The following is a 70,525-nucleotide window of genomic DNA, read 5'->3' on the forward strand; positions in this document are numbered from 1 at the left end:
TTCTGTGCCTTTCCCAGGAGGGAGTATCTTTTTGAGGGGTAATTTTTTGTGACAACAACGACAGTAACAATAAAAAATGGAACCATCTGCTCATCCAGACTCAGTAAAATTGGCTTGAATCCCTCAAATTTGACAGCCCACAGCACTCCAAAGCTTTCCTCACAATCCTGTGCATTCTCTGGGGCAGAGGGTTCCATGGCCCCCTCTGCAGGTGTTCACCCCCTCCTTCCACGTTCACTCTACCCTGCACACACACACACACACACACACACACAAGCACCAAATATTTGTGAGTTTAGCAGACTGAAGATGGGCTGGGGTGGTGAGGAGACAGGAGGGCCTAGCAGGCTCACCTGATTCAAACCTATCTTCATCCTGCAGGCTCTTCTCTCTTCCCTCTCCCTCCTTTTCTTTTTTTTTTTTTTTTTTTTTTTTTTTGAGATGGGGTCTTGCTCTGTGGCCCAGGCTGGAGTGCAATGGTGCTATCTCGGCTCACTGCAACCTCCGCCTCCCGGGTTCAAGTGATTCTTCTACCTCAGCCTCCCGAGTAGCTGGGATTACAGGTGTGCACCACCACACCCAGCTAATTTTTGTATTTTTAGTGGAGACAGAGTTTCGCCAGGTTGGCCAGGCTGGTCTCGAACTCCTGACCTCAGGTGATCTGCCTGACTTGGCCTCCCAAAGTGCTGGAATTACAGGCATGAGCTACCACGCCCAGCCCCCTCTCCCTCCTTGCTTCTCATTTTTCTCCCTCTTGAGAGCCTAACAAATTCCTTTCCCATGTCATGCCAGGAAGTTTTGCCATTATCTTTTAAGACCCTGGCCTTAGAATCTCAAATACCTTATCAATGTATTTTTTCCAAAGATAGTTCCCATTCTAAGAACAATTGAATGCCAGCTACTTAGAAGCACGTTTAAAAATGTGACTCCACCATCATCATCATAGAATTGCAGTGTTTTTCTGCTTCTGAACAGATTTCAGGCTACTTCTCTCAACCTTCCAAGCTGGTGAACAGCACCACACTACTCTGACAGTGCAAACAGCGCTCTGAGGACTTGGAGCCAAGAAGGGTAAACTGAGTTCAGACCATGGAAAAACTTCAATGCCAGGGGAAGGATTTGGATTTCATTATTCTACTCAGCGATCCATCAAAGCTTCCAGAGCAGGTCTATGACTTCTGGAATGGAAGGAGAGTGACTGGAGAGGGCTAGGCAGAGGATGATGAGGGCTCACCTTAAAGCCAAGACAGGTCTGGGAGACTCTAAGGAACATCCACAAACTTTAATAATGGGGAAGGAGTGACAGAGGAGAGATGAGATGTCTCCAGGCTGGAGCCTGAGTATCTGAAGATGAAGTCAACTTTCCTTCCTGGTCTGGAATAGTCTGTAATTTTCTAGGCAACATACTTAACACCGGCCACTACTGCTGAGATAGGACTGGCTGAGGCTGAGGAAAGATCTGAAAAAAATCATTAAGTGTAGCTTTTACTGGACACACACACAAGGCACCCTATAACAGTGGCACTATTATGGTAAGTGTCTCAGCCAAGTTCCCCTGAAGGTTTTTCAGCCTCCCACCCTATTGGGCTTTTTGTATTTCCAAATAGAATCCTTCTAGGCAGATGCATGTATGGAGCTCTTTGTATCACATAACAACAATGGCCAGTATTTATTGAACACTGTGCCAAGCACTGTCCAAGAGCTTTTCATCCTATAATTTATATACACACGTGTGGGTGTGTATACACACACACACACACACATAACCTTTTATATTCTTCACAACCCCATGAAGTAGGTATTTTTTTACAGATAAGAAATTGACGCAGAGAAGTTAAGTAACTTGCCCAAGGTCACACAGCTAAGAAGTGACGGAGCCAGTATCACAACTGAAGCGCTGATGGGTTTATTTTCTGGAAAAAAACAAACTAGGAGACAGCAGAACAGGCCTGTGGCCCCAGCTTAACTGCAGACCAATACAAGCTTGAGCAGGCTTTTAAATATATACTCTTTCATGAGGATATTTTTGGGAGCAATAGATACGCTCACGTCTCGATTAAGATGGTGGTTTCATGGGTATATACATATATCGAAACTGATCAAGCAGTACACTTTAAATAGGTGCAATTCATTGTGTGTCAGCTGTTTTTATAAACTTTTTTTTAAAAAAACTGATAGCAATTATATGATGGAATTAAAATATTTGTAATATCTCTACAGTAACTCTCAATTATCTTATGAGACTCCATTACGACATTCAAGCATATAAAATCCATGGTTCATTTCTGAATCTAAGGACTGCTTTGAGGATTTTGCTATGCCTCAGAGGAGCAAAATGTCTCCAAATTGAAACTGAGAGCTACAATGACTCAAGAAATGTTTTATAATCTGGCATTACTGAAAATAGAACACAAAGTATGCAAAGATGTTGTCTGTAACAACATAGAGATATTGCTGAAATAAAGTTAAAAAAATAAAATTTATGAAATAAATATACAACAAAAGTTTTAAAGTACACCCCCCACCTTTGCTGCCCTAAGGATAAAATCCCACTCTGCCCTGAAGGCCATGTCCCCTCTCCATCACTGTTCCAGAAACACTGGTTCCTTTCTGGTTCTTCACACCTTGCGGCCTTCACACGTGCTGTTGCCTGTGCCTAGAACTCTCTAACCCGAGTCCTGCACGCCTGGCTCCTTCTCAACCTCCAGGATTCGTGCGAAGGTCGTCTCCTCCTTCTGACCACCCAGAATTCAAAAGGACACTTTTCCTTTGCTCCTACAGTTAGAGCTTTATTTCTAGATTTTTTCTTGTCCTCTGTGTGGGGGAGACAGGATCTGTTCCCCGGTGTGCTCCAAAGCCTCTTGCAACACTGGACACAAAAGGCACTTTACATATCTGTTGGAAGGATGGAGGGATGTCTTCTCTCTGGACTCTGGGACCTCAAAAGATGGGTGCCCTGATGAGAAAACCTCAGAATTTTGTCTCTAAAGCCCAAATATGTGGCAGGATGACCACTCCCTCACTTTCTTAGTTTTTTTCTCCCCAAACAGAGGCAGCCCCAACCTCTGGTGACAGCAACTCTGGGTAAAGGTCAAGTTCCAGGAAGAAGTGACTTCTCAGAGACCAGGCCCTAACCCACAGGAATGTAGCCAGGGGCTCAGGTTTTATTGTTCAAGCAAGGTGGCAACGGTTAACTACTTCAGTGTGAGTTCTTAGAAAATTCTATGGGTTGGAATGCTAGCAAAATCAGCCCGTGCTAGGGGTCACCCAAAGTGGTTGGAGTCAGGTGTTCAGGTGCAGCTAGTCTCTGAGCTCCTTGAGGACAGGCATAACCTTAATCTAGTGCTGTATTGTTGGTTCCCAGCACAGAGCCAGACACATAGCTGGTGTGCACAAATCCTGTTGTGATGAAATCAATAAATTTCATCGTGAGAACACGTGCTTTCTGCACACGGTAAGCCCTTTACACATTGTCTCCATTCACCTGTACAACAATTCTGTGAAGCAGATGTTCTTATCCCCATTTTGCAAAGGAGGAAATGGATGTTCAGAGAAAGCTAATTTGCCCAGGGTCACACAGCCAGTGAGAGGCAAGGCCTCTCCAAGTGGAAATCCCTCCCAATATTAAAACAATGGCCTGAAATGACAACTGCTGTTTCGGGGGCCAATAAATTAATGTCCTCCCCTTGATGTACTGGTCCCCCCCATTCCCAGCCTCTCTGCCACCCAGGCACTGTCTCCTCTACCCCTCGCTGCTCTGGCCTTGCATGATTTTGGTCCTCTCTGCTTTCTGGGTTCTCCTCTTGCTTCTCCGATGGCTATTGCTCCTTCCACTTCCTAAAGACAGGTGCTCCCCAACGCTTTTCCTTGGAGCTTTCTCCTTCTATGCCCTCTCTCTGGGCTTGCCTCTACAAACCTGCATGCCCAGCTTGGGCCTCTCCAAGGAGGTCCAGATCCACCCAGCCCCAGGGTCTGCTGCTAGTTACACCTCTCAGAACACAGGTCCTGCTCTGAAACCTTCAATGGCTCCCCAGGGCCCAGCAGAGCAGCAAACTCCTCCTCAAGGCATTCAAGGCTCTAGCACACCTGTCCCTGCTTCCCTTCCAATTCAGAGCCTTCATCCATCTGCACTCTCTGCCTTTATCCTGCTGTCCGTTCAGCATGGCTGCCCTCCCTTTCCCTGCTGCTAAAGGGAGCTCTAACTTCCTGGTCTATGGCACATGTCCCTCATCCATGAAGTCCTTCCTGACCCCCCTCCCCAGGTAGGTGTGGCTTCTCCCTCTCAGGAGACTCCTTGAAGACCCCATCCCAGCATTCCCTGGGTAAAACCTACTTCCGTGCTTGCTTTGACTCTCCTTCTACACCGGGTCAGAAAGGAAGCCCCACACTGCATCAAGGGACAATGGCTGTTCTGTATAATGTGGCTTCTTTGTCTAAAAGTCTCCCCAACTGTAGAATGAGATGGTAGAACTGGATCAGCATTTCCCAAATTTCTGTCATTCAAGTATCACCACTGTTGCTTTATTCTTGTACTACAGGTACTATCATACACTTACTATTTATCTACTCTTTTTTAAAAGAATATAAAAAGGAAACCTTACATTGCTTACTGTGAGTGGAAAGTCAGTGTCACTTTTAATAAAAGTTGCAGTAATGAAAAGGTCATCATGAAAATAAACACATAACTGACAAAATAAGAAATGTCTGTGTAATGCCTCCAATCCTCCCAAGCATAATTCTGGGAAATAATCTACTAGATTGTCAGAGGCTTTGTCTAAGATAAACAAAGCTGAACACTAGTTAAAATTGTAAGGACAGAATTTAATCAGTCATAACTATTGCAATAGGGAAAACAATCTAGTATGAACTGAGCTCAATATCGATTTGTACGAAAAGTAATTGGGCATTTTGAAAAGAACATGAGGGAATAGGGAGAAGGACAAGCAGCAGTTTAACAGAATCAGGGAAGTGAAAAATGACAAAGGGTTGGTCAGTGTAAGTGACATTAGGCCAGCTGTGTCTGCTAGCTGCCAATTGCCAAAGTTAAGATGCCGTTCTCCCAAAGAGACAGGGAGACAGAAGCTCTATCCTCAGGTGTTGGATGAAACAAAAACACAGTAAATATTTTGGCAGCCTTGAGTTTTCTCAGGCAGGCACTTTAAGAGGGGGTAGTGGGGCCAGGGTCACCTTAGGTAGGGGCCCCCAACTCCTAGGCTGCAGACCAGTACTGGTCTGTGGCCTGTCAGGAACCAAGCAGCGGCATTAGATTCTCATAGGAGCTTGAAATCTGCTGTGAACTGTACATGCGGGGGATCTAGGTTGCACACTCCTTATAAGAATCTAACGCCTGATGATCCAAGGTGGAACAGTTTCATCCTCCATTTTTTTTCTTTTTTGAGATAGAGTCTTTCTCTGTTGCCCAGGCTGGCATGCAGTAGCACAGTCTCAGCTCACTGCAACCTCCGCCTCCCAGGTTTAAGTGATTCTCCTATTTCAGCCTCCTGAGTAGCTGGGATTACAGGCCCGTGCCACCACACCTGGCTAATTTTTGTATTTTTAGTAGAGACGGAGTTTCACCATGTTGGCCAGGCTGATCTCAAACTCTTGAGCTCAAGTGATCTGCCCACTTCGACCTCCCAAAGTGCTGGGATTACAGGCCTGAGCCATCACACCTGGCCAAAAATATCTGATTTTACTAGACAATCCTATTGTTATTTATTTTTTATTTTTTGAGACAGTCTTGCTCTGTCACCCAGGCTGGAGTGCAGTGGTGTGATCTCAGCTCACTGCAGCCTCTGCCTCCCGGGTTCAAGCGATTCTTGTGCCTCAGCCTCCTGAGTAGCTGGGATTACAGGCGAGCACCATCATCCCCGGCTAATTTTTGTATTTTTAGTAGAGATGGAGTTTCACCAAGTTGGCCAGACTGGTCTTGAACTCGTGGCCTCAAGTGATCTGCCCACCTCGGCCTCCCAAAGTGCTGGGATTACAGGTGTGAGCCACCATGCCAGGCCTTCATCATAGAATTATTGCCCACCCCCACCACCCTGTCCGTGACAAAATCGTCTTCCATGAAACTGGTCTCTGGTGCCAAAAAGCCTGGGAACTGGTGATCTTAAGGATGTGACGTTGAGTTATTAGAAACTGTGTTGCTGTCTGTTCAGTCTTTATAGGCCAAGACTGAAGCCTAGTTGAGAAGAGGGCTCATAGGAGCCTGGCTAAGTTCCATCAAGAAGAGAATCACTATCGGCTTCTATACCTTAGCCCCTGCCCGCACCCCCCCCCCCCCGCAAAAAAGCATCAATATTGTGACTATATACCAGGTGTTTCACAAAGTTATGAAGTAGTTATAATTAATATCCTCATTAAAAGGTTAAGAAAACTGAGGCTCAGAAAGGTTAAGTTGTCTGCCCAAGGTTCCACAGCCAGAAGTAGCAGGGCTGGGATTTGAACCTAGGTCTAAGTCTCACTGGTTCCAGAATTCACTGTCGTCCAAAGTGCATAGCTCCATTCTATGTTTCTAGGCTCTGTCTTTAAGCCATCCCTCTCCTGCACATGCCCATTTTATGAATGCCGCTGGTCCCGAGTACTAAATCTGGACGAGTATGTGACCCTGGGCAGCGGATCTCGGCTCTGGCTGGCCCACCTGGGGAGCTTTAAAAACACTGATGCCTGGGCCTCACCCCTAGAAGCTCTAAGGTAACACGTGTGGAGTGCAACCCAGAGGGATTTTTAGAAGATTCCAGGTGATCTCTGTCAGGAGCCAGATTTGAGACCCACTATGCTAGGAGTCTTCACAGTTATCATCCCATTTGATCCTTACAAGAGCCCTCTGAGAAAGGCAGGCAAGTGGCAATCCCCATGTCCTGCTGACGAAGAAAAGTGTTGAGAGGCTAAGGCTCAGATAGTAAGATCTGATAGAAAACAAAGTTTCTGACCTCTAGCTCTGAGTTCTCTGCCTAAAGGTTCTGCTCTACAAGGCATAATTTAAAAAAAAAAAAGCAACATCTCCAAGAAGAGCAGCTTAATTTCTCTTGTACAGTACAAGTCATTTCTCACCGCCATTGAACACATGGAGGAGAGGTAGTACCTGCTTCAGCCACAGTACCCAAAACAAGGCCAGGGCATCCCAGGGTGGTGAGCAGTGACCCCCCTTTCTGACAAACTGTTCCCCTGGCAGAAGCCAAGGGAGGGCTAGGGGACAGGGGCCTGCAATTCTGTGATAGCGTTGGGGCCTGCTTTCCACGCCCACTTTCCTGCAACGGTTTGTGATCTGGACTCCCTGAGCATCCGTTGGGAGCTGGGGGCAGCCTAGGGAAGTCGGGACCTATTCCTGTACCCTTCCAAGGCAAGCATCCTGGGCCACCTCGCCGTGTCAGGGTCCAGGCCACGGGACCCCCTGTGCATAACACTGGGCCCAACAGCCTGGTCCGGCCCTGATGTTTGCTCACTGATGATGTGCAGAGGAGAGGGGGCAGTTTCCCATTTCTGGGAGAAGAGAGGGCACTGTCGGCCCTTGGCAGACTTGGGGGGCGTCACTGCCCATATGTGGGGGACGTCACTGCTCACCTTGAGGGACTTAAGGGTTCCCAGTGGTGGGCATTCGAGAGGATACTGTCCACATCTGGGGCCAGCAAAGGACCCCTGTACCTCAACTGGAAAGCCAGAGGTTCACCTCAGCCTTGCGGTCATGAGGCAGCAGAGGGCCCCTACCCACTCCAACCCCCTAAAAAATGCAACCATCTCAGGCACACCTTAGGCCGCAGCCTGGCTGTGACCGAACAGACGGCGGCCACACCCCCGGGGAGAGGCCGGGTGGGGTCCGCAGGGTGCAGCTCTCTCAGTCCCACCCTTCGGCGCAGGGCTCCGGCCGACACAGTCCTCCAGGCCGCCTACTCTCCAGCCAGCCGGCTCCACGGACCCACGGAAGGGCAAGGGGGCGGCGTCGGGGCGGCGGGACAGTAGTCGGAGGGCGCCCTCCAGGCCCAAGCCGCCTTCTCCAGCCCCCGCCATGGCCCGGGGCGGCAGTCAGAGCTGGAGCTCCGGGGAATCAGACGGGCAGCCAAAGCAGCAGACGCCCGAGAAGCCCGGGTGAGCGGCTGGGCCGCGCCGGACGGGCGTCGGGGGTCTGGGCCGCGAACCCGCCGCGGCGCCGCCGGAACCTCCGCGAAGGTTCTAGGCCTTTGTGGCGTCACCGTCTCCTTGCGGAAGCTTCCGCCGGCGCCGAATAAAACCCGCCGCGGAGGAGCCGGTGGCTCTAGTGCGGTGGAGCCGGGCGTGGAAGTCGGTCGGGCGTGGAAGTCGGTCCGGCGCGGGGGGGACGGGCGGGAGCTACAAGCGGCGGCGGCGGCGGCGACCGTGACCGTGACGCGCGGGCGGGCGGCGGGGGCGCGGGCCGGGGGCGCGGGCCAGGGGCGCGGGCCAGGGTGCCGGCAGGGGCGTCCGGGGCGCTCTGACCGGCCTCGCCCGCCCGCCCGCAGAGACAAGATGGTGAAGGAGACCCAGTACTATGACATCCTGGGCGTGAAGCCCAGCGCGTCCCCGGAGGAGATCAAGAAGGCCTATCGGAAGCTGGCGCTCAAGTACCACCCGGACAAGAACCCGGATGAGGGCGAGAAGGTGCGGGGCGGCGCGGGGCGCGGGCCGGGCTCCCGAGGGGCCAAGGGTTATTAAGCCAGGAGCACTGAAGGCGACGGGAAACCTGAGCCGCGTTTGTTGGGGAGGCTGTCGCCAGGCGCCTCGGGGCCAGGCCGGGCAGAGGTGGCGGGAGACCCTGGGCGCCGTGCGGCGCGGTCGGTGGAGGGCGCTTCGCCCTCGGAGGAGGCATGTGGTGCGGCACTTCGGTCCCTCGCGAGTCCCTGCCGAGCCCATTCATTCCTCCATTCGCTCCACAAGTGTTTGGGTAGCCCCTGCCGTGCGGCCGGACTAGTTCTCATAGGGTGTGTTGGTTCCCTGTGGGAGAGGCGGCCTGGTAATCGGGAAACTGAGGCACACACAAACAGTTGTTTACTTGCTGGGAACGACTGGCTCATGTTCTCTGTTGATGCATAAACCCTAGGGATGAGTGTCTTTAATCTGAGCTGGTACCTTGGACAAACGCCGTGCCTCTCTTGAGAATGACTAGCTGGATTTGTTCTGTGCACCTACTGCCTACCTGATAAAAGCGTCAGATAGTGAATAATCCCATTTTCTTTATTAAACAGGGACACGGACATCTGCAACCTGACATCAGCTTGTACTCATATTCTGGGTTTTCGGTGACAAGTGACACACAGTTGATCATAAGTACCAATCATAGACTGAAAATGCTCTGCATTTTAGAGACAGAAGTTAAAAGCTTTTCCATCCTGTTTACAGAAAGTTTGCTTTTTATCTCTAAAGAGGCTCATGACCCACCTGAATAGGTGAATTGAAGGATGAGGCATTGCAAGGAAAGGCTGCTAACCCTCCCGTTCCTCCTTTCACTTCTTGCCATTTTCTTACAAAACTTTGGTTGTTCCGCATGGGTCTTGAGAGGTGGGGCCGTTATAGTAGCTGATAGCAGTGTCACCTGGGCCATGTTTGAAACCACACCAATCACCCATGTAGCATTTAAGACCTGTGGAAACGACGCTGGAATCAAAATACCTGTCTGTATTAGTTGTTCCAAGCTGGAGAAAGCTACTTCAGGACGGTTGGCTGAATGGCAACAGTGATGGAATATTTATATTTAGCCACATGTGCTGAATGTGGCTGTCACAAGTTTAAAATGCTTTCCTGTAAGACCATTTGTCTGTTACTCACTTGCGTTCTTTCTCATCTATATTTAGATGGCTTACTGTAGCTTTTAAAGGCACTGGCGTGTTACATGGTGCTGGTGATTCATCCGCCTGCTCCCTACATTCATTGTAGTCCGCTTCTGACAGTCTCCTTTAAGGAGAGCTTGTAGGCTTCTAATTTCACATTTCAGCAAGCTGGCTAAAGACATGTGGGAAAGCCTGACCCTGGTTTCAGGTCAAATCTCAGCACTCACAAGAGTAAGTTCATGCCTCTGTGTATACAGTTAGAGCTGAATATGCTTTTGTTCTGAAGCTTTTATTTTTAAAAAATTAGACTTGACCTGTACTACATATGTGTAGGTTTCACCCTGTCTATACCTGTCTGGGCAGGTTGTTTGGTTTGTTTTAAACTAATATTTATTCATAGCCAGGCACTGAGTTAGTGTCACATAAATGAGGCCCTTGGCAGTGAGGTCTGGCAGGCCCATCAGCTTGGAGGGAGGGGTTCTGTGATGTGCCCATTGCCAGGAATACTTTCCTTCCTCTACCTTCACGGAAGGGGGTAAAACTCTTTAGTTCTCAGCTAAAACATCTTCAAGGAGGCTGCCTCTGCCTCGCAGACTGAACCACAGGCCCAACGTGCATCCTACTTTAATGGTGATTACTTGTTTGATAACTGTATTACCTGCCATAATGTAAGCAGGGCAGTGACTGTGCCCCCATGGCCACTTATGGGGTGAGTATCTAGCTGTGCAGGGTAGGTGCTAAAATGTTTGTTAGCTGGCTGAGTAAATGCACTTTAAAAAATTGTGTGTAGGAGGAGAGGGCCCTATAAAGGCACAAATTGGAAGGGAAATTGCAGTGAAAGGGATATTGGGAGGAGAGTGGCAATTTAGATCGGAAATCAAAGAGGATGAGGAGACTGGGGACACAATTTATAGAAACGGCTGTAAAGTTCCCCAGAGAGAGCTCATTCATTCATTCATTCATTCATTCAACAAATACCTCCTCTTCTGGTCCCCACTGTGCTGGGTGCACTGTGCAGGCCTTTTGTGAGTGTGTATGTGAGTGTGTGTAGTTCTTTTCCACTTTAGCACAGGTAGAACCTTTAAATTTTTTTTCCTCCTAAGTTTGTCACTGTATTATTAACGTCTCTTCAAAAATAGACTACACCAGTTCTTTACCCCTTGCCGGGAAAACTGAGAAGGCCGTTGAGATGTTGGTCTTTGTTTTTTGCCCTGTTGTCCCCTGTTGCTAAGCATTGGGGCACCTTGTGTTTGTTGGGCACTCTGTATGGAGTCTGTACTTATCTGCGGGTGGTTTTTTGTTTTTTGTTTTTTTTTTGGCAAGATGCATGGGTGGTAGGTAGTGGGTCACCAAGATAATCCCTTTTAGGGGCAATGATGTGGGGTATATTCTTGGCTATTACCCTGTTGAGATGAGTTTGGTCTTTTGGTCAATTTCATTGTAACTTTTAGTTTGAATAATAGACTTTCAAGTTCAAAAATCAAAACATAGCAAACCATGCAGAAAATTTTAGAACACAGAGGGAAACCTACCAAGTACACATTATCCTAACCACTCTGTGCTTCTTTCCAAGCTTTCCCCAGTATGATCATACATGGCCATCCTGATACATAGGCATTTTGTTTTCTTGTTTCCACTTAATATTTTATTATAAGTACTTTTCCCAAGTTGTTACATAGTCTTCAAAGGCATTTTCCCCTCAGCTGTATAGTAATCCTGTTAAGGTTCTGTGGCAAATGATCATGGTCTGAAAGGCAAGCTCATCATAGCACTCGTCTCCCACTGGGAGAAGGGGGTCCGGGCCGGGAGCTGAATTAGACTTTGGAGTGCTGGGACCCTAGAGGATGGACTCCCTACTGGTAGTTGGAACTCCCATCCCATGTGAGATCTGGCCTCTGACTGAATGTCCCAAGCAACTGGGTACTCCTTTTCCATTCTTAGATCATTCTATTAAGTCTAAATGTCATGTGAGTATCCAGGGTATTTGGTGAGTGTTTCCAGTGGACGTTCCCATGAAGTTATTTACCTAGTCCTGACCTGCAGATAGACGCAGAAACTGTCTAGGGGCAGCCTGGCCTAGTTGCTTTCTGATCTGTACCAGGCACCCAATCCTTACACTGTACTTCATGTTTTCTGCTGAGGAAAGGGGTAGTAGTGAATGGTACTTACTTCTTCGCAGAAATGGTATGAGAATTAACATATCAAAAGATCTAGCTGCCTTATATATGATGCTGATGTCTTTTTAAGACTTTTCTAAATTGTACAGTTTTTTAGCTATTTATTAGCTATTATTATTGGTTACTTATTAGATTTCAATCAGGGATCTGTAGAACAAGGGAATTAATGCCTCAAATTCCCTTGTTCTCTCTCTCAAATTCCTTATTTCATGGCACTTTTTTTCCCTGAATATTTTGTGGAGCCAGCTGCATTATAGGATCTGTATATCTATATATCCATATATGTCTCTCCAACTAAACTGTAGCCTCTGGAGGACCAAGATCCTACCTCATTTATTTATTTCTGAGTTCCCAGAATCGAGCCATTCATCTAACAGGTATTTACCAAGTGCCTTCTACATGCCAGGCATGGTTCCAGGCTCAGTTAGACAGCAGTGGACAAAACCCCCCATCTTCATGGAGCTTATGTTGCAGTGGGGCCTACAGCATAAGCAGTAGATGATGCAGCTTGTTAGAAGGTGGTTCATGATATGGAGAAATATGCAGCAGGTGTAGGGGCTGGGAGGGTCTGAGGTGGGTTTGCAGTGTTAAAGCTGGATCACCGGGAGGCATCCCTGAGAAGGTGGTCTGTGAGCTAAGGCTGGAAAGAGATGAGTGGGGAGGCTGCACCAGGCCGAGGTGCCTCTGAGGCCCAGACTGCAGAGTTGAGGAACAGCAGGGAGCCTGCTGAAGCTGGCATAGAATTGGGGTGGGGACACACAGGAGGAGAGGAAAGTAGAGGTGCCAAGTTGGGCTTATAGATGAAAGTTAGGACTGGCTTTTACTCCCAGTGACGTGGGCCACCTTTAGAGGTTTGAGCAGAGGATCGACCCAATTAGTGGGCTCGAATGGAGAACACACTGAAAGCTGGGGTGAGGAGGGCACATGGAAGACCACGGAGGAGGCCACTGCAGTGGTCCAGGCCCGAGATGGTGCCTTCGGCCAGAGTGGATGTGGTGTGGTAAGAAGGAACAGATCTTGCATGTTTTAGCATTCTGATTTTATTTTAAAAATGTCCATATACCTGCAGAAAACATGAGTGGTACAACGAACACCTATGTATTCTTCACCTAGCTTTACCAGTTGTAAGTAAGTTGTCACATTTGTTTTATCTATTATTATTATTAATGTTGGCTAAAGATTTTGGGAGGAAGCTACCTGTAGCATAACCTTTCAGCCCTAAGTGCTGCATGTTTCTCTTAGGCACAAGGACATCCTTGTACATAACCATAGTAAAGTTACCAAATTCAAGAAGTTTAACATTGGGAACAAAGATTCACATTTCTCCCATTGTTCCAATAATGTCCTTTGTAGCCATTTTTTTTTTTTCCCAGTGCAGGATCTGATCCAGGATCACACATTGTATTCGTTTTTTTCTATCTTTTAATTTTAGAGTATCTCTCAATTTGGGTTTTCTGATTGTTTTCATGCAATTGGCTTCCAGTGGTAACTTTTTGGCAGGAATGCTACACATGGGATATTGTGTCTGTCTTAGGGTACTGGAGATGCAAATGTGAAGGTAGCGTCAGTGGGATTTGTTGACAGGTGAGATTGGCATTGCCAATAACTGTGATATGGGGAAGACTATGGGTGGGGCGGGGCTTATGGGGGAGGATCAGGAGTATAGGTTTGTATCCAATGTCTGGCATGTGGTTAGATGCTCACAGATACCTGTAGTTGAATTTCATTCTAGTAAACTAGTGCAATGATTCCCATGAGGAGGTGAGCCAGTGGTAACGCCCAGAGTCCTGGCTCTATCTGGTTAGAGGTTCACCCCTGGCACTGTCTCATGGTATCCTAGCTGGTCTCGACTTCCTGTCTGGTGCAGCCGGATTAGTGAGAAACTTTCCCTCTCTACTGCCTTCTCTCCCTTATTCTTGTCGTGTCCCTACCACCAGTCCCTTAATATGTTTGCCCTGTGTTTCCCACTTTACCAAAGGAGTAGGTAGACAGGCAAGTCAGATTCCAGGTAGAGGATGTATAGACTGGCTAGTTCAAGGGTTTGGGGGCAGAATACCTTTATTACTTTGTATGTTTATATGGCAGGTTTGCTTAACAAAACAACTGAAACTTCTCTAAAAATCTCTCTCTCTCTTTTAAAGTTTAAACTCATATCCCAGGCATATGAAGTGCTTTCAGATCCAAAGAAAAGGGATGTTTATGACCAAGGCGGAGAGCAGGCAATTAAAGAAGGAGGCTCAGGCAGCCCCAGCTTCTCTTCACCCATGGACATCTTTGACATGTTCTTTGGTGGTGGTGGACGGATGGCTAGAGAGAGAAGAGGTAAATGCTTTTAAAGAAACATAAATAAGTTGTATGGTTTCCACAATTATACGTGTTGTTGGAATCAGGATAGATCATGCTTTAAAAGGATATGATTGGGCCAGGCGCGGTGGTTCATGTCTGTAATTTCAGCACTTTGGGAGGCCAAGGTGGGAGAATTGTTTTAGGCCAGGATTTCAAGACCAACCGGGGCAACATAGTGATACTCCCCATCTCAAAAAAATAAAAATAAAAAACTTAGCCAGGCATGGTGACTCATGCCTGTAGTCTCTGCTACTTCTTGAGATGCTGAGGCTGGAGGAAAACTTGAGCCCAGGAAGTCGAGGCTGCAGTGAGCTCTCCAGCCTGCACGGCAGGGTGAGACCCTGTCTCAAAAAAACAAACAAACAAACAAACAAAAACCCCACAAGGTACAATTGCCATGTTTTGAGATCATTAACTTTAAAGAGTTTATCACTTGTCTAGTGCTCAGGCTACCTGGAAACTCTTGGTAAATTTAGTAATTATCTGACACCCTCCAATACCATATGAAGGAGCGAATGGAGTGGTGGATAGAAAAGAGGAAGGTGAAGTTCATCGTGCCTTCTTTTCCTCTGTTGTTGGGGTCAGGCACCAGAGTGTGCTGAGGGATGTAAATGACGCCTCCTGTAGTTGTCAGTGATCCTTTACCGAGAGTGTTCCTCTCTCCTCTTGCCCACCCTCCCTTTGTGGCCCTCCATGTTCCCTGACCTGGGCGTGGGCTGCAGGCTCTCTAATTTTAGGTGGGTACTCTTGCCATGTTCAGTATGGCCTCATCTCCCAGCCTGCTCAGGGGATTTTCTAGGCAACAAAATTCATCTCTTATGTTTTGAAATCTTTGTAAATGACCTGCCTTTCTTTTCAGAATGCATTATGAGTAGTAGCAACTTCATCCCCAGGAGGTGAATGAGGAACTTCTTAGCCCTTAGCTCAATGGCCCCAGGCCACTGTTTTGACTTTCGGGATTTGTTCTTCCTAATTTTTCTGCATCTCACTTCTGCCAGGCTACGGGCTGTCACCTCTGTCGTTAGTAGTTGCTAATGTTAGTAGTTGCTAATAGACTAGTTCCCATTCCCCCTGTTTAGTTTACTGTTGTCAGGCTGCTTTGGATCTTGAAACCAGAAAGATAACCAAGCGTATTACAATTCTGGATAAAGTCAGAAGAAATGAGCTCTGCCTTGGGGTTTAAGAAGTGTGGCTTTAGTCAATGAGAGGCCCCTAGATAAATGAAGCTGCACTTGTTATCACATTGTAATTGACTTTGAGCTTGAAAAAGCTTGGGTGTCAATTCTGTGAACATAGAGTGCTGAAAATCACAAAGTGTTTATTAGGGAAAAATCCTTCCCCTGTCCTTTGAGCATATCGCCTGCTCCTATAATTGATGGTGTGGACGTGATAAAACCTTGGGTACTTTGGGAGGCTGAGGTGGGTGGATCACGAGGTCAGGAGATCGAGACCATCCTGGCTAACATGGTGAAACCCCGTCTCTACTAAAAAATACAAAAAATTAGCTGGGCGCGGTGGCGAGCGCCTGTAGTCCCAGCTACTCGGGAGGCTGAGGCAGGAGAATGGCGTGAACCCAGGAGGCGGAGCTTGCAGTGAGCCAAGATCGCACCACTGCACTCCAGCCTGGGCGACAGAACGAGACTCTGTCTCAAAAAAAAAAAAAAAACAAAAAACCTTGGGTATTCTCTTGTCCAGCTCCCTCACTGTCTTGAGATGAAAAAGTTCATGCCCTTAATTAAGTCATCTCTCAAAGTTGGCAGCCAGTAAACCAGGACAGCTCATCTCAGTGACTGCAGGAGCTCCACGGGCAGCAGGGAGGGTCTTGATGCTGTCAGTCTTGACAGGCTGGCAGGTGCTGGAGCACACCCCCACCCTGTGGACCGAACACCCACTGTCCTGAGTGCAGAAGCAAGATTTTGGCAGAGGAAAGAATTCCCATTTGGCCACCGGTTACAGAAGGGCTCAGAAAGTAAAGTGCTTTATGCCCAAGGAAGAGTTTCAGTGAAAGATCCAGAGACTTTGGCTGTCAAACATTTATGTATAGAAAGGACTCCTTTCATGGGGAAACTTAACCAATTTTGTGGGTTAATACTGCCTTTGGTTTCTCAATTAGTGCTCTCCTTGTCCTCAGATTTGTTCTCAGAAAATAAAGGTGGAAAGTCTTTTTGTTGGCCTCTGTAAATGATTGAATAATTAGCTCATAGCTAGAGAGGGTATTAGCTCTTGTTATTGGCTGAGGGCCAGAAGGATGGGCTGGGGTAATAGAAGCATTGCTTCCTGCAGGGAAGGGAGCACATGACCCAGCCACAGTCTTGAGTCTCTGGAGACTTCATACAACTAAGGGTCATATGGGTGGTATTTAATACAATGGTATATTTCATTCAACGCCACTAATTTTTTTTCTCCCTTGCTAAGGCAAGAATGTTGTACACCAGTTATCTGTAACTCTTGAAGATTTATATAATGGAGTCACGAAGAAATTGGCCCTCCAGAAAAATGTAATTTGTGAGAAATGTGAAGGTAAAAATTAATTTTTGACTGAACCGCACAGTTCTGATCCCTTAGATTCGGAAACAATGCTTGTTTTATAGTTCAGGGAAAATAAGTTATCTTTTTTCAAATGCAGGGGTCAAGCAGAGATTACAAACAGGTGGCCTGAGGGCCACACCTCTTTGCCTGAATGAATGTTTTCTTTGGGCTGCACCTGTATTTGACATGTTGACAATTTTTTTTTTATGTTTTTGTATTTTTTATTTTTATTATACTCTAAGTTTTAGGGTGCATGTGCACAACGTGCAGGTTTGTTACATATGTATACAGACAATTGTTTTTAAAAATTAAAAATCAGACACTTGACCTCATCTAGGGGTTGGCAGACTTTTTCTGTAAAGAGCCAGATTTTAGGCTTTCCAGGCCATGGAGTCTTTTGTAGCTAGTTCACTCTGCCGTCATAGTACATAAATGAATGGACATGCCTATGTTCCAGTAAAGCTTTATTTACAAAACCAAGCAGTCTGGTCATGGTTTCTTGACCCCTGACTTAAATGTATATATAATTATTGTAATTTTTTAAAAACCTGAGTTTTCAAGAAAAGCCATGTCTGGTGACCCCAGCCTCACATTGTCCCACAGAGAGAATTGGCTGAGCTGGGTAGCTGCCACTATTGACAGAGCTTGTGTTGTCTAGATCTCCACAGCCCCAGCCTCCTCATTCATCTGTGGGCCTATGCGAGTTCCACCTGGGGTGGAAGAAAACACATTTGATGAAGCTAAAGTAATAAATTTGGATTGGTGCAGCCAAAATCACAAACGTTTGAGGTCAGATGTTAACATCTGGATGTTGTCTGCTTGGCTGGACTCCTCCAGACTCTTCTGCATTGTTTTTTACGATTGTAAATAGAATTCTACGCCCATTGTCCAATGTGAGGGTTCCCTACCCTTCTGCCATGGCGCCCAGCAGGGACACTGGTAAGGGAAGAGCATGGCCCTCATTCCTGCCTCCCCTGACCCTGCAGGTGTTGGTGGGAAGAAGGGATCGGTGGAGAAGTGCCCGCTGTGCAAGGGGCGGGGGATGCAGATTCACATCCAGCAGATCGGGCCGGGCATGGTACAGCAGATCCAGACCGTGTGCATTGAGTGCAAGGGCCAGGGTGAGCGCATCAACCCCAAGGACCGCTGCGAGAGCTGCAGCGGTGCCAAGGTGATCCGTGAGAAGAAGATTATCGAGGTACATGTTGAAAAAGGTGAGGCTGCGCAGAGCTGGTGCTCCACACGGGCTGGAAATGCTGTCTGGGTGCTAATCGTGGGATACACAGACTAGATGTCAGGGAAGTGAGCTGTATCACAACATGTATTGGGTGTGCCATGAATTCCTCTTGTTTCCCGGTCACCTTCTCTTCACCCTTCCTGGCCTTATTTCCATTCCATGTCACCTGCCAAAGTGTTCTTGCTGAGGTTTGCTTCCTTGAGATCACAGACAGCCTCTTTATGAGGTTTTCTAATGCTCTGAAAGTCTTACCTGGCCTTGGTTTGGGTTAGTTGCCATCTCCTGACATTCTCAAGCCATTCCTCTAGAATCTTTCGGAGTGTCTTCCTGGTCGCTTCTGATGCTCATTGGCCATAAGGGCTTGTGTAAGTGTTTGTGGCTGCATGTTCCCTTTCTCCACATTTCCCCATCTGCTGCATCAGATTCCCCCAAATACAGCACCTTCTCCTGCTATTCATTTTGCCTGATGCCATCATTTTAAGGCCTTTTTCCATTTTAGCTGTCCTCCAAGTATTCCCTGATGATTCTGTGGCTTTCCAATCCAGTAAATATATCCTAGATCAGAGATGAAACCAAAAGTAAAAGAATCAACAGCCAAACCGACACAGGTGTTATTAAAGGACTTACTGTTTAAACATGCCTAAACCCTGTGCCTTGAGTGTGCAAGCTGACTTATTAGAAAAGGACAGGGCTGGCTGACCTGTCCCTATCAGTCCCAAGTCATGCACCCTGTGCCCTGGGAGGTGGGCGGTGACCCTATGCTGGTGGTGTGGCATCACAGGCCCGGGGCAGGGAGTGCTGTGTAAACCTGGGATGTAGAGCCGCATTCCCCCTCTCCCTGTGCATGCTGGGCTTGGCCCCACATTATGCCAAGGGAAGCGGGACCTCTTTTGTCATTGGCCATCCTAACCACCCCTCCCTGCCTTGTGCCTGCATGAGGTTGGGAGACTTGATGAATAAAGAATCACTGAAGGACTCTGTTCCTTCTTCAGAAGCTTTAAGGAAGCATGGTTTGTATGAGAAATGGCTAATCAGAAAGGGATGATGTTTCATAGGTATGAAAGATGGGCAAAAGATACTATTTCATGGAGAAGGAGATCAGGAGCCTGAGCTGGAGCCTGGTGATGTCATAATTGTGCTTGATCAGAAGGATCATAGTGTCTTTCAGAGACGAGGCCATGACTTGATCATGAAAATGAAAATTCAGCTTTCTGAAGCTCTTTGTGGCTTCAAGAAGACGATAAAAACATTGGACAATCGAATTCTTGTTATTACATCCAAAGCAGGTAATGTTTCAAATGTGTGTTTCCATTGATGTTCTGTATGTTTGGCATAATAATTCTGGCAAGTTAGCCTGATTTTTTATTGCTACATAATATTTTACATATTGATGGGGTGCATGTGATACTTTGTCCCTTGCATAAAATGGGTAATGATCAAGCCACGTGTTTAGGGCATCTGTCGCCTTGAGTATTTATTTCTTTGTGTTGGAAATAGTTCGCCTGATTTCACATTTAAGGTCAAATTCTGTTACACAAATTAGTATGACATGATTTTCTCTAAATTTAAAACTATCCCTAATAACTCTGGATAATTTATAAAGTTCTTTTATATTCTCCTAGAAAAAATATTCAGTTGGGGGGAAAGTCTCAAATAAGAATCTTGGGGCTCTGAATTTTAGATGAATTCTGGCAATTAAACTTAAGTTTTTAAAAATTTATTTTTGTATAAGAAAACAGCTTAATAGGTGGTGATTTTCTATCAAGTGGTGATTTGTGCTGATTCGTCCACATGTTCTTGTAGCCTCTGTTGTTCATTACATGAGTTACATTTTAAAATAGAATTTTCCTGTAAGAAAGACTTTGCCTATCAGTTTATCCTTGGAGGTTTCCACAGGAATTGCTGGTCTGCACACACCCATGGGAGCCAGAGGGAGATGCCTGTAGGCCGAAAGGGTTCCTGAGGCCTGAGCTCAGCCCCCAATCCCCCTGTAGACACCAGGGCACTCATCTCCCAGGAGGGTTGGTGTGTTCACTGTAGTTGAGGGTTTGTGTGGGCACCAGGGCACCTACCTAGAAGGGGCTGAGAAGGGAGAGGCCAGGCCAGGGACCTTGACTTGAAGCTGCTTCTGAATAGCACTAAGGTCAGCTGTGCATAGCAAAGAATGTCTGGATGGGTGTGGTGGCGGCTACGTCACCGAAGCAGCCTGGGCCCCAGCACCAGCCATTTGTAGTGTTGCTGTAGTCCCCTCACTGGCCGTGGGGCTGGGATTACCTTTTCCTATGGCCATTTGAGGTTTGGTGCAAAAGGGGTAGGTTCAGGGCAGGCAGGGAGGTAACCACCAATAAGCCTGCCCCCAGGGCAGTGGCAGCTGGAGATAAGACTCAAGTCTGGTGGGGTGACTGAGGCCTGGACTTCTGTTCCCTCCGTGTCCCTCTCCCCCTTCCCCTCCTTGTCTGCTTTTCTCTTCCCAGCCTTGTGCTCTTTTTCTCTTTCCTCTCTTGGATTCTTTCAGGTTCCTCCTTTCCCGGGGATAGTAGGAAGCAGAATTATATATCCAAGCCTTGATCGGTTTGTGGAGTTTTAAAATAAACTTATTTGGAAACAATTTCAAGCTTATAAGAAGTTGTAAATATAAAAATAGTCCGAGGCCCATCCATATATGATTTGTCTGATGTTAACATTTTACCCCATTTGGTTTGTCATTTGCTCTGTGTCTGTTTTTATTTATTTTTAAAATTTGTTCATTTATTTTTTGAGACAGGGGTCTCGCTCTGTCGCCCATGCTGGAGTGCAGTGGCATGATCTCAGCTCGCTGTAACCTCCACCTCAGCCTCCCGAGTAGCTGGGACAGCCACATGCCACCACGCCCATCTAATGTTTGTATTTTTTGTAGAGACGGGGTTTCGCCATGTTGCCCAGACTTGTGTGTGTTTTTATACATATAATTAATTAAGGATTGGGGGAAGCACTGCAGTATAATGCAAAATTTGCATGAAAATTTAAAATAAAACACCTTCCCTTAGGCTTCCACAGACCTCCCAAGGCACCCATTTCCTCCCTCAAGGAGGATTTTGAGGATCACAGTTTACACGAAGCTCCAGACCACTGGTTGTGAGCTCAACACTCTGGCATTGTGTCCAAGATGCCCTTACGTGGTCACAGCCCAGATCCTAGCCCTCCTGAGCCGGGGCTGGGAAGCATCTGTGTGTAACTTCTTTGGGAAAGCCTGTCCTGTCCAGGGGTGGACTATTTGAGGTCCTGGGCCCCACCAAGAGCCAGCGTTCCTTGCTGTCTCAGCTGACCCCAGCCTAGGGAACCGGGAGCCAAATGGAGTGAGGGTGGTGGAGAAAGAGCCCCAGAGGGAAGGAAGTGGCAAATCCCAAGAAATCCATTTCCTTCTTTATTATAAGGAAGGGTGGAGCATCCAGGAAACCTGCCGTTGGAGAGTTCTTTGGGGATTTGTCCTTTTTGTTTTGTTTTTGTTTTCACTTTGTTCTCTTTTGCACCCTCTCCTTTTTTCTTCACCCCTCTTTTGTGTTGGCTTATTTCTTGTTACTCCATTTTCTCTTCTCCCTCTTCTTCCTCTCTTCTGCTGTTGAAATGCCTTCTTCCCCAGAGCCTTTTAGCCTGTTATGAGCATTGCTGAGGATTGGATTAATTAAAAAAGTGATTTTGGAGCCACACAAGGGTGTGATGGCCCTGCCTGTAGGCAGGTATTTATCTGCCGGGAGAGCCTAACTCGTGGTCTTCTTCTCTTACCTGTAGTTTTCCATGCTTGGTCAGTTTCCCAGCTCCCAGCAAGCTAGAAGCAGAAGCATGGGGAGTAGGGCTTGAGAGCAGCAAGAAGCGACACCTGATAGGAATGGGGAGACAGAAAAACCAGTCATATGTAACTTAACGAAGGGGATATGTTCTGAGAAATGCATTGTTTGGCGATGTCGTTGTGGTGTGAACACCATAGAATGTACTCACACAGACCTAGATAGCATAGCCTGCTACACCCTAGGCTGTGTGGCATAGCCTGTTGCTCCTGGGCTAAAACCTGCACAGCAGGTTGCTGTACTGAATACTGTGGGCAGTTGTAATACGATGCTGCGTATGTGAGTATCTGAACATAGGAAAGGTGCAGTAAAAGTTTGGTGTAATCTTTGCAACCATCTTCATAAATGTTGTTGACTGAAAGGTCACTATGCTGTGCATGACTGTATTTCTTTTTTTTTTTTGAGACGGAGTCTCGCTCTGTCGCCCAGGCTGGAGTGCAATGGCGCGATCTTGGCTCACTGTACACTCCGCTTCCCGGGTTCACGCCATTCTCCTGCCTCAGCCTCCCAAGTAGCTGGGATTACAGGCACACACCACCATTCCTGGCTAGTTTTTCTTTTTTTTTTTTTCTTTTTTTTTTTTTTAGTAGAGACGGGGTTTCACTATGTTGGTCAACCTGGTCTCGAACTCCTGACCTCGTGATCCGCCCGCCTCGGCCTCCCAAAGTGCTGGGATTACAGGCGTGAGCCACCATGCCTGGCCATGACTGTATTTCAAAAAAAAGAATAAACAGGAACACAAAAAGCCAGTAGCCTGGAGCAGTTTAGCTAAGGGGTTGCTGTCCTGCACAGTCAGTAGGCTCTGAAGGCCATGTCTGAACCACAGCCCTGCCAGCAAATGAATCTCAAGGATAGTCATTGGCTTACTTTATTTTTAAAACCTCCTCTTTAAAGATTTCCTCTTGAAGAGACAGCTCACTTTCTAGATAGTCCCGTATGGAAGTGGACTGCTGAAGAAATTAGTGTTTCCATTCCCCTCCACCGTCTCCCCCATTTTTTCCGAACATTTCTTTCTGTCTTTGTCCATTTTCATCGCTGAGCTGAAGAGCATGCTTTATCAGAAACCCTTTTGTCCCTTTCCTTTTCCATGCTTAGAGGGAAGTTTCTGACTTGGGAGAACGCCTTAGAGTTCTTGGGGTCTGAACTCCTCTGATGCCTTCCAAAGTCACGTAGCTGTAAGACCCAGCGGGTGCCAGCCGGGAGGGTGACTCCAGCTCAGCAGCGTGTATGGAAGTGCATTGTGACCATGAAGGAGACTGCCAGTGGCCAAGCCACCTAGTGAGCTCCCTACCAAGGAACCTGGGTGTCACCTGCAGGTGGCCAAGAGCCAGTTTTTATGCCAGGCAGGGGACTGGTTGGACTCTATTGAGGCTTCTTCCTGTCTGTGGGGAGCACTCCTGTCCCCCTCGTGGTAGGGATACCTGTCACCCCACAAAGAGGCAGGGTGACGGGTGTTGGCCCCATTTTAGGCAGACTTGGGTGTCATGACTTCTAGTTCACTTGTTTTAAACCTACCTGTGATGGCAGCTGCACCATGCTGCCCTCTTAACACACTGCTGGAGCCCAGAGCACGGGCCAGAGTCCCAGCCTGAGCCCCTTCCCCAGGCAGTACCTGACAAGGATACCTGGGATTGGGGCCAGCTTTCCAGTCAGATGCCACACTTCCTTTGCCCACTGCCACGGGGCGCTAGGGCCTGCCTCAGGCTCTCCCGTGAGGGAGAAGGACCTCTGCAGGCCCCTCTGCCTTCCTGCTTCCTAATTGACCCTTTCTCTGGCAGGTGAGGTGATAAAGCACGGGGACCTGAGATGCGTGCGTGATGAAGGAATGCCCATCTACAAAGCACCCCTGGAAAAAGGGATTCTGATCATACAGTTTTTAGTAAGTTCACTATGTTTCATTGTCATGGACATACTATTAAATGCCTTAATTGGAAGGGGAAAAAACAGCCACCTTTCTTTCCCACCTCACCCTTTACAGGTAATCTTTCCTGAAAAACACTGGCTTTCTCTGGAAAAGCTTCCTCAGCTGGAAGCTTTACTCCCTCCTCGACAGAAAGTGAGGATTACAGATGACATGGATCAGGTGGAGCTGAAGGAGTTTTGTCCCAATGAGCAGAACTGGCGTCAGCACAGGGAGGCCTACGAGGAGGACGAAGACGGGCCCCGGGCTGGAGTGCAGTGCCAGACGGCATGACGTGGTGCGGGGCGGCGTGGCCCCACCGGACTAGCACATGATGAATGTAAAGTTGGCACAATGAAAATGACATCGCTTTAATGGCCTCGTGTTTGGGATGTCCTGTGTATGTGTTCAGCATTCTTAATTGCTGAGTGTCTTTTTGGCTTTTCTTTTGGTTGTAACTTAAGTTGTAGCTTAATTTATATTTAAATGTTTTAAGTATAAATCACCTCTAGTCTGCATATGGAATCTGTTCATTTCTATTTTCAGGACATACTTTTGAGATGTCAGTGATTGCACCAACACTTTGTGCTTCTAGTGGCTTTGCCATAATTCAGTGTCACCAATAAAGCACAGCCCAGTTAGCAGCTTAGCCCCCTAGCAAACCCCAAGGCACAAAGTGGGCATCCTGACTCATCTCTAGGTCTGTGGTTTCTCCCCCCTTCCCTTGGCAGAGTTATTGAGGGCATGATCTCAGGGCTGCTAAGATAACATTTCTGAGGATTCTAGATGATCCTCTTAAAGAATAAAAGCACATCTGTGGATCGGACATGGCTGCATGTGCCTGCTTAACAGGGCCAACTTAGTTCCTACTGTTCTGTGCCCTTCAGTGGATGGAATGTGAGTGTCTGATCATCTCTCTTGGAAGTTTTCTGAACCTTCCAAGCTCTGTGGTGAGGACAAACCAGTGTTTGAATCATATGCTGATAACTGTTTGCCTGTGACCCTCACACCTTGTTCTTCAGGGTTTTAATGATTTTCTGTTGACAACTTTTGCAATGCTTTCCCACCAAAGTGCTTACTTGTAAAGAAAACTAAATCCTTCTGTGTCCCCGGCAGCCTCAGTGCAGCGACAGAAGCCAAGGGAGAATGCTGCTGGTGTGGCCCATGGCACAGCCAGCTTCTCTGACCAGTAATCCGGGGTGACTTGAGGGTCTGCAAAGGCATAGAACTCCCCAGTGTTTTCCACCTCATTCTCCCAGATTGAGCTCCCTTTCAAAGGATCGTTCCTCTCACTGCACAGCCATATTACAAAGGGCTTCCTGCTCAAGTGATGTTTTGGTAAGAATTTCTCTGAGTTCCACTGTGGATTACAATTTGTATGGACTACTACTGTAAATTATAGCTTGTTTGGAGGGATATTAGTCATTATTTTATTCCTGACAGGTAGACTACAATTCGAACTTAGGGTTACCTCAGTCTTTAGCCATTACTGCTTATTTCTTTTCTCCAAGTCACAAAAAACTTGTAAGCTGCTGGGTTAAAGCAGAGGCCACCTGTCAGATCTACCCTACCCTTATTTGGTTACATGGCACCTTAGAGTTTCACTCAGACCAGGGATCTTCCTTAGGAGGGTCAAAGGGCAGATCAGACCATGCAGGTAAGGTGAACCAGCTGCACGGACCAGGTTCCCGCAAAACATTGCCAGCTAGTGAGGCATAATTTGCTCAAAGTATAGAAACAGCCCACCTGTGCCCACTTTGACCATTGGTCAGGATAGATATAAAATCACTTCTTCCAACGAAGCCTATGTGAAAATCTATAAATGGACCACAACTCTGGGGTGTCGTTTTTGTGCTGTGACTTCCTAATTATTGCTAAAGAACTACTGTTTAGTTGGTAATGGAGTAAAATTACATTCAGCTCCTTCTTGTCATGTAAGAGGAATTTGGAGGGTGTTGCTTAAAATTTTATTCCACCTGTACATTTGTCACTTTAAAATTAAAATTGAGCTGGTATGAGAGACAAGTGGCTTTGCTTTTTCATTTTTTTGAGAGCTCAAATAAACAGTGTTAGGTGCCTGCCAGCTTGCCTCTCATTGGTTGATATAATGGAATGAAGTTTCCACCCTCATGGAGCTTTATTTTGGGGGTGGGGGTGAATGCAAACAAAAAGTGGTAACTGCTATGAAGAACAAGAGGAATGGGAATGAGTAGAAGGGAATGGGAAGAAGGCCTCTACCAGGAGCTGGCATCTGGGCAGAATCCTGGATGCAGTTGGGGAGCAGATGTCCGAAGGTCTGGAGGGAAAACATTCCAGGCAGAGGAATGGCAAGGATGATGTGGTTACAGGAGGGTGAGCAAGGCAAGCAGGAGGGAGAAGTGGGGGGCTATGATAAAGAGTGTGAGCTTTATTCTGAGGGCAGTGAGTGGTTTGGGGAAAAGCACATGACCTGACTCATAAGCATATGAAGTTATGATCAATAAAAAGCAACACGCTTCCAAGTGTTTAGCTACTTACATCTTTCTCATTACCATGAGTCTCAAGGGGGCTGATGAAGAGGAAACTCTGAGGTACAGATACTCTGAAATAACTAAGGCAGGGCTACAGTTGTACAGCATGAGGCACAGGCTTGAGCCTAGGCATTGTTAAGGCAGCAAGAATAGCAGCCTGCCTTCCAACACCCACCTAGCGAGTTAGAGACCTCTCTGAAATTAATAAGGGGAAGGAGGGCTTGGCAGGGGACATCTTTAATACATCAAGTAGAAGGATGCCCAGATAGACAGGAGTACATAATGTTCCTATGCAGTCAAATATACTCTTTCCTTCAGGACTCCATTCTAAAATAGATTAGCTTCTTTATCACAGCTCCGGGGAGCTCGCTGCTGTATCTCACTGCATGAGTCAACTCCCTGGAAGAGTCAGCCTGTATTTCTAAGCTGGAAAGTTAAAGAAGTACCTGGATCTCTTGATGGCTAAGGCAAAGATTTGCTCTTAATGCCAATCCCTCTCACTGTTTCACTGGTAATAGGGTAACTGAAAAAAGAAGCATGTTCAAGGACACCAGTGTTTGCATTAAGAAAGCTTTATGTTAAAGTACGAACAGCATTTCCAATAAAACATGAAAAGATTCATATTGTATCTACAACATTTAAGTCTTTGCTACAATAAATGCTATATTTCTTTTAAACAAGCCTAAAAAGGTAAGGAATGTCATGATCAATCCGTACATTCTCTTTGCAGCATAAGCCTGGAGACTTTGATGTTTAAATTGGACAATCATAGATGTGAATTTCCTGGTCATCTCCAACAGACACAATTTTTGAACCATTTCCATTGTATTTTACTCCCCAGACCTGTAAATTTAAAAAAAAAAAAGTTCTACAAATGCCTTTATTCTTTATAATATTTATGAAATGAACATCCTTATTTTCTCGTTATTCTGAATCTACCAAAACTGAGATGAGGATGTTCTTGTACTTTCTAAATCAGGGAGAATGGAGGCTTTAACCAAGCACCTTCCATTATTGCTATTTAATTAGCATTCCTGCCCCTTCCCATACTCCAAAAAAAAAAAAAAAAATCATTTTTAAATACAGTACTAATCAAGACTATCTACAACCCTTTCAAAGAGTCAGAATCCTGAGGTGTAACCTAATGCCAGGAAGATGGAAGCCGTAAGAGACCAACATTTATGCTTCCAGGAAGAAAGAGCCCCACAACTACCCCGAGGTCACTGCCTATAGGGAAAATCACAAACTGCGCTCCTCAGCTGACCCCTTGCGTCCGCCCCCCCCAGTCAGTAATTCTCACTCTGTTATTAGTGGCCTATGGAGCCTGCCTGTCCCCAGGAGCTAGACAACATGATATTGTGGACCATAGATTTTTATTTGCTATGTGTTAAATTAACTGATTCACACCTCCTTCCCAGACAGAATTGATGTGGTTGGAGTTTCTCTAATCAGAAATAACTTCCTGATTATTAGGAGGTGATTCTGGGTGGTAAGCCTGTCACCCTACTCTGATTTTAGTGTTGGGATTGGGCTGCATGATGGCCTTTCACTCCAACCTCTGAAACAGCACCGCAATGATCCCTACATACAAGGAAACACAGCTAGCCAGGACTTACTCCCTGAGTAAGATGCTTAAATCCAGAAGTGGAATATCAAGATACAACCCCCTCAATTTTGTTGGGACAATTTAAGTTGAAAAATAAAAAAGCATGAACAATGTTAGTTAACTTTAAGTTCCACTTCATAGAGGAGAAATCTATAGGACCATCTAAAAATATTTAAAATATATTAAAAGCCAATATTATATTGCCATGGACATTTTATTTTTTATGCTTAGTTCCCCAAGACCTTACAGTGTGGTTAGGACCAGCAGCCTTGGCCTCACCTGGAAGCCTGTTAGAAATGCAGAATCCCAGGCCCTATGCCAGACCCAGTGAAGCAGCATCTGCATTTTCACCAGGTTCCCAGGGGATACAAGCACACATGAAAGACTCAGCAGTATTGCACTAGAACACCTTTGCTATTTCACATATTCACCTTGGCAAAGATAAAGATGCTTGTGAGAACAGTTTCCTTTTAAAGACTGAAAAGTTATCAATAACACTAAAGCCAAAAAACTTGTATGAATTTCCAGCTTCTACTATATTAAAAAAAAAAAAATCACATCTCTTCTTTGGACAGTTCCAAAAATGACAAGCGATGACTGTGTTTAAGCAATGGAATCTCCTGAAGAGGAAGGTCCTTGGTGAGCCTGCCATGGCCCAGCAGCCCCCAGGAGAGGGCCCCAGACACCAGCTGCAGCAATTTCCAAAGACGGCATTTAAAGGCTGTGGGGCTAACACCATGTTTTCCAGCCTATGTGGGGATATGCCTCGTGAGTTGCTAGGCTGACGGCACATCCCAGCCTCTGCACCGCAGACTGTGCACAGGAACTCTGGCTACATGGATGACTGAGCAGATAGAGCAGCTCAGGCCCAGGCATCTACTGGTATCCACAGCTCAAGCAACAAGGTCAGGAAAAGAAAACCTCTTTGGTACAATGGTCAAACAACCCCGACTATCTAAAGATGAAATAATAATGCCATACCTGATCCTGGTGATCAAAGAAGGTGTGAACACAAGTCCTCGTTCCAACATCCCAAACTTTTACACTTTTGTCAGACGAACTATTTTAAAAAGTGAACATTAGTGTCGGTTTGAAGTTGGAAGGACTTCGACCGAAAATCCTTTGATGACTTACATTCTTCTAACTTCAGACCCCCCAACCCCATGCCTCGGTACAGGAAATGGCCAGGTATCAGCATCACTGGGTGGCTTTCTCTCCTCACAAGGTAGCCATTTTCCTGAAATTGTGATCTGCCTGGCCCTCATATTAATTGTTCTCCAGGAGTCTCAGACACAGCTACCTATTTCCAGATGGGAGGGAGGCCTGTTAAAGCTTCAAAACCAAGGCTCGCAGGAGGCCTCTAAAGCACTGTGCAATGCCTTCAAGTTGTCCATCTCCTGCTTTCCAACTGTCTTGGCCATCCCAGGCCTGACCAACACTGGGATCTATAAACAACATTTTACAAACATTTACATATTTTAAGTTACCATTGGAACACAAGTCTACCTTAGAGTCACTCTGGTAGAAGCCTCAATTTATAATGAAAAAACTAAGAGTTTAACTGTTTAAAAGGATTACTTGTTGACTTTTGTTCCAGCTAAGGTCAACTAACATCACTAAATAAAAATTTTAAGAACTGCAGAAAAGAAAGGCTAACTGAATAAAAAAGGGTCAAACATCTTTAAATGTTAAGGCAATCTATACAAGAAGACTGCTCTCATCTCCCCAGCATTTTAGAAACTGCTAAGAATCATTAAGTACCTGGAAACAAAGTGAGTGTCATCAGGACAGAATGCAACGTTCAGCACCCAGGAGGCATGGCCGCTCAGCGTGCCAGCCAAATTGGCATGTTGTCTGAAATGGGAAAGTTTCAAACAAAATTGAGATGTTAATTTCTACAGTATAATCACTGAAGTGGAAAGTATATTATTTACTCTGCCAATAAGCTGGACCAAATCTGCTATCCTTATAATGACCATGAATACTATATCAAAAATTCCTCTTTCAATGAAGTAGCTTCATGCATTAGAGACAAATTTTAATAGTAGCATTAACCCATAATGTGTTGACGCCACCAAGAGCCAAGAATAAAATCCTTCACAAGCAAAGAGCTGAAGCTCAAAATGAACAAAGAACCACACTACAGAGGCTTCGCAAGCCAACCCCTAAGATGAGGAAATTGAGAACCAACGGGGCAAGGAAGCCATCTGAGGAGAAGGGCAGGTTCACACTCCTGCCTGCACCAGCAGCCTTTCCGTATGGGGCCAGGGCTCCCAGTCCAAGGAAAGTGTCAAGATGTATTCATTATGACAGATGCAGCTTGGAGAGACCAGTTTAAACCTAATCAAGAACAAGACAGGTCTAATTACAACAGCTATTTTCACTTTTTTAATAAAAATGAAACCCAACCACCTCTGGCAGGAGAACCACCATAAGACCTAACTGAGGTCAGCAATTTTACCCCTAAACACAGACCTCAGCAGAGTGGAGCAGACCTCAGTTAGGGGCTAGGGGGCAGGTGGGATACAGTGGGACCATGGGAGGGTAAAAAGTCCTGGGCCTTAGTAAAAAGATCAGTAGTTGATAGGGGCTCAAGGCAGGAGGAAGGGATGATTTGGTAGAGCAGGGGATTTTTAGGGCAGTGAAACTATTTTGCGTGACACTGTAGTTAGGGGTGGCTACACATCATTTTGTCAAAACTCATAGAATGTACAACACAAAGAGTAAACCCTAATGTAAACTACGGACTTTAATTAATAATAATGCATCAATATTGGGTGAAAAAAAACAGTCTTGGGTCTTCATTCAGTACCACCTCCTTGGGCAAATCAACCACCTCAGCTTGGGTTTCTCATGTGCAAAATGGGGACACTAATCTGTGCTGCTACCTCATTGGTTGCTGGGAGGATCAATAAAACAGTGGCAATAGATAATCATAAAGTCACAAATGTAAGGAACTGCTGCATTTATACTGCCTCTGCCACTAACAGGCAAGTATAACTCTACAGAGACATCTTCCCCTCTGGGCTATAGCACCCTCACTCAGTTACAATTCCAAAAACTGCAGTTAGAATTCTATGTCTAGCTGATAACCTTTTGCCAGAAAAAACTGCATTTTAACCAGAAGTGGGCTAGAAGGAGCAGTGTTCCTACTGTGAGGTTTAAACTCCCAAGCAACTATCACAGGCCCCTGAAAGGACACACATGGATGGTCAGGGTTGCAGTACGTGCAGGTGGAGGAGGTCTTGGCACCCATGGCTAGGGTTGGAGTGTGATATGTACATGCAGTGGATTAGAATGCCATGTTCAGGAGCAATGAGCCAGAGGCATGCCTGGCAGGGAGAGCTGACCATAGCACCAAGTCATAGTATCAAGAACACAGATCCAACACATTACAGGGGATACCTCAGTGGGGAATAGGAGTCAGGACTAAAAATGATGGGGGAAAAGAAGAAGACATAGGGGTCTGCACAGATTTACAATGACGGCTGTGAATGAAAGAGGATGATTAACTTGCTTCTATACTCGCAGTCAAGGGCCAAAACCAAAAACGCTCCCATCTAGACCTGTAGCGGGGTGGCTTATAAACTGACTGCTCCCTAACTAGGGCAGAGGCATGTCTGCTAGAACAGCCCTACCCTTGAAAATGGATGCTCTAATTTTTTCCTGTCCCCAGGGGCCAGCTACAGCCCACGGCTCCATTTCCTCATCTGTATATTACTTACCTATCCCAAAGAATTTGAAATCAGTAGGCTCACAAAAATCAGGCTGCCTGAGAAAAAGTAGCAAGTATCTGATCCTACCAGGGAGCCCATGCACATCCTCCTCCAAGCAGCCCTTGAGGACACACACTAAAAATGGGCGCTGAACGGGGGAGGACCGCCTGGGGAGTCAAGGTGTCTCATGTGACTTGAGCACAGGTCTTTACTAGGGCTCCTCCCTAGGGCTCCTTGTAACAATAAAGGGACAAGATGGGCATCAGTAGTAAGGGAGACGCCTTTAAGGTAACTTACACATCATAGATCTTGATGTAGCCATCATCTGAAGCAGTGACAAGGAGCTGGGAGTCCGGGGAAAAGGTCAAGGAGCGAATGGGCATGGCATGGCCTGAAATTCATAAAGGCCCTTGTTAATCTGGTGGACCACTGCCTCCTCACTCAGCTTCCCACTGACAATGCCCCTTTTAATGATTACGAGCCACTGAGTTGAAATGCTCAGGTGCTTCAGGCAGAAAAGCAAGAGTTCTGATTGGGCCTTTCCTCTTAATGTTCTCAAAACATCCACATAACCCCAGTATCTCCTCCCGGAGCCATTTCTCCTTAGTTCCCTTCCCTGCCCTCAGCATACATTGCTTTAAATAACTTTTCTACTACAAATATGGCCACACAAGGATATATACATTGCTCCTGATTTGTAAGGTTGAACAAATTAAGGTGTTATTTCCCTATCAAATCCTTTATTATAGTATAAAGAATAAACTATAGCAATGTGAGGAGGTAATAAATTCACTTGATTAGAATTCAAAACAGCACAACAGTACGCATAATAAAGTCTCCCTCCAACCTACCCCTGTTCTTTAGCTACCCAGTCCTCCTTTCCAGAGGCCACCAGTGTGGACAGTGGGCACAATACTTTCATCCACCTTCAAATTATCAACAAAAAGTTGTTTCCAATCACAAAGTTCGTCAGAATCCAAAATGACAGAAATGAGACATTCATATAGCAAATATATATTAACACACACATACATAATGTGATAGATTACGATATAATAAAAAGTAAGTCTGTTCACCCAAACAAGCACTTAACACTATTACAAGAACTAGTATGTCTAGGTTAAATCTACAGTGACAGGCCAGGTATGGTGGCTCATGTCTGTAATCCCAGCACTTTGGAAGGCCAAAGCAGGAAGAAATCTTGAAGCCAGGAGTTAGAGACCAGTCTGGGAAACAGCAAGACCCCATCTCCTCAAAAATTTAAAAAACTAGCCAGACACCGTGGTGTGCACCTGTAGTCCCAGCTACCCAGGAGGCTGAGGTGGGACGATCCCTTGAGCCCAGGAGTTCAAGGTTACAGTGAGCTATGATCACACCACTGCACTCCAGCCTGGGAGCGAGACCCTGTCTCTAAAAGAAAACAAACAAACAAACAAAAAAACCCAAAAAAACAAAAAAACTATAGTGACAAGACTAAAACCTGGAGGCATTTCAGTTTTCCAATTGAGATTGATATTTTGTAAATCTAATGCCCATTTGCCATTTAATGGCATTTTAATGAAAGAATAATTCTTCCTTTGTGATTTGATAACCCAGTTTGTAAAAATAAGATGATGATATATACCTTCCAGGGTATGCAGAAGTTTTCCAGTTGCAATATCAAAAATATTGATGATTCCATCTATGGCTCCACTGGCTAGGTATTTCCCATCAGGACTCTGTTCAGAGAACACATGGAGAAATTAGCACTTTCAGACTCCATGTTGTTAAGCTGTCCCTACCAAACACAAGCAAACCTCCTGCTGTCTACAGGTCTAACTGGCTACTTGGCAAACCACACCAGTGAGACAGCAGCTGCCTGACCAGACCAAGACAGAATCTGTGGCAAGGACTGCAACAGGCTGGAAGGGTAAACTGAAAGAATCAGAAGGAGAACAGAGAGCAATGTTTCCTTACATATGCAATACTAAGAATGAATTTTCCTCTCGTGTCCAAAGAATATTCCTTTTTCCCACTTTCCACACCAAAAATGTTCACTTTGCCGACATGAGTTCCTGTGGCCAGATACTGGGAATCAGGAGAAAAGGCCAAAGTCCAGGCATCCACTGAACAGAAAAAAGAAGGACAAAAATACAGTGTGAAAAGACTTGGCCTTAATTTTAAAAACTAAAGTTTTACCAAAAGACACATCTTTTTAAATCGGAGTAGCAGTGTCCTGATTCAGAAAATTATGTTGTAAAGATGCTAATTCTTTATCAAGTTTAAATTTAGTTTAAGGGTTTCTTAAATTTTTAATAAAAATAGGACAATATCAAGTGTTAGCAAGGATGTGGAGAAACCAGAACCTTCATACACTGGTGGGAATGTAGAACGGCACAGACACTTTGAAAACCAGTTTGACAGTTTCTTAAGTGAAAACAAACACCATGATACTCAGCAATTCTACTCCTAATGAAAACATATGTCCACACAAAGACTGGTACACTCATGGTCTTCGCTTCCTCCTACTTCCTTACTTCTCCACGACTGGGGATTGTCTCTCTTCTCTTTTTCTCTTCCTTTGTGGTGGTTCATATTCTCCATGCATATTTTCAAGATAGGTAGAAACTAAGTGTCTATTTTCCCTACATTCATTAGACCCAAATTCATCCAAGGAGTTTTACCTTCAGATGAATTTAGCTGCTCTTTAGCTGTCAATAGCAATGCTTGCTTTTGTTACTGGACCAAATAACTGTTGGCTGTTTAATGGCCTGGTCTAGTTTTATGCAGAGTCCTATCCAAAAAGAAAATAAATCCAACTCTCAGACACCATTCTTCCTTTTTTTTTTTTGAGATTGAGTCTTGCTCTGTCACCTAGGCCGGAGTATGGTGGCATAATCTCGAGTTCAAGCTATTCTCTTGCCTCAGCTTCCTGAGTAGCTGGGACTACAGGTGCACAGGACCATGTCCAGCTAATTTTTTGTATTTTTTAGTAGAGACAGGGTTTCACCATATTGGTGAGGCTGATCTTGAATTCCTGACCTCAAGTGATCCACCCGCCTCAGCCCCACAAAGTGTTGGGATTACAGGCGTGAGCCACCACACCTGGCCTCTTCTATCTTTTTCTTTCATAACAGTAACCTTTAAAACCTTGCCACACTTGGAGAATATCCAGTAAAAGGTACTGTTTATCAGAGAAAGTGAGCTGGATACATACGCCATCCTTTTACTCGGAACCAATCCAGCACTGATTTCTTCAGCTGCCTTGTGCCCAGGGCTACAACCAGCATGGAATAACACCAGCATTATGAGCCCAGGGAAAGCTTAGGCACCCAAGATGAAAAGGTAGAAACAGTTCTGTCTCTTCCTCTTTTCTTAAGACCATGCTTATATATTGGAGTCTTAATAGACTTTGCAGGATAGTTTGGGGACCCAAGTCCTCTGTAAGTAATGTAAGCAGGGTAAGGGTACATGTAAAGACAACCATCGGGGGAGTCAGGGTGCATCTGGGTAGCTTTTTCCAAATACATATCCCACCCCACGTACTCTGAACACTATGATTCAGTGGATCCAAAATATGGACTGGGCATGCATATTCTTAAAAGAGCTCCAGTGGTAAGAATTACAGACAAGAAATATTGCTTCTAAGGGAAAATGCACTCAGTTTCCAGACAACCCAGCCTCTTTAAAAACTCTGGGACCATCATTCTTTCCAATACAGAAACAGCCTAGAGTGGCTACTGAGCATAACTGGTGGGAGGCGAATCCATCCAGGGCACCAATCGAGGGAACTGTGTTCATGGAACACCTAAGCAGCTCTTCTATCATCAACCCACAAAGGGGTGTGCCAGAGAAATGCCAGGCTATCTGCACCCTCTAGCGGTTACCACCCATTCTGGCAGAGCAGGTTCTGCTGGGGAATGTTGTGCAGCCATTTATAAGTAAATGTGAAGTTCAAAAGAATCCTGAAATGTCCTCTGCTGCTCCACATTAGTCAGCCTATGACATCATTAATTTCTGTCATCTCAGATGATGTTTACCGAGGCTGATGGACAAGATTATGCTGTTCTACAGTACTTAAAACAAAAAAAAATTGATGTTTCTTAAAAGTTTCACATGTATCACATACCAAGAATCCCACCCTTTAATCAAAATTAGTAGAGATGACCATGATACAGATCTATAAGGACCCCATGCTTTACATTCTAGGTTTCCGTAAGGCAGTGAATGAATCAGTTCAGAATATGGCAAATAAAAAACCTCTGGAAAATACAAAATACAGGTCAACAACGCCAAACCAGCAGTTTGAAATCCAAAAAGCTCTGGAAACTACAAGCTTTTTCTACAGGTTTACTACCAAAATTCATTTGGCAGCAAAATCTAACCTGAATTGACATAAGGCTATTTATAGCCTTTATTTATCTCCCTTAGTGTAAACATTCATGTTTAGTTGCAGAGGTATTAGTGTTTCATTACAGTGCTGTTTCCAGCCCCACTGAGGGTATTATGTGAAATACAGTTCATGCACACATTATCACCCCTCTCAAATCCAAAAAATTCCGAGTTGTAAAACACATTCTATCCCTAAAGATTTTGGAAAAGAAATCATGAACCTCTATTATCTCCCCTACAAGTAAAACTCTTACCAGGTCCTGCATCTATGGACTTTATCTGTTTGCCATTTTCCAAGTCCCAAAGACGAATATGAGCATCAAGAGAGCTGGATGCAGCAATGGGCAGGGTGTGGCTGATGTCCACAGACACCACTCCCAGCTGATGTCCCTCCAGACTCCACTGTAGGTCCAGCCTCTCATCACGCCTTCAACAGGGGACAGAGAAATGGATTTCTTCACACAGAACACACTTTACCTGGCATCTGAAATTCTGGGTCCCTGTGACTATGCAATACCAATGGTCTATGAAATACAGAATCAGAGAAGAGTTAATGAGCTACAGAACACCAAATGCTGCCAGGTTTTAAATGTAGGACTTTAAGATTTTTTTTTTTTTAACTTTAGGGCTTTAATACAGAGTAACAGGAAAACAAGTGGGAAAAATAAGCTGCTGTTTTATACCACCATATTGCTATTGCTTTCTTGCCTAGAAAAAAGTATTTCCCAGACTGCAACTGGAGAGTTCAGAAGTAAAACCTCAGCCCCCAATTTTCCAAGGCTGTATGTTAGCGGAGAGGCACTCACCATTTCCAGACCTTCACCAGGTCATCTAGGGAGCCTGTGACCACTGTCTCAGAGTTTTCCTTCTTGTTTGTCCCCCAAGCAACTGACCAAATGGCATCATCATGGGCTAGAATGGAAAGTGCTTCATTTATAAACTCTTCTTGCATACGACTTAATGAAGCCGAGATACTGTTCAACAATTGTGAGGTAACATTTATTTGTATTTGCTTTACTATTTTACAAAGTGCTTTCCTATACAGCTTTTATTGAAATTTTGGGGCCACATATGAAAACTGGAGGTTCTGAAGAAGCTACTTGCCCTAAATCTCATGTTTACCAGGCGAGAAGGTGGTACTTTGGACTCTAAATCCAGTGTCCTTTCTTTTAGCATGCTATCTGGTATATAGGAGTCTACAATGGCTATCACTTGGCTAAAAACAAGTAAAACCAGTGGGGAAGACCCCCTCCTACCAAGAAAAGGCCTAAACCCGGTAACAGATACTCCGAAAAGATCTTTTGAAACAAGCAGGCAGTTCAATTCTAAACAGTATAGATCTAAAAGAAAATACCTACTATAGCCTCCATATATTAAGTTGCCTTTCCCAACAAGTATCTTTATTATGGTTAATGGGCCAATTATTACATTACAACAATCCTATGAAGTGGGTACTATTAATATCCTCATTTTATAGACAAGGAATGAGAGGTGCTAGGATTCAAATCCAATCTCTATTAATTAAAGTCTAGCTTAAGTCTAAGTCTGTAAGCTACATATTTGGTAGGCCATGCTGTTGTATGTGCAGACCCGGTGTGGATGTAAAAACGTGACAAGTGCACATGGAGGCTTTACCCCTGCCTGGCAACAATTCTCCAGCGATACCTTCCCAAAATATGAATATAAAGGCATTAAACTTAAAACAGCTGTGCACCACAGACAGCGTTGTGGCTTCCATTTCAAACCTCACCTAACTCAAGCCTGCTAACTTGCCACCGGGATGACAATAGCTACATATAAGGTAGTTGACTGGCATGCCCAATTAGCCTACTAGTTACTTACACTAGCTAACCTGGATGATGCTTTTGGCTTAAACGTCAAACTACCTCCATGTCACCTACTTAGAGAGCAAGAGCTTTTATTAGGCATTCCACAAATTCCTTAGGCCTTCTCAAACTCATCGAGGCTATAGTGAAGAAATGAGATGGGTGAGTAGCCCATGCACAAACATGGCTCCTTTTTGGGTACAAAGCTCTGTACCACTGGTCAGCTACAATCCCAGCCCACTCTGACCTGCCGCCTGCTCTCCCATCCCTGCCACTGCCACTGCTGCACAGCTCCCAGCCCTCCCCATGCACTCAGTGGCCTCAAGAGAAACTCATTTCACTATTATAGGCTTCACTTTCATTAAGGGCCAAAGCAAGTTCTGAGTTCAGAAAAAGGCTCATGTTCACCTCCCCAGATGAGCCGGCATTAACAGAGTTTTGAGGCTCAAAGCATTTCCTTCTTCCACCTCAGCAGCTGGGAAGCTCCGTCATGTCTTCCTCAGGTGGAAAAATTTTCCTCAGCCTAGAATTCTCCAACCTATCATGATGACTGCTTTTTTTTTTAGTTGGTTGTTCAGGTTTTTGTTGTTGTTGTTGTTGTTTGTTTTTTAAGAGTATTTGTTTTCAGCTGCCAATTCTTCTGCAAAGTGAGTATACTTGAAAACTGCATGTCTGGTCAGCATGACCAAAGTCTTAAACCAGGGACAACACAGTTTTTTTCACAGATGAATTGCTTAAACAGGCAGGCTACTTACCTTGTTCTTGTTTGAAGAGAATACCATACTAAAAAAGAACAGAAGCCACATTAAACCCATGGTCAGATTTCAGATGTCTCACATTGCCTCCAGAAAGCACTCCTCCCCGAGTAGACAGAGTCACCACAGTGTTAGTTACTTCCTCTGCTGTCAACCTGGCCATCCCGCAAGCTCCTTGATTCCCATTCATGCAAGATTTGTACAGTCATATCAGAAAAAAATTCTTAAAGAAACTGACATTCTCCCCTCCTTCCTACTACCCACACTCACCCAACAAGAGACCAATAAATTATGTTTTCTTTTTCTGTTCTGATCACCAAGGAAGCTCAGAGTCCAGTTTGTAGCTTAAATTTTGCAGCTGCATAAGAACACACAGCCTGCCTAACAGTCTATTAACTTTGTCCCTAATCTTATTACAAAGATATGTTTCTCCTGTTCTATCTCCTATTCTGATCTTTTCTTTTTTTTTTGTACAACATCTTTTAAGCTTCTTCTATTACTCACTAAATTGTGGTAAAGACTTGGATGAACCAATCCTCCTCTCAGTATTTGCATTTCACTAGTCCCACCTAACACTGTGGTGACTAGGTACCCAGGGTCACCCAGCTCTTTAGGAGCCGGGCAAGAATGAGATGCTAGTTTCTTGACTACACATCCAGAAAACCTACCGGACTTGAACTTGGCAAAGAGACCAACTGATGTTTTTCCCTTCAACACAGGTCTTACCTGGTTGGTCATTTCCTTAACCAAGGATCAAGGACAAAAGGCCAGACAGCTCTGTGGAAACAACACCAGGATTTCAGTGAGGGGGTGTCATCAGGATAGAAGGCACACAGGAAGTTCCCCCTGACCAAGAAAATAAGGCAATTCTTTATTATGAAGTTGTTCTGACACCCTTCTATGGATCAGTCCCTGGAACCTCCTTCACATTCCCTACCAGGTGGTATGGTCTTCTTTCTTCCTCTGAACCTAGGGACTCAACTAACAGCTAATCCTATCCCATGGTTTCTTCACCTCAAGTGTGACTGCAGAGAGCGACCAGTCTCTGTCCTTTCCTGCTCTTTAGAGAGAAAAAAACCACAGCTCCTTTAAATATTAAATATTATTTATTAAAAACAAACAAACAAACATGGGGGAATCCAAAGATGGCAAAGTTCTTCTTTTACATGCAAAGGTCTCAACCAAAAATGCCTTTAAGAGCCAACAGGCAGGTAAATAAGGGCAGAGGCTGGAGGGAGACACGTGTCAAGAGATTGAGAACATCCTGGCTGACATGGTGAAACCGCGTCTCTACTAAAAATACAAAAATTAGCTGGGTGTAGTGGCGCACACCTGTAATCCCAGCTACTCAGGAGGCTGAGGCAGGAGAACCACTTGAACCTAGGCAGCGGAGGTTGCAGTGAGCTGAGATCGTGCCACTGAACTCCAGCCTGGGTGACAGAGCAAGACTCCATCTTAAAAAAATAAAATAAAAAATAAAAAATAAAGGATATAGATCTAATTTCTCAGGCTACATTAAGGGCTAATGGTTCTTATTTCTTTGTGTGTGCCAAAGACCCCCTTTAGCGGACTTTTTTTTTTCGAGATAGGGTCTTGCTCCATCACCCAGACGAGTGCAGTGGCACAATCATGGCTCAATGCAGCTTCAACCTCCCAGGCCAAGTCCTCCTCCCACCTCAGCCCGAGTGGCTGGGACTACAGGTGCGTGCCAACATGTCTGGATATTTTAATTTTTTGTAGAGATGGGGTCTCCCTATGTTGCCTAGGCTGGTCTTGAACTCCTGGGCTCAAGCGATCCTCCTGTCTTGGCCTCCCAAAGTGCTGGGATTACAGTTATGAGTCACCAGACTCAGGCTCAGGATGTCTTTACAGAAAATACACAGGTTTAGAAATGAAACCAATTACAGTAGGTTCTCATTATTCACAACAATTATGTTCTATGAAGTCGCTACAGACACTAAATTATCCAACACAGAACCACTGTTCCTTGGGGAAACAGGTTCCTGAAAGCCTCTGGGCACATTCTTGTCAACCAATCAATACATAATCATGTTTTATGTGTGTTTATGTTTAAAGGCACTTACTGAATATACATTAGTAATTCATTAATACTGAACCCATGCCTAAACAAAGCTTATCTAACACACATATTTTCTCCATAAGACGAATCACAATCTTCTTGCATTTAGAAGCACCTCAGCACTATGCTTGGGGGCTATCTCAAACAGTGGAATCACCGACAAAAAGCACAAAGATGAGAAAAATGTAGCACCAAAGACTGCAAAAATGACATTTGCTTACAATATGAGAGTTGACAAGAAGGCAGTGTCACCTTGTTTGACTTCAGTTGAGAACATGTGCATCAGGCGACTAAAATTTTTCACATGTGAAAAAATGTCATGTCTTCCAAAGAACACAAAAGCATTGTAAGTATTAATTTGAGGGCTACAGACAAATTTTAGTAAGTAGGTGAATTCATAAATACAGAATCCACAAATAATGAGGATAGACTGTATGCTAAAATTTTATCAAAATACAAAAACATATGTGCTTCTTTACTGACACATTATATACGTGATCTAGAAGCAAATTTAATAACTACCATAATTTCGAAGTTGTAATGAGCTTACACAATATCATGATATGCAAATATCTATAATTTATATTCATAACAAAGTCACACTGCTAATAATGTAATTTGTTGCCTACATTCACAGTGGAAGAAAATGCTAAATTTCAGTTGGAGGTTAGGAAACATAAAGATGCAATTTTTCCTCTCAGCCAAGTTCACGGCCCTCGCAATTCTACCCATTGGCAGTTTAAGGGACCACACAGTTAAGGCATCCAGGTTCAGGTTACTTTCTTTAAATCTGCCAGCCCAAAAAGCTGCTGAAGGTTTTCCAATAACAGGAAATCAAACAAACAAACAATTTATAACTAATCCTTGCCTATGAAGATCTCAAATTGGTAGTGTTTTGTCTTGATTTTGTAAAGACAAGTTCTCATTATGTTGCCCAGGCTGGTATCAAACTCCCGGCCTCAAACGATCCTCTTGTCTTGGCCTTCCAAAGTGCTGGGATTACAGACAGGTTGGTAGTGTTTTATTCATTTGTGACCCATGAACGGGGTTCTTTCTGCCCAGGGTAGGAAAGACAGGAAAGTGCTCAAGCCAGTTTGGCTAACGGGAATGGTATTCAACCTCTGCTTCAGCACAGCCTTCTGCCTGCTGGAGCACAGGCTTGTCCTCTTCCCTGTCATTCTGGGCCTCACATTTGGCAATGGATAGAAACAAAAAAAGGAGGAAGGCTTGCGGTAAGCCAGCTTCCAAAAACCCGGGCTCCAAAAGACAAGGGTGTGATTCTATCAATGAGTGCACATTTGAGGATGTACAATGAATCCGGTCCTATTTTAAGTAATACACAAAGATTTAGCTCACTGAAACCTCATAACCCCGCTTACTAGGTACAGTAGTTCTTTAGCTGAGGTTTTGATTTCCACAGTTCCAGAGGTCAACCGTAGTCCAAAAATAGGTGAGTAGAGTGCAGTAAGATATTTTGAGAGAGACCACATTCACATACATTACACTGTTATAATTCTATTTTATTATTATTGTTGTTATTCTCTTATTGTGCCTAATTTACGAATTAAACTAAGTAATCACAGGTATGTATGTGTAATCTGTACAAGAAAAAACACAGTATAGATGCTCCTCAACTTACAATGGGGTTACTTCCCAATAAACCTATGTAAAATTGAAAAATTGTAAGTCAAACCACGGTAAGTCAGTCAGGGTCCTTCACTATCCAAGATTTCAGACATCCACTGGAACGTACACCCCGCAGATAAGGGGGGAACTACTATTTTCTTATGATCAGTTCCACTTTTCTAGTAAGAAAATGGAGGCTTAGAAGCGGTTAAGGAAGCTTCCCCAAGGGACACTAAAAGGTGGATACAAGCTATAGTATAGGCTACCAAGATACACTACCTCTTACTTCAGGGTCTTATGAAGGTAAGAGCTAAGAGACTTTAGACCTTAGCCCTCTCTTGCCATCTTCTCTCTTTGGGAAACTTTTCCCTAAATTTCCTAGGCAGAATTCATCACTGACTCAGTGTTTCCAAGGAACACTACAGATGCCTCTATGAAACTACTCAGGCAAGTCAACAGCCCACAGTATTGCGCGGTACTTGGCGTAAAGCGAACCCAGCCTCTGTTTGTACCCGTCCAGTGATGTCTGTATCTGTCCAGCACGCTACCTAAGACAGCGTGGCCCACTACTGGAAAACGTCGGTTAATACAGCCCTCCCAGCTACGGATAAATGATCTCCTCCGCAGAGAAACCAGCCCTAATCTCGATACTGCCCAGAACATTCTCAGGACGCAAAAGGAGGCCACCCACGGGCCTCCCCTACTCCCCTCAGGCCCCGTACACCGAGGAACAGCCAGGGCAAATGGAGTCATGGAAGCCACCCTCAGGCCCCAGGGCCTGGAGCATCCCTGAACGGACCTGCTTACAGGCAGCCTCGGGCCCAACCTCGCTCACTCGCCCTCTGGCCTGGACTGTCAACGGCCCTAATGACCACCATCCCCAACGGCCCTGCTCTCCAACTCACCACTGCACTGCCAGGCTGCACGTCGGAAGCCGGGCTCCGCGCGACTGCGACGCGCAAAGATGAGCTATCGAAGGGGCGGGGCACCGCGCCGGCCCCGCCCTCACGGCTCGGAGCGCTCCGCAGCGCCCGTTGCCGTCGCTATGGCGGGCGCGGGGCAGACGCCGACGAGGGTGGGCGGAGAGAGGAGGGAGGAAGCCAGGTCCTGCTTCCAGAGGAGTGGTAGTTGGAAATTTGCTTCCGGAAGCGCAGACGTTTAGCTTCCGGCAACTGCAGGTTTAGAGGTTTGTGTTGCAATTTCATTTTGTACTTTTGAGATTGGACTAAAGCTAATAACTTCTGTTGCTGAAATAAATTCAGTGAAATCGAGCTTTGTCTTTCAAACTGCTAGTCATGACCCATTAGCGTGACAGATATCAGTTTAATAGGTTGTCAACTGACTTTTTTTTTTTTTTTTTTTTTGAGGGCCAGGCAGAGTAGCTCACGTCTGTAATCCCAGCACTTTGGGAGCCGAGGTGAGAGGCTCGCTTGAGCTCTGGGTTTCCAGACCAGCCTGGGCAACATAGCGAGAGACCTCGTGTCTACTAAAAATAAAAACAATTAGCACATGCCTGTAGTTCCAGTTACTTGGGAGGCTGAGGCAGGAGGATCGCTTAAGCCCTGGAGGTTGAGGCTACATTGAGCCGTGATGACGCCACTGCACTCCAGCCTGGGGAACAGAACTAGACCCCGTCTCAAAAAAAAAAAAGAGATGGGGCTGGGTGTGGTGGCTCATGCCTGTAATCCCAGCATTTTGGGAGTCGGAGTGGGTGGATCACTTGAGGTTAGGAGTTTTGAAATCAACCTGGCCAATATGGTGAAACCCCGTCTCAAGTAAAAAGAAAAAAAACAGAAACAAAAAATTAGCCGGGTGTGGTGGCATGTGCCCGTAATCCCAGCTACTTGGGAGGCTGAGGCAGGAGAATCGCTTGAACCCGGGAGGCAGAAGTTGCAGTGAGTACAGATCACACCACTGCACTCCAGCCTGGGCAACAGAGTGAGACTGTCTCGAATAACAACAACAAAAAAAGATGGGAAGAGGCTCATGCCCCATTATGGAGGCCGCCCTGTGGCTCAGATGTGGTGGCTCACTCCTGTAATCCCAGCACTTTGGGAGGCCAAGGGGGGAGGATTGCTTCTGGCCATGATTTCAAGACCAGTATGGGCAACATGGCGAGACCCAATCTCTACAAAAAATTTTAAAGTTACAGACGCAGTGGTGTGCACGTGTAGACCCAGCTGCTCAGGAGGCAGAAGTGAGGATCACTTGAGCCCAGGAGTTTGAGGCTGCAGTGAGCTATGATTGGGCCACTGCACTGTAGCCTGGGTGACAGAGTGAGACCCCAGCTCTAAAAAATATTTTTCGAAAAAACTAGTTTTGAAGTTCAAATATATATATATATATATATATATATATTGAGACGGAAGACTATTAGACCACTTACAACTAGGTGAAGTTCATCTTTGGGGGCTTTTTTTTCTTTTGAGACTGAGTCTTGCTGTGTCACCCAGGCTGGAGTGCAGTGGCGCAATCTCGGCTCACTACAACTTCTGCCTCCTGGGTTCAAGTGATTCTCCTGCCTCAGCCTCCCCAGTAGCTGGGACTACAGGCACTCGCCACCACACCCGGCTAATTTTTTTTTGTATTTTTTTTTTAGTAGAGACGGGGTTTCACCATGTTGGCCAGGCTGGTCTCAAACTCCTGACCTCAGGTGCTCCACCCACCTCTGCCTCCCAAGTTGCTGGGATTACAGGCATGAGCCACTGCACCTGGCCATCTTTGGGGGCTTTTTGAGGAGGCTATGTGTGGTGAGAAATTGGCAAATACACCCACATCTCCCAGGACCTATTCTCTTGTCCTCAGTAATCTCACATTAACACAAAAGAGAAGACATCCTGCAGCTCTTCTGCTGCACACATGACTTCCCTGCATGCCAGCATCCTTAACCCTCAAGTTCACATGTTTCAGAGTGATATGACTAATTTTTCTCAGTCACATTGACTGGAGAGCTATTTCTCTCCTTCCCAGCTCTGTGACATCTCTGTCCATAGAAATTTCATCCAGCCCCAGTGGACCCTCTGCATGTCACTGGCTTAAAAAGTTTGGGTCAAAGTGAGCAGACTTCAAGACTGAATTGTCAAAATTCTTATGTGGCATCTCCTATAAGTCAAGATATCCTTGTAACCATTCTGGATCTATTGGACCAGGGTCAGGCATGTGCCCCTGAAGCTAAGGAAGAATGTACAAATTATATCATGAAGCCAGTGAGCTGATTTTCAAACTTAGATAGACTTAAGTGCTGACTGGTGTTCGGGCACATTCCACAGAGCTAAATACACAGAAACTGACCCTGCAATGGCTGGGATGTGGGTTCCTGAAGTGTGGAAAGGAATTAACATTAGTACTACAAAGCAATGGCTTTTAGCAGTTAAATGAGTGACCTGCTGCCTTCCTGTATAACCAGTTGCCTTAGTTTTGGCCAATCTGCTGCTTTGTTTTTGTTGTTGACATTTACGGGTTTTTGTGGGTTTTGGAAATAGATTATTATGTAATCTCTCCCACACCGAGATAATTGGGCCATCTTCACTCTAACTTTTAGCTTTTGAATATGAAGAAATATTTTTGAAAGACTCCTACTTTAAGAAGGGTGAAATCTTGGCTGTCAAAAGTGCTCACAACTGTATGACTAAGTGAATTTTAATTTGTGTGATCTGGGGTTATGTAAGGTTTTTTTTCTTTTCTACACATTAACTTTAAATACCCCACCTTCAAATTATTCTAAAAGCACACTGATCACATTTATGCCTTTTAACTTAAAATTTAATTAAAATTTAAAATTAAAAAAGCATAAATGTGATCAGTGTGCTTTTAGAATAATTAAGCCAAATACTAAGGCTTTCCATTTCTGTTTACTTGCTCCCAAATCTGCTACTAATAATTTTCAATTGAAGCCAGTTGTTTTGGATAAAAATTCAATTAATCATCTCAAAAAAGAGAAATGGAATACATTAAGAAAGAAGTAGAATAGAAGATATAAAAGTGCATCATACATAGTAAAGTTACATCATGTTTTATAAAAACTGTTTCACCCATGCGGTTACTGGGTCACAAATGAAAATCCATTTCTTGCTATGAGTCATGGCCAAACACTTTGAAAATCATTGTAATAAAGACTTTCTAAAGACTTTCCAGCTTTGTAATTCTATAATTATGACAAGAACTCCAAACCATTCATTCAAAAAGGATGTATTAAGTACCTACTTTCACCACATTCCCCCAGAGGGCCAGACATATGCGATCATTGGCATGACCTTAGCATTGGGACTATAAAGCTAGAATAATTGGCCTTTTTTACACTGTGGATGTCTCAGGCATCTGATGAAACCAATGAATCCTGTCCCAGAACAATGGGGTTTTTTGGAAGAAAAAATTTTAATTGCTGTTGCAAAAAAACATCAGTATGGAGTAGAAATTGGTTTCTATAGCATTATTGGAGAATATGTTCTAGAAAGTGGAGGTAACTGGATGTAAGATTCTGGCAGCAGTTTAATAGATAACAGTCCCAGATGTTTAGGTTGAGGCCAACGCCTAATTAGGGTGAACGGTTTGTGCGTGTGTAATTTTGGACAATATCTGGAGAAAGGTTACACTGTGCACAAACCAAATTTAATTTTTTTCACAAGTGTTGTAAAGTTTCATATAATAAAAGGTTTTTGCTACATGCACTTCATTTTCACATTAAGAGTGTTTAGAATACCTAGACACAAAAGAGAGCATTCATGCAAGATATGCTACTCCTTGATATAATAATGCATACAGTTCAAAATGTTTACACTTTTTTTTTTTTGAGACAGAGTCTCGCTCTGTCGCCCAGGCTGGAGTGCAGTGACGCGATCCCGGCTCACTGCAAGCTCCGCCTCCCGGGTTCACGCCATTCTCCTGCCTCAGCCTCCTGAGTAGCTGGGACTGCAGGCGCCCGCGACCACGCCCGGCTAATTTTCTTTTGTGTTTTTTTTAGTAGAGACGGGGTTTCACTGTGTTAGCCAGGATGGTCTCGATCTCCTGACCTCGTGATCCACCCGCCTTGGCCTCCCAAAGTGCTGGGATTACAGGCGTGAGCCACCGCGCCCGGCCAATGTTTACACTATTGTTGCAGTAGCTGCTGCCATCACCGGGCTGAGGCAGGGAGGCACAGCTGGGGCTGCATGCTGGTGGATGCCTCCCCCTTCTGAGTTGGGGAGAGCTCCCCAGGTGCTGCTGCAGCTGCCCAAACAGCAGCTGCAGATCCAGGCCTCCTGCTTTACAGAACAGGCAGGGCTACAACTGCCCAAACAGTGGCTGTGGATCCGAGCCTCCCGGTGCTCTTGGAGGGGGCTGGGAGCAGGCAAGATCTGCCCTCCTAGGTGCAGGACCCAGAGGGTCTCTGCAGCCTGCACCCTTGTGGACCCCAGAAAGGACCCCACCGCACCCCGTCGCTAGCGAGTGTCTGTTCCTGCTGCCTGGCCTCTCTCTGCTGCCGCCCCTGCTCTGATCTTGGAGCAGGGCTTGGGGCCAAGCCCCAGGGGCCATAAATGACAGTAGGAGGCAGATCGATTCCTGGGCAGAAGGGGGTAGGTCTCCAGTAAGGCCCCACCTTCAGGTCAGGGAGGGACTGAAGACTGGGGACCAGGCTGCCAGTCCCACAGACCTGAGTGGGAGCTTGTGGTGCCTCCTCCAGGCTCGCCCATGGCTGCCCATGGGCCAGTCAGCACACACTTCCTCCCTTCTGAGGTCCATAAAAGCCCTGGGCTCAGCCAAACTGCAGGAGAGGACGGAGAGACAGCGGGAAGAGTAGCTGTAGAAAGGAGCTACCCTCTCTGCCAGAGCTGCAGAGACCTGCAGAGACTTTCAAAGGACCTGTGGAGAGGAGGCCCCCCTCCTCCTGTAGAGACTTCCAAATGACCTGAGGAGAGGATCCCTCAGAACAGCCTCCTTCTCCAGGAGCACCCCCCGCCAGGATCCCCTAGAGCAGTCCCCCTCTCCAGGGTTGGGTCTTCTCTCTGCTGAGAGCAGCCCCCCTCTACAGGGTGAGGTCTTCTCTCTGCTGAGAGCAGCCCCCCTCTACAGGGTGAGGTCTTCTCTTTGCTGAGAGCAGCTCCCCTCTCCAGGGTTGGGTCTTCTTTCCGCTGAGAGCAGCAGGTGGCAGGATAACCAGTGGGCAGAGGGGAGCTACCCTCTCCAGGCCTCCTGTCTGCTGAGAGCTGAACACTCCATGGGATGACTTGCTCAGAGGAGCTACCCACTGCGGGTCTTCTCTGAGCTGCTTAACACTCAGTAAGTTCTTCGAGTACCTCATTATTCCTGGACACAGGACAAGAACTCAGGCAAAGGCACTCCCGGGAAGAAAACCAATACCTCCCATACCCGTCCAAAGATCCCGTAACACTACCATTACATCTGAGGCTTTCTGCAACTACAAGGGGGTGGGTGGAAAGCTTGGCCCTCAGTATCAACATCAAGAAAGCAGCTACCACCGTCTCTGCCTATTCTCTTTTTGCATTTTTTTCTTTCATTTTTCTTAATCACCTCTGCTATTGCTGCTGCTTAGCAAAACTGGTAAAAACAAAATTGTAATCACTGATGCATCACCCAGATAATCCCCAAATTCCTGCCAGGGAATCCTCTCAGATTCTCTCCAGCGTGCTGTAAAAACCACCGAAGTCATTTGGGCCAGTGCTGGCAGCAGCCCTCCTGAGTCTGAGTTCCCACTCAAAGGTCATGAGATCACAGAACAGCCAGGTGGGGCAGAATAATGTTTTCAAGTACATAAGAACAAGCCACATGGGATTACAAAGGAAACCAATTATATCAAAGTAGTTATCAAAATATCTGTGAAACAGTAGTATATGTGCTTTATTAATGCAGCATGTCTAATATCTTCTGTTATTTTATTTTTGAGACAGGGTCTCGCTCTGTCACCCAGGCTGGAGTGCAGTGGTGCAATCACTGCTCACTGCAGCCTCAATCTTCCTGGCTTAAGCGATCCTCCTGCTTCAGCCTTCCAAGTAGCTGGGACTACAGGCATGTGCCACCATGCCTGGCTAATTTTTGTAATTTTTTTTTTTTTTTTTTGGTAGAGAAAAGGTTTTGCCATGTTGCCCAGGCTAGTCTCAAACTCCTGGGCTCAGATGATCTGCCCACTTCAGTCTCCCAAAGTACTGGGATTACAGGCATGAGCCATGGCTCCCAGCCTGTTCTGTAATTTTAAAGTAGCAGTGAGCATAAACAATATTTAGAATTACTTGCAACAGCTGCAATGTGATACGAAAATATTTGTGATTTGTATTGGTGACAAAGTCACAGGTACTACTAATACTCCTAGATTTATTGCATACATTTATAATTAAAGAAGATATTAAATTCCAGTTAGAGTTTAAGGGAAATAAAGATATAATTATTTTCCTATCAAAGTTCACAGATCCGCGGAATGCCCATTGTAAAGCAAATCTGGAGAGACTTGCCACTGTATATGCCATTTAAACATCTTTAATAAGAGTTCTGGTCTTCCAGGTCAGGAGGAAATGAAAAGATTTTAGAATAAGATAGGTAAACATCCAGGCTAATGATGAAGTAGCTCCAAGATGTAAGGGCTGCCCTGAAAAGCTCTACAATTCATAAAGAGGCCAAGGTTGGGAGGCCCCCTCTAAGGCTGCAGCCCCACAGGGACATAATTGTTCCCTGAGAGTCATTCACTGCCTTTCCAACTAGCCCTGCATAGAGCAGACCCACAGAGAGGCTCAAGCAGGAAGAATGATACTAGGCCACAGTGTCCCAGGAGTTACCCCTATACTTCTCCACTCAGAGTCACAGGTCCAAGCATTTCTGAACGAAGAAGAACCTCACAGATCTATCTCATACCTCTCTCCCTCTATACAACCCCACCATGGGATCATCCAGCCTCTGTTTGAATACCTCCAAGGACAGGGAGCTCACTACCTCCTTGGGAGGAAGAGCTGCCTCCGCCCCAGTTCCGGGAAGGCTTACTTGACTTGCCGGGAAAGACATGAATCAGCAGGTCTGGAGCGGGGTGCAGGCAAAAGTCCTGCTCTCTGTTCAGCACAGGGAGAAGGAGAGGGAGGTCCATGGGCCACATCTGCCCCGTGTAGAGCTCTCAAGGCTCTCCTCAGAACCCCAGCTGGCGGAGTCTGATGTCAGGGACCCCACCTGCCCTTTCTGATGTTTATCCCAGGTTTCCTCTCTGGCCCCCACAGCTGACACCTGACTCTCCTTCTTCCTGGTCCCCCTCTTCCCTCCCCTCCTGCGGGCCACAGTGTCTCATGTGGTGCCCCTCTCCTTCTACAGATGCCACCCTCACTCTGCCCCACAAGCTTCCCCGCTTTCATCAAGCAGCACCTCCTTCTCTCCTCCATGCCCCACCAGACAGACCCCAGGCGCTTTTTGTTTCCAGTTTTGGCACAAAGGGGTTAAACAACTTGGCCTCTAGAGCACAATGCCTGGGCTTAATCTTGGCTGCTCCACCCAAGGCTCTGGTAAATTATGTAACCCCACTGGGATATCGCTAAAATGGGGATAATACTAGAACTTTCCTTTTAGGGCTGATATGAGGATTAATAGAGTTAAAATATGTAAAATGCTTAGAACAGTGCCTGGCACAAGGAAAACACTCAAAAAATGCCAGCTAGGATTACTCTTACAATTGCCATTCTGGGATGTCTCAAACATACAGCCCAGTGTTAGGGAAGGCCCTGAAAGCCCCCAGGTCTCTTTTCCTCACTAGCTTGCCAGATGGCTAAGGGTATTTACATCTCTGAAGCTTATAGCCAGGGCAACTTCCAGACTTCACTCAGCAATCAGCCACTCTGAGCATTTCCTCACAAGGAAACTTCTAGAAAGTTATGCCTCCTCTTTTCTAAAGCAGTGACCACATGTACCTATTATTAAAAATTTATTACTGGCTGGGCACGGTGGCTCATGCCTGTAATGCCAGCACTTTGGGAGGCCGAAGCAGGTGGATCACTTGAGCTCATAAGTCTGAGACTAGCCTGGGCAACATGATGAAATCCCTCCCTGCAAAAATGTAAAAAAGGTTAGCTAGGTGTGGTGGCACATGCCGGTGGTCCCAGCCACTCAGCAGGCTAAGGTAGGAGGATCTATTAAGCCCGGAGGCAGAGGCTGCAGTGAGCTGAGATGGTGCCACTGCACTCCAGCCTGGGTGACAGAGCAAGACCCTCTCTCACAAAAAAAAATTAATTAATTAATTAAAAATAAAAAATTATCACCATGCATTCTCCTATGTGTACATTATTTATAAATATATATGTATTTATACTACTGTAATATTTATGTACATTATAAAACAAATATAAAAATAAAAGAGGGACAAGATAAAAATAAGTATCAGAAGATCTAATATTTTCTTCCTATACTCCAGACGGTCTTGCTCACTGTCTGGGGTATACACATTCTACTTTGGAGACACTAATGTCTTCAAATTTTAATTTTGGTTTCAAACACTGGGAGAGCTGCGATGGTGGATGTATGGACTGGGCCACGCCCTGAGAAATAACTATCGCTAGTGCTACGGAGGAGGGAGTCACCCTGTTTCACACAGAGAAGGAAACTGACCCTGAGAAAGGCGAAGTGGCTTCTGCAGGGTCATTCAGCCAGCAAGGCAGAGTAAGGATGGAAACCCATGCTGAATTGGGTGTAGCTGATTTTTTTTGTTCATAATTCCACAGTATTAGGGAGGGAAACCAGGGAAACAGGAGCTCACAGGAAAGAAAGGGGTATGGAGAGGGTGAGGGCAGGACAATTATGGGGCCAGAGGCGGGAGTCTGGATCCAAATCCAAACCCACAGGGACACATCACTCCTTTCTTCAGCTGGTCCATGGATACTGAATCAGGGAACCTCCTGGAACTGGCTTCCTACCCTGCAATCAGGGTCCTTGACAGTCCCCAGTCGGGAACACAGACCACCACAGTGGAGCCACTAGCCAAGGGCTTTACCACGGCTGGCCAGAGGATGGCAGTCACTGCCTACACATGCCCACTTGGCTGGCGCCGCTGATGGAGTAGCAAGTACCTGCCCTCCTGGGCTCCTCCAGACTCCGGAGGCAGTGAATTCCTGCTCTTGAATCATTATGGGACCCCTCGTAAAGGCATCTTAGACCTCAACTTCCTCATCTTGAAAACAAAATTCTTAACACCATGGTCTCAATCCCTAGTGGTTTTCAAAAGTGTGGTTCCCAGACCACAGTTGTAGGTTCTGGAAGTGAGATCCCCAAGGGAGTTACAGCAGAAGGAAGAAGCCAGGGAGAGAGCATCCTGCCCAGAAGCAGCTGAGGCCTCCCATCCTCTGCACATACCTGACTGAGGGGCTGCATCCTGCGAGCATGGCCTGGGGGACTAAGTTCTTTGCACCCAGCAACTGTTCAGGGTGGGGTTTCAATTCTCTTCACCAGCTGCTGACCAGCGGTTGGTGGTCACCTTCAGTACTTGGCTATTCTGCCAGCATCCACCAACTGGACCTTTATGGGGCCAGGCTGGGGATACTCAAAGGAGTTAGATGAAATCCCTGCCCTCAAGGAGCTCACAGTGATTCTTTCTCACCAGGACTCTAAGCCATCTTCAACCAAGATCAACTTTCCAGCAGAAAAGCCCTAGCTCCTCTGATTCTCCCTACATAAGAGTTGTAGGAATTATGTATCCCCATTTTATAGAAAAGTTGGCACAGGGAGAGCACGTGGTTAATCCAGAGCACCTGGTAAAGCTGTGGTGGAGTAGGGAGCAGAACTCAGACCCCTTGAGTCCTCATGCAGCCCGACTCTGCTCTGAGCAGGCTGTGGGCATGGCCCAGAGATAGGATGGGCCAATCCAGGGCCTGAGTCCCTCCGCTGTGCCCACATCCTTCAAAACTGGGCAGGAACCAGGAGTAGACTCACCCCACACTGGGGGACTGAGTCATACCTCTCAGGGACCCAAAGTGCAACCGAAGGGAATCAGGTCCTATGTGTGGAGAGGGGACAGGGACCGTGAAGCCCAGCTGTGTATGAAATTCTGCTGTAGTTGGGGATCATGCCATCACTTTCTGGACATCGTTGGCATTTACCTATTCACATAGGAGGCAGCAAAGTCAGGCCAAAAAAGATGGCTGCCAAGGCACTTGAGAGTGTAGGAGGGTGAGCCAAGGAGGCCAGGGTGTTGGGCCTGCCAGGAGGAGGCTGTAAGCCTCTGAAGGGTGGCAGGAATTGGGTATGGAAGCTGTGAGCTAGTGCCACTGTCTGCAATGAATGAGATAGAAGAGATTGGTAGGTGAGCATGATGACGAAGGAAAAGGAGGTGGGGTCTTAGTCTGTTTTGTGCTGCTATAACAGAATACCTGAGACTGGGTAATTTATTATTATCATTATTTATTATTATTCTCTCTCCTAGGCTGGAGTGCAGTGGTATGATCTCAGCTCACCGCAACCTCCGCCTCCCGGGTTCAAGCGATTCTCCTGCCTCAGCTTCCCCAGTAGCTGGAATTACAGGTGTGGGCCATCATACCCAGCTAATTTTTGTATTTTTAGTAGAGATGGGGTTTCACCATGTTGGCCAGGCTGGTCTTGAACTCCTGACCTCAGATGATCCGCCCACCTTGGCCTCCCAAAGTGCTGGGATTACAGGCCTGAGCCACCATGCCTGGCCAAGACTGGGTAATTTAGAAAGAAAAGAAATTTCTTTTCTCACAGTTCTGAAGGCTGGGAAGTCCAAGGTCAAGTTACTGGTGTCTTGTAAGGCCCTTCTTACTGTGTCATTCCATGGCAGAAGGCAGAAGGGCAAGGAAGGGAGAGGGAGAGACAGGGTGATGGGGGAAGGCGAGGAGAGACAGAGACAGAGAGAGAGAGAGAGAGAGCAAGAGGGGCTGAACTTGTCCTTTTATAAGGAACCCACTCCCACTATAACAGCATGAATCCATTCATGAGGGTGGCGTCCTCACGGCCTAATCAGCTCTTAAAAGTTCCACCTCTAACACTGTCACTTTGGGGATTAAGTTTCCAACACATGAACTTTGGGGGACACATTCAAACATAGCCAGGGGTCTCCCTGGATGGTGAGAGTCTCAGAGGGGCAGAAGGAGGAGAATCAGAGGTTCATGGTGTGCTGGTAAGTGTTTAACAACAGGCTTTTCAGAGAAAAACCCTAAACCTGGCGTATAGCATTTGCTGATTTCCATAGTGTAAATACAGCTCCCATGGGCTATTTCTTTTATTTTTGAAATGGAGTCTCACTCTGTTGCCCAGGCCCAGGCTGGAGTGCAGTGGAGCTATCTTGACTCACTGCAACCTCTGCCTCCTGGGTTCAAGTGATTCTCCTGCCTCCCGAGTAGCTGGGATTACAGGCACCCGCCACCATTCCCCATGGGCTATTTCAAGCCACGGACAGGAAGTTGCTGACCAATATGTACAATCTGCTCTGGTAAGCTGGTATGTACCAGCTTCAGCATCCCCTTGAGTGGTTCTGTTATGTTGCTGGGGGTGTCACTCTCAATCCAGGTGTGCACACCTGCAGTGTCCCCTCCAGAGGCTGCCAGGAACCACTGTCCTCTACAGAGAGCTAGCTGTGGTGACAGCAAGGTTGGAATAAGGGACCGTGAAAGAGCTGATAATATAGGGATTTTTATTTACAAAGTTGGTGGTGGGGTGGGGGGGGGGGTCAAAGGATTGAGAGCCCGGTGGGAAAGGCAGGACTGCAGGGAAGTGCTGACCCAGAGGGGCCTGCTCTTGGGAGGCAAGGGGGCAAAAGGAGCTCTAGGAAGAGAACTCACTGCCGTGAGGTTTCCAACAGAACCTGGAAATCCCTTCCTGCCACAGCTTAAGCCCAGAGTCTCTTACCAGGGTGAACAGGTGCTGGCCCCAAGCTGGAAAGCTTGGGAAAGTCCCAGGACTCCTGTATCGAATGCACTTCTGAAGGACAAAGGGAATTCAAGAAGCCAAAGGTAGCTTTAGAACAGCCTCACCACAAAGCTCCTTCCACACACCGCCCTTAACTCAGAGAGGGAGCTGAGGTCCAGGCCCCCCATTAGATGTGAGTCTCCAGTGCATCCTGGTGCCAGAGCTGGCATATCCAGGTGAAAGCACTGCTTTTACTCCTTGACTGCCATTGCACTAAAATTAATAGCAGAAGAATGAAAGCATGTGGAGACCTTGCTGTGCAGTTATGCCCAAAGTGCCCCTGGAGGCCGAGGGGCTTAGCAGCCAGAACACGGAACCTCACATCAGGAGCCATTACTGTTATTGTCACTGTTGATATCATTCCTATTTTTGATCATTAAGTGTGTGCCAGGCATGAAGCTGGCAAGTCACCCAGATGGCCTCAGGAACCATCTCTGGCTCTGAAAGGGAGACTCTCTAGCCTGCCTCTGCCTGAACCCTCTCTGGACCTCAGTTTCCCTAGCTGTCTGTCCCGTGAGTCCATTGGCTCTGGGACTCCTTCAGTCTTTGTTTTGAGACAGAGTCTTGCTCTGTCACCCAGGCTGGAGTGCAGTGGCGTGATCACTGTCACTGCAGCTTAAACTCCAGGGCTCAAGCGACCCTCCCACCTCAGCCTCCTGAGTAGCTGAGACTACAGGCGTGCACCACCATGCCTGGCTAATTTATTTTATTTTTATTTTTGTAGAGATAGGGTCTCCCTGTGTTGCCCGGGCTTGTCTCAAACACCTGACCTCAAGTGATCCTCCCGCCTCGGCCTCCCAAAGTGCTGGGATTACAGGCGTGAGGCACCACGCCCAGCCTCCTTCCAGTTTTGACCTTCTGATCCACTTCAGCTGTTCTTGACTACGGTGTCCTTCCCACTGACTTGTCACATTAGCTGTGAGCTGCCTGTGTCACACGCGATGAAGCTGACTACTGCATAGGACAGCTTATGTGCATCACGTCACATCTTCTCAGCCTCTTCTCTCTTAGTGCAGCCACTACCCTGGGGTCCGTTCTGCGCAAGTTTCAACCAGCTCTGCCCAAGCGTGAGCTGACAGCACCTCCCCTACCCCAGTCTCCACCTCTATCTTCCTGCCCTGGGGATCACTCCACATTCACCCAGAAGAATTGTTGCCTGTGGGACAGCCTTGACCAATGGGAGATTGAAGCTGATGAGTAAATATTTCCCCCTTTGGCCCCTGAGGGACAGTTCTGAGATGCTTGACACAGGCCCTTCAGCGCTGGTGGCCAACTCAGCAGTGCATCCTTGATCTGGCTTTTGCTTCTTCCTTTGTTCCGCCCCTGCCCCTCACTCCTGCTCCCTGGGATTGAATTCCTAAGACAGCTCCCTGCCTGGGGTCTTTGTCTCAGGCTCTGCTTTAGGGGGAATCCAGGCTAAGACAGTTTCCAAGCACCCATGATTGCAAATAATCTACTGTTTTGATAAATTCGGCCAATTTTTTTTTTTTTTTTTGGTGTGCAAATAAAGTTCTCATTCCCTTGCCTTCAGAGATGATTTCTTGAGGGGTGAGAAGGGGTGTGGAATAGGGACACTCCAAAGAGCCTTTTGCAGCCGTGGGGAGAAGGCCAGGAACCAGGGGGCCTGTTGGAGGCTGGGAGGTCAGTGAGGGGCCTGTGCTGGGTGGGCTGGGGTGTCTGTGGGAACTCATCACATTGGTGTAGGGGTAGCTGCTATTGGGGGTGTCTTGTGCCTGAAGAACTGAGTTATTCTCTGAGCAAAGCTCTAGATGTAAAGAAACTGACCCAGATCCTCCACGGACTTCAATTCCAGGCTCCTGCCAAATCAGTGGGGAACGGGAAACCAAGTAATAGAGGCCCCTAGACGGCAGAATATCCGCTCTGAGCACTCAGTCAGGAGGACAGGGATCCTGCCGAGCTGAGGTCCTAGAGAAGAGGCAGTGTTTCGGGGGGATGAGGAGGTCATACTCCATGGAATGACTAAAAAATAACAGCATCCTTGGCCTGCAGAGACCTGGGAGGCGGAGGCGGGGTGGGTGCTGGGCCTGCTGGGCAGACCTCAGTCAGGCTATGCTGGTCCGAGGGAATGCATATAGTTTCTGACCTCGAACAGGGCCAGGCTCTAGGGACAGGCCACAGAGAAGCACCTGGACTCATAGGAAGAAGGGTCTTTCTCACAGGTTGAACCATCCCACAGGGGTAGGGTCTGCCTTGGAGGTATAAGCCTCCAGTCCCAGGGGATGTACAAGCCACAGCTGGACAGCCAAATGCAGGGCAGGCAGATTGGGCCCCAGCAGCACAGTGTGGTGCCCCAGCCACCCCTCAACACCAGCCTGCTCCTGTTGTTGAGCTGTGATCGGGAGGACTGCAGAAGACTGAAGGAACCTTTGAACCAGGACAGCTCCAATGCTGGACTCCTTCACCCTCCGATATCTACCCAACCCACAACAGGATCTCCGCTCTGTACCTCCCCACTCTCAGCAACCAGATCTTGGGGGCTTCTGCTGTGCACAACTATAAGATCCAGGCAGCATCCCATGGGCTTTTCAAGGCTGTGGGCTGGCGTGAGGCCCTCCTCTCTGGCCTCGATGCTCACACTCCTTATGATCTGCCTCCTCTCCCATCAAACAATGTCCCTCCTTTGTGAATCTCCAAATCCAGGTGGCCATCCAATGCCCTGGGAATCCTTCTCCGAGGCCCCAGCCCTCAGCCATCTCAGTCCGGGGTTCTTCATGGGCTCTTTCTGTGCTCCTCCTGTCGGGTCCTGGAGAGGAGATGGACAAAGCCACTCTGAGAGGAAGGAGGGGGAGCCTCAGGATTAGATGCACTCAGGTGACAGACTAGCGGGGTCTCTAGATGCTGAAGGGAGGTGACCCAGCCCCATGACCTAGCTTCAGGACATGTAACTAGAAAGGGGCTCTGGGGAGCAGGGCAGAGCAGGCTGGGCTCGGGGCCCAGGGCTGTTGAAATTTCCATGACCACCAGATTAAGGCCACCTGGGTGAGGCTACTCCTACAGGAGGAGCCAAAGGGACCCAGTTGTGGGAGGGGCTGGAGGTAGAGATTCAGAAGGGGAATAGAGGGTCTTCAGCAAGACCTGCGGGGAGGTGGGCTGTTTCCCTCTGTGCTGTGCCTCTCTCCAGGGGCCAAGGGGCCTGGTGGCTAATGGGCCTCCCCACTCGGGACCCACTTTGACCTGCCCTTTCTGGCTGAACCTGGGCCTCTGGAATTCTCTGTCTGTTCTCTGGTCCCCTCTTATCCTTGTCCCTAAGCCAGGAGCATGCCCCGAGGTTGGGTTCTAACCTGGGCTCAGCCACTTGTAAGAAAAGTAACTTTAGCTATTGAAACTCTGTTTTCTTATCTGTATTTTTAAACTTTTTATTTTTTATTTATTTTGTAGAGACAGGGTCTCACGATGTTGCCCAGGCTGGTCTTGGACTTCTGGCCTAAAGCGATCCTCCCACCTCGACTTTCCAAAGTGCTAGGGTTACAGGTGTGAGCCACGTGCCCAGCCTCACCTGTAATGAAGACAATTTCTTCTTGGGTCTGTTACGAAGATTAATAAGACAAGGACTCAGCAGCACTTAGCGCAGTGCTTGGCTTACAGAGAGTGCTTGATAAACGGGAGCAAATAGTGATAGGATCATTGCTTCCTGTTTTGAGTCTTTCATTCTGCTGAAAGGTAAGTTCTCAGGGAAGGACATGGCTGACCTAAGATCCCCAAGAGGGCCAGGGCAGAGTGGGGATGTGAGCCTAGTCCCCAGATGCCCACTCCCATCCACAGCCTTCTGTGTCTCTAGTACTGTGCTCTGGCTTTCCGTGAGTGGCCAGCTATGGCTTCCTGGCTGCTGGCACTCCCTCCATCCTTTCTGCCACTCTTCCTGCTCTGTGTCTGCATTTTAAAGGGGGCTTTAGGCTGGCTCAGTGGCTCATGCCTGTAATCCCAGAACTTTGGGAGACTGAGGCAGAAGGATTGCTTGAGGTCAGGAGTTCAACACCAGCCTGGGCAACATAGCAAGACCCTGTCTCTATAAAAAATAAGAAAATTAACCAGGCATGGTGGTATGCACCTGTGGTCCCAGCTACTTGGGAGGCTGAGGCAGGAGTTTGAGGCTGCTGTGAGCCATGATTTTGCCACTGCTCTCCAGCCTGGGTGACAAGGCAAGATTCTGTTTCTAAAAAAATAAAAAAGGAGGGGGGTCATCAGTGTTTTCACCAGGGCCAGGCTCAGGCTCTGTGGGAGAACAGGGGCTGAGGACTCTCCCCCTGACCTCTAGAAGCCCTGCCACGAGGGTGGGGAGGACCTACGACTAGGCAGTCAGAGCCCTCTGCAGCACTCAGGGGCTTGGCCACAAGAGGGAGGGAAAGGGCTTGGCAGAGTAGTCAGGAGACCTGGGTTCCAGCCTTACCTCCACCACCTATGTGCTGTGTGCTTACAGCATATCGCTGCTCTCTCTGGGACCCAATTTCCTTGATCACACATACATGCGACCCTCTGCAGTGGCCAGGGTCTCACTCAGCCCAGAAGGGTACTGAGCTCTGGCCAGACAGGGCACAATTCTTTCCTCTCAGAAAACGACAGCTTCTTGGGCCGGGCCTCTGGGGACAGGGGTTTCTGCTCTCTAGGAGCTGCCTGTAAAGGTCCCTTGTCAATTAATTTGGCAGCTCAGTGTTCAGGGGCAAGTGCTCTTTGAGAGGCCTAATGTATCCACGTCAGAAATGACTTATGGGATTCTCCGTGGGGCTGTGATCGTGCCCCACCCCCCGCCATGCCCCCTCAAGGCTTGCTTTGTCATCCAGTCCCTGTGTTTGCATGTGTCATTGCCCAGCCACCCCCTGGCCAGAGGGTGGCCACGGGGGACTCATTGGAGGCACATTATCGGACACTAGTTGTGAGGGATGATGGAGGGGCAGGCCCATCTGCACACACATTAAGCCCTTTGTCTCTGGACTCAGTGGGAAGATGAATGAGGCCTGTCGCTAGGCCTCTGCTGCCTGGGGGACAACAGGGGCCTGGAACAGGCCTTGGGATGGGTGTTGGGTGGAAAGCAGCCTGTGCGCATCTCTTCAGACAGAACCAGATCTAACAGGCTTAACCAGAGACAGCTGAGAGGAGGCAGGCGGTCAGGAAGGAGTCCCAGAAAGCCACGGGAGTCAGGCGGGGTTTCTGCTTGACCAAGCCCAGTGTTTCCCCTATAAAAGCTGATGCTTGGTCTTAGGGGCTGGGGCTCCATTTGCATTGTGTAAATACAGGCTGGCAGTGCTCTCAGATGAGCTGATTCAAACTCCTCACTCTACCGTGGGGAACCTCAGGCCTGAAAAAGCAAGGACTCACTCACCTAAGGTCGTTTCAGGAATCAGCAGCGGGGGCAGGACAAGAACCGATGTGATAAAATTCCATAGCCACCACCGCCCTATTTGGTGCAGATCCAACTAAACACACCCTCAATGACTCTGAGACAAGGTACAGTTTCCTGAGGGCAAGAGAAGGGCGAAACGGGACTTTTGCTCATTCCTGGACTTTTAGGGGTTGAGAGATTGGCTCTAAAGTTTATATGGATGAATAAATATACAAGGATAACCAGGAGGCCTCTGGGTATAGGAGGCTTTGTTGCTTCAGAGGGTCAGGCAGGGCTGGCAGCACAACAGAGCTGTGAAGTGCAGGGCCAGCAATGGCAGGAGCTGCGCCAAGGTTACCCCCGTGAGCCTCCTACAACGCAGGTGAACACATCACTCCGCAGCTCATCAACCTTTTGTGGCTCCCCGTGGCCACAGGGCACAGTCCCAACTTCTCAGCCTGGCATCTGAGGCCCTCTGTGATCTGCCTCTGCTCCTTCTCACACCCATCTCCAGAAGGCAGCCCAGTCTAAATGTCAGCGTCCTGGGGAGCCCTCTTCTGGACACTCACAGCGTGCTGCTCCGAGCACTGCCATGCCAGGTGACTTCACTCTCCTGATTTTGAAGATCCCTGTTTCCATGCCTCTCCTTCAGTGAATCATATGTTCTGTGCCTGACCTGGATCCCCAGTCCTGACACCCAGCCCAGCACGGGAGCTCAGTGAATGAATGAATGAATGAATGAAATGAATGAATGAATGAATGAAATGAATGAAATGAATGAATGAAATGAATGAATGAATGAAATGAAATAACTATGCACCCTGGACCTCTTCTCCCTGACCCCACAGTAGCTCTTTGGGAAAGCAATGTGGGCATACCCTACCCTGAGCTTCAGCAATTCCACTCCTAGAACAGCTCTTTAAGGAAAGAATCCAAAAACAAAGAAAAACTGCTTCAGAGACACAGATGCTCATTGCAGTGCCCCTCATATTGTTAAAAAAAAAAAAGTGGGCAAATCCTAAATGTCCAATAGAAAGGGACTGTGTTGAGTAAATTAGTATACATCCATGTGATGGGATTGTTCACACCAAAGACCTGAAGCTGGCTGGAAAGGGGAGGAGGAGACTTATGTATTTAATTAATTCTGGAACATTTGAATATTATACACAAGGATTTACATTTGAAGTGCCCTTTTTTATGTCCTGCATTTCTATATATGCACAGGTGATATGTCCCTGGACTCTTAATTCTATTCTATCAATCTGTTTTTTTACTCTTGTGCCAATTTCCATGGTTTTAAAACACTAAAGCTTTAGGATAATTTTTATATCTGGTGGAAAAATTTCCTCTTCTTTATTCTTCCTTTTCATAACTGTCTTGGTTATCCTTGTATATTTATTCATTCATATAAATTTTAGAGCCAATCTGTCAAATATGAAAAATCTTGTTAGTATTTTGCTTGGCCTTGAATTTTATAGAGTATTTTGGGGGTGAATGGAAAACTTGATGATATTGACCCATTCCATTGCACTATTTTCAAACATTAAAAAAATGAATATCAGATATCAGACTGGAAATGGCTTGGGCTATAAAACCAAGACAAAATAACATGGTTTAAAATTGTATGCTGTGTGATCACCCCTTAACAGATGTGGAGGAGGAAATTGAAAGGAAATACAAAGCTGCAAACAGTGGATTTCTTTGTTCCATTTTTCTATACAATATTTTAATTTTTAAAATATATGCATGTCTTTAAAAAGAGGGACATTGGTTAACATGAACATTCCCCAGAGGGAGACTAGCATGAGGATGGAACTCAAATGTGTCCCATCAGGAAAGGCTGGAGGCCCCAGAGGCAGGAACCTTGGGGAGGGGGAGGCATGGGCCATTCATAGTTTCTCTCTGATGATTTCTGTATTGGAACCCTGGGTCCAGGCCAGAGGCCCCCGAAAGGCAGAGTTGAGCAGGAGAAGGCAGTTGAGGAGGGGCTTCCTCACAGACTGAGACCCCGGCCTTCAGTGGCTTGGGCTGCCTGGGGGATCCCTGGGGGTGCAGGCAGAGTGCATGCATAATGGGGAGTGTCTCCCCTAGGTGCCCAGGTCCAGTCCAGCCTAGGAACCTGTGACTCTCTCTCCAGACACTGAGCTGAGAAACTCCTCTGCATCCACATGACTTGCTACTTGGGAGTGGATTTGACCATTAGAGGGTCTGTGGTGAGCACTGCTGTGGGGTGGAGGAGAAGAGGTCCAGGACAGATCAACTCAACAAACAGCTCAACAATCCACAGCCACATCTACCCAAGAGCAAGCAAAACCCCATCCAGGCAGACCACAGGCAACTGGGCAATAGGAAACAGCCCCCTAATGACTGATCTCTTCTGTCCCTGTCCAGAAAGTTGGCAATGCCTAGTTTGGCTTCCAAAGGCCCTTCACAAATCATACGTGGGGACTTGTAGCCTAGGACGTGAACCTGTCAGGTCAGGCTAGACTGGCCTGCTTTTAAAAGTGAGCCTGGTGTGTGTGCAGCAGGGAGGCAGCCATTTTCAGGTTAAGAGTCCTGGTGTCTTGAAAGTGGGCAGTGCTGGCAGTCCCCATCCATTGTATTCTAATGGACCAAGAGATAGATCGGTCTCTCCGTTGTATAGAGGGGATCCCGGTTCTGTTCACACAATTCCACCAACAGACTTCCCCTTCACACATGCACACGTTGTGGCTTCAAAGTGGTTGAAACAATAAGGACATTTCCCAAACAGACGTTTCCTTCTCCCATCGGCCAAGCCCACCCCTCATCCCCACACAGAGGGGAATGCCTCCAGGAGGGCCGTGTCTGCTGTCAGGGGCGACGGCTGTGTCAGTGCAGACAGACAAGATGGATGGGCCAGTCGTTAATGAGTTAGGGATTCTGACCCGCTTCATGGGCTGGGGGCGAATGGCTCTAATGACCGCTGGGCCAGGCATCCCTGACGACAGGCAGCCCAACCACTGCTGTTCTTCATTTGTGCCCCCCCAAAATGACTGCGGCAGGGAAGCCCCCACTGCCCTTGGAAGACCCACTCTCCGCATCCCTGAGGCGCCCATGCCAGGTAGGAGCAGAGGCTTCATCAGGAAAAGGCCAAAGGCAGAATCAATAATCGCAGCGTTTGGAGATGGGGAAGGGACAGGAGGTAGGCAAAGGCCTCGGGCTGGGTATGAGGTCACCTGGGACCAGAAGAGCCTCCTGTTTGGGTGAAGGCAGGAACTCTACCCTCAACACCTGGCAAAGCCAGCTGCTTCCCAGGATCTTATTTTTGCTTTTCTCCACCTGGGGGAAGGTAGGACACAGAGTCTGATCAAAGGCCTCAGACAAAGGGTCCCGCCCCATCCCCAGTGGAAGAGGATGGATAAGGAACCTGCTAAGCTGTTCAGATCCCAGGGCCTCCCACCTGACTCCAAGAAGCTGCATGGAGGGGGACCAGGCTCCATATGCATGGCGCCTCCAGCCACCGCCGCGCCCTTCTCCTCCCCATTCCTTCCACTCCATCTGCCAGGGTCCCTGGCTCCTGGCCTGGATGAGTAGAGCAGACAAAGGCCTGGGGAGGGAGGGAAGAGTATGGCTCCTAGACCAGCTACTGTGTGGACAACAAGCTTGTGAACCTGAGACTGTGCATACAGAGAACCTGCCTGGAAAACCCTCTCATTCATTGACATCACTGATGCCCACTCTGTGCCATGCCCTGGGCTAGGCCCTGGGCACAGAGAGGAGCAGGACTTGGTCTCTGACTCAGTGCTGCTCTCAGACTGGAGGAAGACAGGTTTAGAAATCCTGAGGCTGAGCACTCTGAGGATGGTATGTCAGGGGGTGGGGGCGGGGGCAGAGGCGAGGGCCTGGAGCATCAGGGATGTTTCCAGAGTTGGGGACATGAGCTGGGTTTTGAATTGTGAGAGGGAATTTTTGCCAGGCAGACAGAGGGGAGGGCAGTGCAAAGCAAAAGAAGTATACAAGGGCCTCTGGTTTCGGGGGGCAAATAGGGATGAGGGGTGGGAGGGAGGGAATGGGACAAAGTGGGATGGAGGGACCCAAATCACAAAGGTCTTTGAGGCCAGGGAGAGGACTCATTTCTGAAGCTGGGGCCACTGCAGAAGGGTTTTAGGCAGAAAAGACTGTAGACAGGGAGACCTGCTGTGGGGGCCAGGGGTGGAGAGGACTGTGGAGATGGCCCTGGAGAGCCGCAGCAGCTGAGGGGACGAAGAGGAGGTGTGGGTCCCGTGAGGACAGTGAAGGCCCAGCTCCTGCAGTGGTCTCAGGGCCGTTTGTGTGCGTTGTGCGGGTGCCCCACAAGATCAGCCCTGCTGGGGCGCTGAGGGAGGTGCAGAGGCAGCTTGCGACAGTCCTCCACGGTAGATGCCTGAGACCGAGGGTGTGCCCAGACAGCCCCACTGCCTTTGTTCCCCACCACACGACCTCCAACAGCTGCAGCACCACGCAGGGAACCCACTACATTCCCGGCCTGCACTGTGTCTTAGGGAGAAGTGCCCTCCCTTCATTCCCTATAGTAATAACTACCAAGCAAATGCAGGAACACAGCTGGAAGAATAAAATAGTTTTGTTTCTAAACTCTGTTGCAGAAAAATCCCCCAGCTGGGAGTCAGCAGCCCTACAGTCTGCCCCTGCTCTGACTGTACTTCTAGGCAAGTTCCTTTTCCTCTTGGGGCCTCAGTTTCTCCATCTGTATATGAGAGATGTAAGCCCTCCCAGCTCTGAGTTCCATTTCTTTTTTCTTTCTTTCTTTATTTTTTGTTGTTTTGTGAGATGGCATCCTGTCGCCCAGGCTGTAGTGAAGGGGCACAATCACAGCTCACTGCAGCCCTGACATTCCCAGGCTCAGGCAATCCTCCCACCTCAGCCTCCTGAGTAGCTCCATTTCTTAAATGTGCATAGAACTCTGTGGTTTCCCCAGCACCCCCATCACCCTGTGAGCCTAAAAGAATAGGTGTTACCGGGCCTATGTGTAGATGTTAAAATTGAGGCCCGATGACCTACCCAAGGTCAGGAAGCATGCTGGCAGCAGCGACCAGACCAAGACCCCAGGTCCTGCTCCCTGGCCCCAGGCCTTTCCCTCAGATCCAAGGCGGGTCCCCGGTTTGCGCTGGTGGGAAGGTGCTCAGTGATCGGTCTGCTTGTGTGTATTTGATCTAAGTGAGGGTGGGGTGAAGTCGTGCCTTCCCTTGGGGTCATTCCCTGCTCCCTGTGAACAACTGACCTGAATCAGGCCTCTTGTCTTGGGGGGCCTTCCTCAAAGGCCTGTTAGGTAACTGCTGGGCCTGCAGTCCAAACGCAAGGTGAAAACGTGGTTCGATTCTCCACCCTGGGTGCTGTAGAAGGGAAGTGATCCGTGTCCAGGCCCAACAGCAATCCTGGATGTGCACACTGGGTGGGACTTGGGGGGTTAAGCTGCCAGGTGGCTGTCTCTGCCCGAGATGCTGGCACGCAGAGAGGGGCAGGGACTGCTCAGCTGAGGTAACAATACAGCCCATGAATCATATTTACAAACACCCCAGAGAGCAGGAAAGGGACGCTAATTAAATATTCACATCCTGCAGGCCTCGGGGAGCCATGAAGATGACGACATGATCGCAGCTCAGCAGGAAGCTCGGTGCTGCCGGAATGTGGGGAGGCCATCCGTCTCATTCAGCGGCCCGGCAGGCCTTATTATGATGATGAATTTTCAAGTTATCAGCACAAATGCAATCACCATCATAGGCCAAGGTAACCCTCTTCATCACTCACAGCCCAGTCTGGGACAGCCTCAGGAGGAAAAGGGGGACACGGAGCTTGTCACTGGGGGGCAAAGGGAGAAGCAAGCCCCTGCCCCCAGCTCTCAAGCTCAAAGGCCTTCCTGAGCTGAGGCCATTTGGCCTGACAACCTGGCCTGGTGGAGGCCTGAGGCTTGGGGCCCCTCAGGTGGGGCTCTTGGGGCTCACCCAGCTGCCACATTGATCGGGAGAGAGAATGGGTTCCCCTGGACATCTGGGAAGGCTGAGGCAGCTGTCCTGCCCATCCATCCCCAGGAGGAGTCGTCTCCGGCTTCTGCAGGAGCCCGGAGCTTCTATGGACCACACGCCCCACATCCGTCAATCTCGATTAAGGAGGGCCTCAGGGAGCTGGGGACTTCTCCAGCCACTGCAGCATTGTCCTGGAGATGCCTGGCCTGGGGATGAGGGGGAAGGAGGTGGGCGTGACTCCCATCTGAAAAACCATTAATCCCGAAATGGTGATTGAGCACCCGTGACGAGCCGGCATTGTGCTGTGTCCTGCACGTGCTGCACAAAGGGCAGCAAGAGGTGATTGATCAGGGATGAATGAGTGTCTCTTTCTTTATGGACTTTCAAAGGCACCATTTGGCATCCTGAGCAGGACGATCGATGAGAGGCAGCTGACCCCCCTGTGGCCACCTCCAGGCAGCAGGTGGATAGGAGAGCCCACGTGGGGGACGGTTGGAGGGCCTCCCAGTCATGTGCCTGCTCTGTTAGCAAGAATCGGGGTATCCACCATCGCAGGCCCTTCCCGGTGCAGGGCTGTTGGCCATCAATTTACTTCCTCCTTTTGCACTGAAAGAGAAGCTGGAACAATTGCCACGTTTTCTGATAAATTATAGCCACCCGTTCCCCAGCCTTGCAGCCCAGAAGATCCCAGCACATGTATAAATCACACTAATGAAAGCTGAGGTTGTCATTTTCTAGAGCAGGCATTTATTCAGTAAACCTTTATGGAGTGCCTGCTAGGTACCCGGGCCCGTGCTGAGGGCTGGGCACACGGAGACAAATCAAACCTGCTCTCAGCATGAAAATGCTCACAGGACAGTGGGGACAGGCAGAGGTCCACACCAGGCAGAGCCCCACACCAGGCAGACCCCCACAAAAGGGTGTCATGAGGTAGCCTGGTGCCAGGAGTCTGGACTTTGGAACCAGCTGCACTACCTCCTAGCTGTGTGGCCTTGGGCCAGTGCCTCAACCTCTCTGAGCTTTAGTTCCCTCATCCGAAAAGCAGCCATGAGGACAAGTATCTCACTGGATGGTTGTAAAGATTAAATGACAATGCAGCCCAGTGCTTGGCACCTTCTGGAGGGGGCTCAATAAATGGAGAGTCCTGGCCTAGAGATGACCCCCCCCCCACCCCGCAACCCCACTGTGGAGATAAGCCACTAGGGCTGTAGGAGGGCAGAGGCAGAAATGCTCACTCTGCCAAAGGGCGAGAGGGGAAGGCTTCCCAGAGCAGGTGATGCTGACGGGAGTCTTCAAGAATTAGCGAAAAGTGAGGGGTGCTGGGGAGAGACAGGGATACTGGGAAAGGCAGACAGACTGAGAAAGAATGTATGGAAGATGGAGAGTGCTGAGAGGGAAGAGCTGGGAAGTAGGGAGGAGCCACGGTGTGCCTGCAAGGCAGAGCACTGAGATACAGCAGCAGGGGCAGGTGGGAGTTTCCAACCGCATTGCACTAACTATATGGAGAATGAACTCCTCTTTTGCAATGGTTCTGGCTGGGGCTGGGAGTGAGGGTAGAGAGGGGCTGCATTCAGAAAGAAGCATCCTTGGGCACTGGGATGGAGAGGAGAGGGCGGCTGAGCCATGGGAAGGGCCAGCTTGACCACAGCGGAACGAACCAGACATGGCCACGCAGAGAGGCCCAGTGTCTGTTCCAGAGAACACATGTGCCCTTAGATACAAGCTCACAGGCAGAGAGATTCACAGACATACACAGAGACATTTGGATCATTCCAGAGCATGCAGAGACAAACACATGGAGACTGATGCACATAGGCATACATAGACACAACATAGAGGACACATGTGCAAGGAGCTGGCTACAGAGAGACATGCAGGAGAGGCACATGACCAATGTGCAAAGCTGATACACGACACACACTCTGAGGAAATGCACGCAGAACACACACCCACAGTGTGCACACATATGCGAGAACACACAGAAGAGGTGCACACAAAGAGAACCACAGAGCGTGACTACCCTGGGAAGACGGGGACCAACTTTCCCAGTTTCTCATTTTACCACTGAAAAGTCCCATGTCCTGGGAACACTTCTCAGTCCCAGGCAAACTGGGACAGTTGGTCACCCTAACTCAGAGACACACAGCCACACAGATAGCACCAACACCCAGGGGTCTGCGCACACAATGTTATCGGCACAAATGCGGTCACCATCATAGGCCAGGATAACCCTCTTCATCACTCACAGCCCAGGCGGGGGCACACTCTTCATGTATCCAAGGCCTTAGACACCTGGAGAGACACACCGAGGAACACACAGAGCAGAGGCATAGACACAAGGCAGGCAGACACACCCACTGCATTCCATCCCAGAGCCCAAGCTCACACACACACACACACAAAGCCCAGACACAGACACACAAAGGCTGCCACACACATCCACAGAGCAAAAAAACGCCAAAATTCAAACCACTAAAACAAACAAAGGGCAAGCCAATTTTAGAAAGGGTAAAAGCAGCCTTTTGAATCAGTGGGCTCATGGGATGTGGTCTTGTTTAGACGTTAAAGATCTAAACAAGATGTTCAAGTGGAGGAATGGGTGTGAGCAGACTATGGCAAGGGCACAGGGTACACTGGCAGGGGCCCCATGGCTGGGATGTCCGCTAGCAAGGGCACATTCTCCAGCTTGACTCTGCTGGTTAATGTCACTATTCACAGCCATGTCTGCAGGGGAATGTCCTGAACAACTCACTCCCATGAAGCTGAAAACACCTTCCATTTCACAGGGCCATGGAGGGGGCTGAGTGAGTAAAATGTGGGAAGCACCAGGCATGATGCCAGGCACACAGGACATTATGCTCAAGGCGCCGGAGCTATTAAGACATAGGTCTACAACCCCTTTTCTGAAATTTTGAACATTCTGAAAACAAAACATTTCTTCCTATTGGGGGCAAAACCAGAGCAGAACTGACATGAGGCCATTTCTTTATTATACAATTTCACATGAAGATTCACATGTTTTTCTGAGATAATAGTAAGGTGTTTAATTATGGAGTATCACATTAGTTTTGAAAATCTGCAAACCAGGCTGGGTGCAGTGGCTCATGCCTGTAATCCCAGCACTTTGGGAGGCTTAGGCAGGTGAATCACTTGAGGTCAGGAGTTCAAGACCAGCCCGGCCAACATAGCAAAACCCTGTCTCTGCCAAAAATGCAAAAGTTAGCCAGGCATGATGGTGTTCACCTATGGTCCTAGCTACTTGGGAGGCTGAGGTGGGAGGATCACTTGAACCCAAGAGGCGCAGTTTGCAGTGAGCTTAGATGGTGCCACTGCACTTCAGCCTGGGTGACAGAGCTAAACTCTGTCTCAAAAAACAAAACAAAACAAACAAAAAACAAAAACAAAGAAAAGAAAATCTGCAAACCCAGAATTCTGAAACACATCTGGCCCCAAAGGATTCGAATTAGGAACTGTGGACCTGTGAGTACGTGGACACATTTGCATTCAGGTAGATAGTATGTAGTTGCGTGTGCATGCATGGACGGTATAACATAGGCATCACCCTCCACAGTACACAAAGCAAGAACATCTGTCCAACCTAGGCATGGCCCTTAACAGTATACTTCAACATACATTATTTCATGTTATCCTTCCAGGTTTGTAGTAGGTTGTAGGCCAGTAGGTGTTAATATTTCCTCCAATTCAGGCCAGGCATGGTGGGTAACACCTGTAATTTCAGCACTTTGGGAGGCCAAGGCGAGAGGATCACTTGACGTTAGGGGTTCAAGACCAGCCTGGCCAACATGGTGAAACCCTGTTTCTACTAAAAATACAAAAATTAGCCAGGCATGGTGGTGTGAGCCTGGAGTCCCAGCTACTCGGGAGGCTGAGGTGGGAGAATCGCTTGAACCCAGGAGATGGGGGTTGTAAGTGAGCTGAGATTGCACCACTGCACTCCAGCCTGGGCAACAGAGTGAGACCCTGTCTCAAAAAAAATTTTTTTTGCCTGGGCGCGGTGGCTCATGCCTGTAATCCCAGCACTTTA

The 70,525-nt window shown here is 47.3% G+C and overlaps 2 protein-coding genes across 10 annotated transcripts; one reads left to right on the forward strand and one right to left on the reverse strand.

Moving 5' to 3' along the window:
• Positions 1-7,539: 7,539 nt before the first annotated feature.
• DNAJA4 (DnaJ heat shock protein family (Hsp40) member A4) lies at positions 7,540-25,820 on the forward strand. Of its 6 annotated transcripts, none has more exons than XM_034939232.3 (8): positions 7,540-8,088; positions 8,478-8,616; positions 14,101-14,281; positions 16,721-16,825; positions 17,821-18,048; positions 19,127-19,357; positions 23,674-23,774; positions 23,874-25,820. In XM_034939232.3, the coding sequence occupies exons 1-8, from the start codon at positions 8,009-8,011 to the stop codon at positions 24,087-24,089; spliced, it is 1,281 nt and encodes a 426-aa protein (XP_034795123.1). In that variant the 5' UTR covers positions 7,540-8,008; the 3' UTR covers positions 24,090-25,820. The 6 variants fall into 6 exon arrangements, with proteins under 6 accessions (XP_034795123.1, XP_034795124.1, XP_054954970.1 ...); XM_034939233.2 differs by lacking the exon at positions 7,540-8,088 and adding an exon at positions 8,149-8,297; XM_055098995.1 differs by lacking the exon at positions 7,540-8,088 and adding an exon at positions 8,182-8,280.
• On the reverse strand, positions 17,284-43,430 carry SKIC8 (SKI8 subunit of superkiller complex). 4 transcript variants are annotated; one of them, XM_003813807.5, is made up of 11 exons: positions 43,191-43,430; positions 39,306-39,356; positions 38,580-38,607; positions 36,805-36,910; positions 36,253-36,425; positions 33,584-33,732; positions 33,252-33,345; positions 31,925-32,018; positions 29,673-29,765; positions 28,893-28,971; positions 26,862-27,148 (listed from the first exon to the last, which is right to left on the reverse strand). In XM_003813807.5, the coding sequence occupies exons 2-11, from the start codon at positions 39,315-39,317 to the stop codon at positions 27,059-27,061; spliced, it is 918 nt and encodes a 305-aa protein (XP_003813855.1). In that variant the 5' UTR covers positions 39,318-39,356; positions 43,191-43,430; the 3' UTR covers positions 26,862-27,058. The 4 variants fall into 4 exon arrangements, with proteins under 4 accessions (XP_034795128.1, XP_034795129.1, XP_003813855.1 ...); XM_008966418.5 differs by having other exon boundaries at positions 39,306-39,425; positions 43,191-43,418; XM_034939237.3 differs by lacking the exons at positions 26,862-27,148; positions 28,893-28,971; positions 29,673-29,765 and adding exons at positions 17,284-18,626; positions 21,834-21,927 and having other exon boundaries at positions 43,191-43,421.
• Between the last annotated feature and the right edge of the window lie 27,095 nt (positions 43,431-70,525).

This window comes from Pan paniscus, chromosome 16 (assembly GCF_029289425.2).
Source record: "Pan paniscus chromosome 16, NHGRI_mPanPan1-v2.0_pri, whole genome shotgun sequence".
NCBI lineage: Eukaryota > Metazoa > Chordata > Mammalia > Primates > Hominidae > Pan > Pan paniscus.

What these genes read in the sequence shown, in the direction of transcription:
- DNAJA4 (XM_034939232.3), top strand. Translation starts at nt 8,009, where the DNA reads ATGGCCCGGGGCGGCAGTCAGAGCTGGAGCTCCGGGGAATCAGACGGG. An exon ending in AATTTGTGAGAAATGTGAAG is followed by an intron (nt 16,826 to 17,820) that starts GTAAAAATTAAT and finishes CTGACCCTGCAG; the next exon opens with GTGTTGGTGGGAAGAAGGGA. An exon ending in TTCTGATCATACAGTTTTTA is followed by an intron (nt 23,775 to 23,873) that starts GTAAGTTCACTA and finishes CACCCTTTACAG; the next exon opens with GTAATCTTTCCTGAAAAACA.
- SKIC8 (XM_003813807.5), bottom strand. An exon ending in TCATTCTTAGTATTGCATAT is followed by an intron (nt 33,346 to 33,583) that starts GTAAGGAAACAT and finishes TTCTCTGAACAG; the next exon opens with AGTCCTGATGGGAAATACCT. An exon ending in ACTTCTGCATACCCTGGAAG is followed by an intron (nt 32,019 to 33,251) that starts GTATATATCATC and finishes TATGAATTTCAG; the next exon opens with GCCATGCCATGCCCATTCGC.